The sequence below is a fragment of the Silene latifolia genome, chromosome 10 (assembly GCF_048544455.1).
Source record: "Silene latifolia isolate original U9 population chromosome 10, ASM4854445v1, whole genome shotgun sequence".
Classification (NCBI taxonomy): Eukaryota; Viridiplantae; Streptophyta; class Magnoliopsida; order Caryophyllales; family Caryophyllaceae; genus Silene; species Silene latifolia.
The window spans coordinates 19,361,956-19,434,044 of NC_133535.1; the positions used below are offsets into that span (position 1 = coordinate 19,361,956).

The window sequence follows — 72,089 nt, forward strand, 5'->3', positions numbered from 1 at the left end:
CACCTCCTGTTAATGTTAAGGGGGTGAGGATTTCCTTGGCCACGCCGGCTTTTATCGCCGGTTTATCAAGGACTTCTCAAAAATTGCTAAACCACTTACACAGTTGCTGCTTAAGGATGCCCCTTTTGTGTTTACTGATGAGTGTCTTTCTGCTTTTAACAGGCTAAAGCAGGCTTTAGTCTCTGCGCCGATCATACAGCCTCCCGACTGGGACTTGCCGTTTGAGATAATGTGTGATGCCAGTGACTACGCACTAGGAGCGGTGCTAGGCCAACGAAAAGACAAAGCTTTGAATGATATTGTTAGAACACATTTGGTTGATGATGCCAAGTTTCATTTATTATTTAATTGTTTGCCTCTTAGTTAAATTGTTTAGCAAAATTGAAGCTATTGATAATCAATCAAAGAGTCCACAAGCTAATCAAAGTAACAAGATGATCAAGATGAAGGCAAGACAAGCATGCCCATAGTCTAGAAGAAATGTTGTAAACGAGGTAGTTCAACATAGTTCTTTTACGCATAAGTTATGGCAAAACCATGCAACAGTTCCTGAGACTGTTGCACCATGGTTTCTGGTACTAACGAATGGAGAAATTTCGGGAAAATTTACAAGTATTTGAAATTCTTTAAAAAACGTTTTTCTATATTTAAAACAAACATTATTTCAACTGGAGAACAAAAAGAACAAAAGGAATATGTTTGCACAATAGCCAATCCCTTTTTGTGCAAGTTGTTTTCTTTATGCTAAAAACAAGACTTATGTTTTTTACTTTATGGGAATGACCCTTTTACCTTGAAAGAAATGCAGCCACCTTGAGTCTCTCAAAGTATGTTTGCTCTGCATATTCCTAAGGTGAAAACACACGCTGCAAGCTTATGGGTGTTAGATTAAAGTATTAATAAGACACTTCTCCTACATACTACCTTTATCTATAAATAGCCAACTCATGTTTTCATTTATGGTAAGACTTTGAAAGAGCATTCATTGTAAACACTTTGCAAATCTTTTCAGCATCTTAAAGCTTTGTTCTTTAATATTTGCAAAACCGTTTTCTGTTTTCAAAAGTCTTCACTTGTTTTTTAAAGCGGTAAAATCTCCAAGTATCGTTCGTTTAATCATGTTGCATAAAGAATATGTTCAATGATTCTCGTGTTTAGGTCTTAATTGTAATCTCCATGTTCTTAAGTGAACCACCGAGATTCTCGACTCAGTAAACCGTTGAGATAGAACCTTAAGTCTTGAAGCGGAGTAGCTTTGAGCAAAGAAAAAGTCTTGAAGCGGAGTAGCTTTAAGCATTGCAACCGGAGTAGGTTGGCGAGTTATTTTCATTGTAAGGGGTTTAGTTAAGTTTGAGTAAATTTCTAAACAAGCAATAAAATAACGGTTGGACGTAGGCTCCGGAGTAGGAGCTGAACCAATTTTTAAAACATCGTCTTGTTTGTTTATTTATTTTTACATTCGTTTATCCTTTGCATTTTTATCTACCTATCTCGTTGCCAGTCTTTGTGCAACATTCATCGATCACTGTTGCATAGACTCAGACTTGCACGTTTGTGAACTTACAATCCATTAAGTTTCTCAAACTCGTACCTAATAGATCTTACTTGTGTTAGTCATTAACCAAGTAAACGATAAAATTTTTAAAAGGTGCACCTAATTCACCCCCTCCCCCTCTTAGGTGTTTATCGTTCTTAACTCTTCAATTGGTATCAGAGCCTCGTGCTCTTGATATTGGTTAAAACCAAAGAGTTGATCCTATAGTTATGAACGATTCAAAACATACTAAGTTTCCCATGTTTAAAGGAGAAAATTATGCTTGGTGGAAACACCGCATGGAGCACTATGTCAAAAGTGCGGACTACGAATGTTGGTTGATCATTCAAAAGGGTCCCCTCAAAATTGAGGTGACTAATGCCGATGGCACTAAGTCCCTCAAAAGTGAGGACAAATTTGTTGAAGCCGATTATAGGAAAGTCGAGAAAAACTCTAAAGCCATGTCCATCCTTCAATATGGCATCGGTGAACAAGAGATTAACCGGATATCCGGATGTGACTCGGCAAAGGAAATTTGGGACACCCTTAATCTTGCTTATGAGGGAACGTCACAAGTCAAAAAGTACCGTGTTGATCTTCTCATGCAACAATATGAGATGTTCAACATGGGAAGAGATGAGTCAATTAATAGTTTGTCTTCACGCTTCTCTAGTATTGTTAATGACCTCAAGAGTCTAGGTAGAAACTTTGAATCCGAGGATTTAGTCCGTAAAATCCTTCGTAGCCTATCTGAAAAATGGCAACCGAAGGTTACGGCTATTGAGGAAGCTAAAGACCTTTCCTTACTGTCCCTTGATGAACTTATGGGCTCACTCATGGCTCATGAGTTAACTCTCATAAAGCGATCCGGTGAAAGCTCTAAAGGGAAAGGACTTGCTCTCTATGCTCTCTCAAGTGATGAGGAGGATGAAGATGACGAGTTTGCAATGTTCACTAAAAACATTGTTGGCATGATTAATGGTCGAAACTCACAAAGGTCTAATAACTATACTAGCAAACGACTCTTTCCCAAAAGAAAGTCTACTTCCACTGTTGGTTGCTTCAAATGTGGTGACAAAGGTCACCAAATCAAAGAATGTCCAAAGTGGAACGACATTAAATCTAAAGAAAAGCGTGAGTTTGCTAAAAGAGAATACAAAAGCAAAGTAATGACTGCCATTTGGGGAATGTCTGATTCCGACGAGGACGACGTCCTTGAGGAAGAATTGGATGCCAAACTTAGCATCTCATCTCAGTTAAGCAATGATGTTCCAAAGTCAACAAAGAAAGAAAGTGTCAAATGTCTTATGGCTCACTCCGTGGACTCAGATTCAGATTCTGACATTGAGGTAAATAAGCTCAAGAAAAAGGTTCGATCTTTCTCTAAAGACAAAATTTGTCTTCTCCTAGACCAATTCATTGATAAGTGTCGTGTCCAAAATGATAAATTAGAGGCCATGCAAACTGAAATTGAAGACATAGCCGAAGAAAATGTTGGTTTAAAAGAATGTCTAAATGAGGTAGATCAACCTAGTTCATCATCGAGTCTTGAGAAGGAGATTAAAAAACTCCGAAAACAGAATTTGTTTCTTGCTAAAAAGGTTGATGAAATACATGCAACGGATCACTGTAATGTTGCATCTGTGTCTAAAAAAGGAGAAGAGTCCTTCGACAAAACCATGTTCTCACTAACCAAAGAACGTGACCAACTTTTAATTGATCTATCAACATGTCAAAATGAAAAAGGGGATCTTGTCAAAATTGCTGAAATGTTAAATGACGAGTCAAGTCATGTTAAAAGTGCCTTAGATCGAATGCAACAATCAAACAATGACCTTCTTGTTCAAATTAAAACTCTAAAAAAGGCTGAACAAAATCATGCAACAGATGATGCAACTGTTGCATCTGAGTCTATGAAGGAAATTGAGACTCTCACGAAACATGTGTCTTCACTAACTAAGGAACGTGACTCTTTGCTAGCTGACCTCACCTTGTGTAAAAGAGATAACAAGCAACTTGAGCAAATTGGCTTATTGCTCAGTGACGAAGTAAGACATGCTAAACATGCTTTCGACAAAGTAGGTCAATTAAATCTTAATCATCTTGCTAAAATTGAAACACTAACCAAAGAGTTAGATGAGGCTAAAATGTTCTATTTGAAATGGGAAGGAAGTCGGAATGTCTTGGAGTTTCTTCTAAAACAGTCCCAAGAGTATGAAAAGCTTGCAAAGAATGCTGAACTTGGTTTCAAATGCAACAGTAGCACGCACTGTTGCATCCGAAATCAAGACCTAAGCAAAACTGATTTTAGAAGACGAAAGTACGCTGGACTTCCTGATTTTGTTATTTGCAACTACTGTGGTAATACTGGTCATGAGCTTAACAATTGTGAAAAGAGAAAATGTGACCTAGAAAAGAACACTAAATTAGCTAAAAAGGTATGGATCAAGAAAGACTTGGTAAAACAAGCTAGTGTCAAGAAGGGACCCAAACTTGTTTGGGTTCCCAAACTAACTGTTTGATCTTGTATAGTCATTAGTGGGAGGCAGCAGCAATTGGTATTTAGATAGTGGATGCTCTCGTCACATGACGGGAGAAGAAAATCAATTCCTCTCGCTAAAAGCCTACAAAGGTGGCATGGTGACTTTTGGTGACAACTAACGAGGTGAAATCATTGGTATTGGAAAAGTTGGTAAGTCAAAGTCACTATGTGTCGACAAAGTGTTGCTTGTCAAAGGTTTGAAACACAATCTTCTAAGCATTTCACAATTGTGTGATTGAGGTAACTTTGTTGAATTTCATGCTAGTATATAGAATACTTGATGGTAAAACTAGAGAGTTAATTCTTGAAGGCAAGCGTGTCAAAGATGTGTACATGACTAACCTATGCTCATTGTCGGGTCAAACTTTATCATGTATGAATGTTCACAAAAATAACCCTTTGCATTAGCATAAAAGGTTGGGTCATGTTAATGCTAAAATCCTTAATACTTTCAAGAAACTTGACCTAGTAGATGGCATGCCTAACATGAAATTTGAGTTTAAATCACTTGTGATGATTGTGTTAGAGATAAACAAGTTAAATGCTCCTTTAAATCCAAAAATTGTGTTAGCACTTCTCATGTCCTTGAACTTGTTCACATTGATTTATGTGAACTCATGCGTATTGTTAGCAAGGGTGAAAGTCGCTATATTTATGTGATTGTAGATGACCTTTCAAGATATGTTTGGCTACTTTTCTTAAGTTCCAAAGACCAAGCAATTGATGAATTCTTAATTTGGGTTAAAATGGTTCAAAACAAATTTGGTCTAAAACTTGCATCCTTAAGATCCGACCATGGAACCGAATTTGAAAATTTATCATTTGAGGACTATTGTAATGATCATGGTATTAGCCATAATTTTTCGGCCGCAAGAACCCCTCAACAAAATGGGGTTGTGGAACGAATGAATCGAACTCTTGAAAACATGGCTAGGACTATGATCATTAGCTCTAAAGTACCAAAGAACTTTTGGGCCGAGGCCGTAAACATTTTGTTACATCTACAACCGAGTCATGATTAGGAAAATAATTAACGAAACACCTTATGAATTACTACGAGGAAGAAAGACTAACATCTCACATTTAAAATGCTTTGGTATTAAATGATTTGTTCACAACAAAAGGACTATGAAAATGGAATAAAGCGTTCATGTAATATTTGATGAATCTAGTCTTTTTTATGTCTAATGAACAGGCTGATGATGAAGAGAAGGATGATGATTTCGACATTGGAATGATTTGTCATGACATGGACATGGTGGAAGAGGTTGAGGAAGTTGTGCAACAGTCAGAGCCTCTGTTGCATGAAGAAGCTGGCCAAATTTCAGGGGGAACTAACCCTTCCTCGTCTTTAAATGGAGCTAACTCATCCAGGGGGAATGAGGATGGTAGTGAACCATTCACTACTCAAACAGAAACTGATCCACAATCACCCTCACAAAAGGATGGTAGTGACCCATTCACTACTCAAACAGAAACTGATCCACAATCACCCTCACAAGTTCACCCTCATGCAACAGTCACTGCAACTGTTGCATCAGAACCAAACGAAACAAATGAAGCCTCCAACACCATTGTTCCAAGAAAATGGAAACGCCAAAGCTCCTATCCTCCCACAAATCAGACTAGTGACCATGAATCAGGAGTAAAAACCAGGTCATTCCTCCAAAACTTTTGTGCCTACAATCCATATCTCTCACAAATCGAACCTAGCCACTTCACCGTTACTCTTAATGACTCATATTGGGTGACGACCATGGAAGAGGAGCTAGATCAATTCAAGAGGAATGAGGTATGACATCTTGTCTCTAGACCATCTAATCTTACTGTAATTAGTATTAAATGTGTCTCTTGCAATAAGCTTGATGATAGTGGAAAAATCGTAAGGAATAAAGCTAGACTAGTGGTACAAGGGTTTAATCACCAAAAGGGGATTGACTACGATGAAACCTTTGCACCTGTAGCTAGGCTTGAAGCCATACGAATACTTATAGCTTTTGCATCTCATGTTGGCATAAAACTTTTTCAAATGGATGTTAAAACCGCTTTCTTAAATGGCTATCTTGAAGAAGAAGTTTTTGTCGAACAACCTCCGGGCTTTATAAACAATGAGTTCCCTAATCACGTATTTAAACTTGACAAAGCACTTTATGGTTTAAAATAGGCTCCCCGAGCTTGGAATGATAGACTTTCAAAATTCCTGTTAGAAAATGGTTTTCTACGTGGTTCGGTCGATAAAACATTGTTTATCAAGTCACAGTCAGAGGAACTGTTGCTTGTGCAAGTATATGTCGATGACATTATTTTTGGTGCAACTAACAACACTCTTTATAAGTACTTTTCGGATCTCATGACTTCTGAGTTTGAAATGAGCATGATGGGAGAACTTGGATTCTTCCCTGGTCTCCAAATTAAGCAAAGTGAACAAGGCACCATGATCCATCGACAAAAGTATTTGAAGTAAATGCTAAGTAAGTTTGGGTTGACTAATGCCAAACCCGTTGCTACACCAATGATATTAAACTTGATCAAGACCAAAATGGTAAGAGTGTTAGTGAAACGGTGTATCGAGGTATGATTGGTTCATTGCTTTATTTAAACACTAGTCGACCCGACATTCAATTTAGCGTATGTTTGTGTGCTTGTTTCCAATCAAATCCTAAGGAATAACACTTTAAAACCGTCAAACGGACTTTCAAGTATTTGATTGGAGTACAAGACTTGCATCTTTGGTATCCATCTCATTACGAACTTGATCTTGTAGGATTCTCTGATGCGGATTACGCGGCAGCACGGTGGACATAAAAAGCACATCCGGAATTGCTACATTCACGGGCCCTTGTTTAACCACTTGGGCATCCAAAAAGGCAAAACACGGTATCATTGTCCACGGCTGAAAGTGAATACAACAGTGCAGCACTCTGTTGCATACAAATCATTTGGGTTCATCAACAATTGCACGACTATGGTATGATCTTCGAAACAACTCCGATATTTTACGATAATACTGTGCAATTAACATTTCAAAGAACCCAATACAACATTCATGTACTAAACATATTGAGATTAGGCATCATTTCTTACGTGATCAAGTCGAAAAAGGAACAATTAGTCTTAACTTTTGTAAAACGGAAAATCACATTGCGGACATTTTTACAAAACCGTTGGAAAGAGAACAATTCGTAAAACTTCGGTTGGAAATTGGTTTGTTGGGTGATATGTGACTCTAATGAATTTATTTTTCCTATATGATTGACTAGAAAAAGGGATGTACATGTCTAAAGTTTTAAAATGTCAAAATCTCCAACATGCAAAATGGACCGAGAATTTTAATTAAAATCTTGCACTTGCATGTGAATTATTTCATTGAGACTCTCAACTTCACCTTATTTCAATTCAAGATAATCCCTCCATCTAGCCTACTTTTTGAGCATCAATTCTTCACTCTTACACTCAACTCGCTCATTACCCACACCCTCACTAAGCCAACCGACCTTCCTATTAACTCCTTCAACCCAGAATACATTGCCAAATTAAATGACCACCCAATCCGCTGCATATATCGAAAAATCCGACAAAACCCAACCGTCCCCTACCAAGCCTGCAACAGTCAAGATCACTGTTGCATGAAAGAAAACCATGACATGCAAAGGGCGAGGTCGTGGTGGATTAAAGAGGAGTCCCCCAATTTCAATGATGTTGGACTCTAATGTCGATATTGATTCTGAGAAAGATAAGTTTACACTTAATGAATTGGCAAGTGAAATCAACAAAGAGAAAGTGATCGTTGAAGATGTTTTTGAAGAAGTGTTGTTGTCGAAAAAGGAAAAGAAAAGGAGAATGTTGATGATGTTGGGAAAGAAAAAGAAGCTGAAAGTATTGTTGAAAAGGAAGTTGATGTCGAAAAAAAAAAAAAAAAAAAAAAAAAAAAAAAAAGGAGAAAGATAGAGTAAGTGAAAAAAAAAAAAAAATGTTGAAAACAAAAAGGAAACCGAAGGAGGGAAAAATGATAATGTTGCTGAAAATATGGATACTCCAGTCGAAAAATCAGAAAAGGAGGTTATGCATGAAGATGAGTTCATCCCATATGATGCACAAATTGATGAACCAACCAATTATGACAAGGTACTTGATAACGGTCTTGATCCCTCTTTACCGAAAACCCCCAAATCCAAATCCAAATCCAAATCCAAATCCAAATCCAAATCCAAATCCAAATCCAAAATTACAGAACTTTTTGGTGATGGTGATGACCACTTGTTGAATCTCATCTCAAACCAAATACAAAACCCAAACCCATTACCAAAATAAAATGAGGATCAAATCCCAAAGCGGCCAAGAAGCTTAAGTCTGGTGCAACAGTTGGATCAACTGTTGCAATGGGTCCGGTAAATGCAAAGTTAGATAAGATTTTGACCATTGTGACTAGGCTTGTTGTCAATAATGAGACCTTTAAGAAGTAAGTTGTTGCGCTCAAAATCATCAATGAACATCTCATAGAGCGTGTCCAAATCCTTGGAAGAAATGTTCCCAATGATGATGAACGAACCATCTTTTGCCCAAATTGCCTTCCTAACCCTTTTGGCTTCTTGTCTTAATATCTCATGCAATCTGTGAACTATTTTTAAGCTTTTCTCGAACAATTTGCTGGTGGTTTATCTTGTACTACTTGAACATGTTTTCATCCTTCTTTTGATGATGTCAAGAGGGGGAAGTATGTTAATTATGTGTTTATGTTCATTCAATGACTCTTAGGCTAACGTTCACCGTGAAAATGTCTTAGCTATAATGATTAAATGTTCTACTTAGGATAAGCATGTTGACTCTCATTCACCTTGATCATGTCATGTTTATTTGATGTCTTATTGAATATGGTTCAAAGACCGACTCACCATGGGCTTAGGGGGAACTTAACACATATTTAAAACTTGCCATCATCAAAGGGGGAATTTGTTAGAACACATTTGGTTGATGATGCCAAGTTTCATTTATTATTTAATTGTTTGCCTCTTAGTTAAATTGTTTAGCAAAATTGAAGCTATTGATAATCAATCAAAGAGTCCACAAGCTAATCAAAGTAACAAGATGATCAAGATGAAGGCAAGACAAGCATGCCCATAGTCTAGAAGAAATGTTGTAAACGAGGTAGTTCAACATAGTTCTTTTACGCATAAGTTATGGCAAAACCATGCAACAGTTCCTGAGACTGTTGCACCATGGTTTCTGGTACTAACGAATGGAGAAATTTCGGGAAAATTTACAAGTATTTGAAATTCTTTAAAAAAAGTTTTTCTATATTTAAAACAAACATTATTTCAACTGGAGAACAAAAAGAACAAAAGGAATATGTTTGCACAATAGCCAATCCCTTTTTGTGCAAGTTGTTTTCTTTATGCTAAAAACAAGACTTATGTTTTTTACTTTATGGGGAACACCCCTTTTACCTTGAAAGAAATGCAGCCACCTTGAGTCTCTCAAAGTATGTTTGCTCTGCATATTCCTAAGGTGAAAACACACGCTGCAAGCTTATGGGTGTTAGATTAAAGTATTAATAAGACACTTCTCCTACATACTACCTTTATCTATAAATAGCCAACTCATGTTTTCATTTATGGTAAGACTTTGAAAGAGCATTCATTGTAAACACTTTGCAAATCTTTTCAGCATCTTAAAGCTTTGTTCTTTAATATTTGCAAAACCGTTTTCTGTTTTCAAAAGTCTTCACTTGTTTTTTAAAGCGGTAAAATCTCCAAGTATCAGTTCGCTTAACTGTTGCATAAAGAATATGTTCAATGATTCTCGTGTTTAGGTCTTAATTGTAATCTCCATGTTCTTAAGTGAACCACTGAGATTCTGACTCTGTAAACCGTTGAGATAGAACCTTAAGTCTTGAAGCGGAGTAGCTTTGAGCAAAGAAAAAGTCTTGAAGCGGAGTAGCTTTAAGCATTGCAACCGGAGTAGGTTGGCGAGTTATTTTCATTGTAAGGGGTTTAGTTAAGTTTGAGTAAATTTCTAAACAAGCAATAAAATAACGGTTGGACGTAGGCTCCGGAGTAGGAGCTGAACCAATTTTTAAAACATCGTCTTGTTTGTTTATTTATTTTTACATTCGTTTATCCTTTGCATTTTTATCTACCTATCTCGTTGCATCTTTGTGCAACATTCATCGATCACAGCATAGACTGCACTGTTTGCTGCAGTGAACTTACAATCCATTAAGTTTCTCAAACTCGTACCTAATAGATCTTACTTGTGTTAGTCATTAACCAAGTAAACGATAAAATTTTTAAAAGGTGCACCTAATTCACCCCCTCCCCCTCTTAGGTGTTTATCGTTCTTAACTCTTCAGATATCTACTACGCGAGCCGAACTCTGGATGAGGCTCAAGTAAAGTACACTACCACTGAGAAAGAGCTGCTAGCTGTAGTTTATGCCTTAGAGAAGTTTCGTTCTTATTTAGTTGGGTCAGAAGTTAATATTTTTACTGACCATGCAGCTTTGAGGCATCTCCTTGCTAATAAGGAGGCTAAACCACGGCTATTGAGATGGATACTCCTTCTTTAGGAGTTCGATTTGCAGATTAAGGATAAGAAAGGAGCTGAGAACGTTGTAGTTGATCACCTGTCGCGACTGATGCGACAGGAAGGGGAAGATTCTCTACCTATTGATGACTCTTTCCCTGACGATACTTTAATTGCTGTTATATCGTCTATTGTTAACCAAGAGCCTTGGTATGCAGATATAGCTAACTTCGTTGTCAGTGGCAAGCTGCCACCTGACCTTTCTCATCAACAGAGGAAGCGTTTTTACGTATAACGCTAAGCGATTTTCGGGATGATCCTTATTTGTTTAAGGAATGTGAAGACGGTCTCTACAGACGGTGTATTCCGCAGTGGGAGGCCAAAGTAGTCCTGGAAGGCTGTCACTCCTCTTCATATGGTGGTCACCACGGTCCATCGCGCACCGTGGCTAAGGTACTTCAGTCTGGTTTTTACTGGCCTTCTTTGTTTGCTGATGCTAAGTCTTTTGTTTCAGCTTGTGATGCTTGCCAACGATCAGGGAATATTTCAAAGAGACATGGGATGCCGCAAAATGGTATCTTAGAGGTTGAGGTTTTCGATGTCTGGGGCATTGATTTCCAAGGACCGTTCCCATCCAGTAAAGGTAACAGGTATATCTTAGTGGCTGTAGATTATGTGTCGAAATGGGTTGAGGCAATTGCCTCACCTCATTGTGATGCCAAGACCGTGATAAAAATGTTTAAAAAGGTCATATTTCCCCGATTTGGTGTCCCTAGGGTCGTCATTAGTGATGGGGGAATGCACTTTAAGGAAAAGAAACTCACTTATATTATGTCTAAAGTTGGTGTCCAACACCGGCGTGGTTTGGGGTATCATCCCAAAACTAGTGGTCAGGTTGAGGTCTCTAATCGCGAGTTGAAAGAGATCTTGTCTAAGGTAGTTTCTAAATCACGGAAGGACTGAAGTCTAAAATTAGAAGACACATTATGGGCCTACAGAACTGCCTTGAAGACACCAATTGGTGCATCACCTTATAGGTTAGTTTATGGGAAATCATGTCACTTACCTGTTGAATTGGAATGTAAGGCTTGGTGGGCAATTCGTGAGCTTAACTTTGATCCTAAGTTGTGTCAGAATCGTCTTTTGCAGCTAGATGAGTTGGAAGAGTTTAGGCTTAATGCCTATGATAGCTCGCGCATTTACATAGAAAAGACGAAGAGATGGCATGACAAGAGAATTCTACCTCGGGAGTTTCATGTTGGGCAAAAGGTGTTGCTGTTTAATGCCCGATTGAGATTATTTCCTGGCAAGCTGAAGTCCAGGTGGAGTGGTCCTTATACGGTGACAGCTGTTACCAAATTTGGATCCGTGGAGCTCGAAGATTCCGAAGGTAGTAGGTTCAAGGTGAATGGGCAATATGTGAAGCATTACCACGAGGCAAATGAAGCAGACAATCGTGTTGAAGTCTTGTACTTCGACGAGCTTGACGCGCCAGTTAATTGATGCCAGAAAGGTCGTGCGGGACCTCTTAAACCAGCGCTCTCCGGGAGGCAGCCCGGACTGTTTTATTGTACTTTTGTTGAACATTTTATTTATTCTTTTTCTTTATGTTGAACTTTAGACGCTGTTTTACGAACTTTATTTGCTCTTCTTGTTTTTAACGCGTGTTTTGCAGGTCCAGTTACTCGATCGAGTAGTTTTCTACTCGATCGAGCACTTTCTGGGGTAATATTCACTCGATCGAGTGATATTTATCCTCGATCGACCTGTTGCATTATCACGCTTACTCGATCGAGTGGTTTTTCTACTCGATCGAGTCCTTCCATATACCAGTTTACTCGATCGAGCTGTTCCAAGTTGCTCGATCGAGTAGTTTTGTCCTCCAGCTGCTGTTTTACGTCTATGGAGCTACTGCTTGACTTTCTTTGACCTCCCATGTTCATGGTCGGTTTGGGGAGGTCCCTCTATATGACGTTTTGTAAGTTTTCCGACTCCACTTCACCTTTTCTCTTCAGTTTGCATTTCTTTCCCTATTTTTGGTACAATGAGGGCATTGTACGGTTTGGTTTGGGGAGGTATGCATCCATATCTGTGTCTGCATGTTTTCTTGCATTTTCGTTTGCACGTTTATTTATTTTCGCATGCATTGTTGTTTTAATTAATTCCAAAAATCATATAAAAATCATAAAATTCAAAAAATTCAAAAAATTTCACGTTTAATTTGAGTCGGAACGTTTGAACATTGACGCTACATTGAATCCTTACTTGAGCCTTGCATATTCTTGACATTTAGTTGGCATGATTATGTGTATAATCTACGAGTTTTTGTTTCTTTCTTATCTGAACGAATAGACTTGATTCATTATATCGGCAAGCTACATTACATTCTGAGGTTAGAGCTTTATAAACTGGTGACATTCATGACCGGTTTTATTTAGGATGTGAGTAGTACTCTCTTTAAGGCATGTAACATCAATTTGCATAAGCATGAGTCTAGTCTTCTTAATACCTGTATGCATTCGGTCTGTGGATGGTGACACATGTTAGGAGAGGCAGCCCCTTTTATTTCATTCTACCCATGAGCCCCACATAGCCAAATTGCCTTTTTGTCCTATCAGCTACTATCTATAATACTTCCTACCCTAGCCGAGCTAGTGACGAGTAGTTGTTGGAATGTTTTATTGCAATATGGTTATTTTATCTGATTTCAGAAGATGGTGGAAGAATTGAAGGGAATGAAGGAAATGTTGAAAGAAAAGAAAAAAAATGAAAAAATGAAATGAAAAAGATGGAAAAAGGAAATATGAAAAGAAGTAAAAGAAAGAAAAATCATGTGCGAAGAAAAAAATGAGAATTGTATAATGATTTTCACTCCCATGTTTTACTTATATCTTATGGGGAGTTGACGAGTTTTTGGTGTTCCGTGAGTTTAGTGCATGGTATTTGCACCGTTTATCTTGCTATATTGAGTACGAAGTTGGGATGCAGTTTATATTTGGATCCGTTGTTGCTAGCCTGGCTGTTAACTCCAAATATCCAAATTCATCTTAGCCCCTTCTTACCCATTACCTCACTTACCCAATGTAAGTCCTCGGCATGTGTCTTGGTCATTAGTATGGTTGGAATGCATATGTACGGTTGTAGAGACTTTATTCATTATAACTGCATGCATGTTCTTATAGGTCGAGTTAGGTGAGTGTCTTTACTTCTTTCTATCCTTCATATATATACTCACCTTGTGCCTAATTTTGAGTGATGAGCGACCCGTGAGAGTCCGATATCTTTTGAGTCTTGCAAGGTCGACGGTTCAGTAAGTTTGAAACATTGATTTAACTCGTTTGCACTTCTCATTTGACACTCTGTCAGTTGTTGCATTAAACTGGTTTCAGTGGGTGATTTGTAGCTGATGCGTTGGTCCCGTTCCACTGTTATTTCTTAGTTGCACTCATATTTTGCTTGGGGACAAGCAAAGGTTTGGTTTGGGGAGATTTGATGCGTGTATTTTATATAAGGTTTTTACCTCATTTTTAGACGCATTTCTGTACTATTTATGTAGCATCTAGCTACAAATACCCCCGAATATTCTACTTTGGTTCGTTTTATGTAATTCGCGGAAATTGACCAAAGAGGAGCTAAATCGAGCCTAATACGTCCCAATTGCATGCATTTATGGAGAATAAGGAGCCGGAGCTTGGAATCTAACATTTTGGAGACGCGTGAGCTGGTTTCGGAAGGTGTTTCAATGTCTAGCGGGCCTAAATAGCTCGATCGAGTGGTTTTCTACTCGATCGAATGCTTTATATACTCCAAGTTGCTCGATCGAGCAGTTCAAGTATACACAAGAGGAGACAAAGCAAGAAGTGCTCGATCGAGTGGTTTATTTCCACTCGATCGAGTGGTTTGGTGTTAGTTTGCTCGATCGAGTGGTTTATTTCCACTCGATCGAGTGGTTTGTCCTGTTTTAGTTTATTTTCCGCCTAATTTCGTATGGGCTTTTGTAATTAGTCCATAGATTAGGTTTAGATGGATTTTTCATATAAGACTGAAGGAGTGAACAACGTAACTCCTCTCTTCGATCATTCACTTTTACTCTATTACTTTCTACTGTTCTTGGATTTTGTTCTTCTTCTACCTTTAAATTACTCGAATCAGATTGTATCGGTACTATTATTTCTTCCCTAATTCTTAATCGTATTTGTTGCTTTATTTTCTTCTCTCTTTTATTGTTATCATTATTTCTTTATGCAATCCTTCATTAGTTTTATTATCATGCTTAGTTTTGATTATCTATATGTTGTTATTCTTAATTCAATGATAATGAGTAGCTAATTCCCTTCTGCTAAGACTAAAGGGGATCCATAATTATGAAGGGATAGTAATCGATTTATTGGGTTAATGATGGTATAATCTTTGTTGTTAATTGCTGCATTTATCTGTATCTGTTTAATTGAGTCGACGCAATTAGGCATTTATATCATAGTGAACCTTGACCTGGACCGAAAGGTTGGAAAAGGCGAGACTAGTAGCGAACAATAGGGCATTATAGTTAGGGCGAAAGCTAAGCTATTTGTGCTTTGGGGCGAATTGAGACCGAAAGGAGATATTCACTGCTCCTCAGACCGTATCTGCATTGACCTGAGACCTAGATTACTTGACTGAATGATTATGGTGAACCGTCCGTCTTAGCAGTTTTCTCTACTTGGTTAATCTTATTCTCTTATTCTCTCTTCCCTATCCTTATCATTAGTTTAGAATCAATCAACTAAAGCCCCCCAATTTGGTTACCTTGACGGACTTAGACAAAGCTAACAATTTCCTATCTCCCTGTGGATTCGACCCGACTTCCCTAGCTATATTAGTTAGAGCCAGTTGGTTATTTTTAATAGGTATACGACTGCCCTGTCACTAAGCGTCCATTGAGAACGGGTTTCTCGAAGAGGTATTTGACAGGATCCATTTTGGAGTATATTTTGACGGAGTAACTAAGCATGTAATGGCGTAGTTTCTTCGTTGCCCACACAAGAGCGAGGCATGTCTTCTCGAGTGGCATGTATTTACACTCGTACTCCAAGAACTTCTTACTAAGGTAGTAGATAGCCCTTTCTTCTTTTCCTACGGTTTGAGCTAGCATGGCGCCCATGGCCGTTTCAGTTACCATGAGATATAAACCAAGAGGTTGATCTCGTTGATGTGGCATGCGCACTGGTGGTTTGGCTAGTATTTCCTTGATTCGGTCGAAAGCCTTCTGACAGTCATCATCCCACATGGTGTGATCTGTTTTCTTTAACTTCTTGAAGATAGGTTCGCAGATCATGGTGAGTTTCGATATGAATCGACTTATGTATTGCACCTTGCCTAGGAATCCTCTAACTTCTTTCTCCATGTGAGGTTGCGGCATTTCGATTAGAGCTTTTATTTTGGAAGGGTCTATTTCTATTCCTCGTTGGCTAACAACGTATCCCAGGAGTTTACCAGATGTTACTCCGAGTGCTCATTTTTGAGGATTGAGCCTCATGTTGTACATCCGTAGCCTTGAGAAGAATTTGCGAAGGTTCGCAATGTGCCCCTCTCTATCCTTGGACTTGAAAATCATGTCATCTACGTATACCTCAACTTCTTTATGCATCATGTCATGTAAGAGCGTAGTTGCGGTGCGTTGGTATATAGCTCCGGCGTTGATTAATCCAAACGGCATAACCGTGTAGCAATAGGTTCCCCACTGAGTGACGAAGGCGGTCTTATGCATATCTTCTATGGCCATCTTGATCTGGTTATATCCTGCGTATCCATCCATGAAGGATAGTAACGCATGATCTGTTGTATTATCCACCAATTTGTCGATGTATGGTAGAGGAAAGTCATCCTTGGGACTCGCTTTGTTAAAGTCTCTAAAATCAACACAAACACGGATTCTCCCATCCTTTTTGGGTACGGGTACTATGTTAGCTACCCAGTCTGAGTACTCGTAAACTATGATGAACCCGGCTTTGAATTGTTTATCGACTTCTTCTTTGATCTTGAGAGCCCATTCTGTCCTCATTCGACGAAGCTTCTATTTCACGGGTTTGAAACCTGGTTTGATTGGGATTCTATACTCTACGATGTCCCTGTCGATCCCTGGCATGTCTTTGTAGGACCAAGCAAAGACGTCTTTAAACTCGTGCAGGAGGTCTATGAAACTAGCCCTTTCGGTAGGACTCAAGGTTGTCCCTATCCTAAGTTCTTGGGGTTCTAGTTCGGTTCCTACGTTGATGGGTTCGGTGTTCTCTATTACTGGTCCCCCTTCCCCCTCTTGTAGTATTTCCTTGGCTATGTAGGAAGGTATTTCGATCGAGTCTGGGTCTGGGTCATCCTCATTATCATCGTAAACAGAATTGCATTCAAGATAACACGAAGAGTAAGCAGAACCTGATTTATTCATATTAAAATTTGAGAAAAGTTGAAACAAAGAAGTCATCTGATCTGTAGTCAGTGGTGGCAAAGGCACGGCCGTTGGGACATTTCCCGAACTACTGTTACTACTTGACAATAAGCTAGGAGAAACGAGGGGAGTGGGAGTGACGACAGGAGGAGACTTTCTAGGAACTTCTCTAGACTCCGACTCTGACTCGAATTCATCGTCTTCTGGTTCTCCTTTGAACATCTCTCCTTCTCCAGTGGTGAGCTTGAAGAGTCTTCCTTGATTGTTTGTCCACTTGATCGATTTTCTCCATCCTTTCTGCTGATTGGTGTTGGTTTCTGTGCCCAGTGTGGTAATGATCTCATCTATGATGCTTTCGGCGCTCTTGATTAAGGGAACATCCTGGAGGTAGACATCTTCCTCGCTATCCGTCCATATCCCATTGATTACCTCCTCCTTTGGGGAGATAAGATGTGAGCAATCTAAGGTAGATTCGTCACTTGTAATCATCAGAACTCCAAGAGGATTCTGAGTTTTGTTAGGCTTACCTCCAGGCGGTATTGGTAGGCGACCGTCTTCAATCATGTCTTGAAGTACATTTTTCAGTTTGTAGCATTTCTCTGTATCATGTCCCTTACCTCTATGGTATTCGCAGTATGAATTCTCATCCCAGAACTTGGATTTCTTTTCTGGTTCGGGTGTAGGGCCTATTGGTTGAAGTTTTCCCAGTTTCATCAACCTTTTTAGAGCATTGGCATATGTGTCCCCAAGATTTGTGAATTTCCTTGGTGGAGTACTCTTCTTAGATGGCTCGAGAAGGTTAACTTCATCAGTTTTGCTAGTAGAGCCGTAAGAACGACTTGTTGAGCCTTGATATCCACGACCTACCGTTTTGGACAAGAGCCCTTTACGGATGTCATCTTCGATCCTCGTTCCTAGTACGGTTAAGTCCTTGAAGGTCTTAATGTTTTGGTACCTCAAATGATTTGCATAGATGGGCTTTAGGTTGTCCACGAATTTCTCTACGAGGGTAGCTTCATCTGGACGTTCAACAAGTTGAGTACTAGTCTTCCTCCACCTACTTAGGAAGTCGGTGAAACCTCCTTTGTCATTTTGGGTAAGAACCTCTGAAGTTTGCATGTTGACTTGGATTTCAGCATTATCCGCGTATTGTTTGGCAAACTCAATTGCGGCATCATCCCAGGTAGCGATCTTCTTATGCTCTAGAAAATAGAACCATTGTTTTGGGATGGTGTCAAGAGATGAAGGAAAGATACTTAACAACATCTCGGGTTTAATGCCTTTGATAGACATGTAGTCCTTGAAAGCACGGATATGGTTCAAAGGGTTTTCATGCCCCTTGAATTTAGGAATATCTGTCATGTTGAAGTTGGTTGGCAACTTGGAACTCACGGCTTCATATTTGCGATTGTTTTCCCTATAATGTCATCCCTTTTGAGATACATCAATTGTTCCTCCAAGTATTGGAGTCGTTTCTCAGCTGTAGTCATACATATGGGAGGGTTTTCGTCCCCGAAGTTATTCACAAATTCATCAGACACTTCACTTTCCCGAGGAGGCATCCTCGTTTCCACGGCATATATTCGGCCTTTGATTGTGTCAAGGCGATCGTACACTTGGTCTTGAGTGACTTGGAGACGAGCTAGCGCGGCTAGGATTTGATCATTACCATTCTGGAGTTGGTTGAAGTTCACGTCGCTTGTTTCAGGCATCTTGGAAACTGGATAAGAGATAGACGATGAATCAAAACACGATCGACCATTTTAGCACACTTACTCGAAAAGGAATGTTTTGACTCGAGAAGTGGGAGTGTGCCACTTGTGGCAAGTGAGTTTTGAGGAAATGACAAAGTTTGAAAATGTTGGTCCTAGTCAACTTTAGTGTAGTTGTAGGAGTGGACTCGAAGTGAGGTTTTGAAATGGGTTTTAAGGCCCGAATTTTGACTCGACAGAGTTTCGACTGGTTTTGCGCTAATATTAGGCCTAAGTTTCGAAAATTTACATTTTAAAAAGGATTTTGATTTTCCAAAAATCGTCATGGTTTTGTTTAGAAATGGTGATCACATATGGTACAAACATTATACAAGCATTATAACGGGATGCTGAGTGTATTTAGAAGGGTTTTGGTTTTAAAGGTGGGTTGCCATACCGAACAATCAAACCCGAAGTCTGTGGAGAGGCTCGTACCGAACAAGAGTAAGGCCGATTCCTAGTCCATTTCCTCAAGTAGTGAAAGCCCTTGATACAAACAAGAGTAAGTACCATGGTATGGATGACGTCAATCGTTATCCATCCTTAGGCCCAGATAAGAATTTGGACCGTCTAGACGGGACGATTGGTCGAATTGGTTGGGTTGGGCATGGGAAGGCCGAATAAACGATCTAGGAAGACCGAGTTATGAAAACCGATAATTGTCTTGTACAAACTATTCACTAACCTTGTTCAAGTTTCACCCTTTTGGCTACACGTAAGTGTATTATCCCCAGCGGAGTCGCCAAACTGTGGACACGGGCCTACGGGGGCGCTTGGGAACAAGCGTTTGCATTTGTGGAGTCGCCACCAATTTATTGTGTAAAATGGGAAACCGTTTGAATACTTCGCGTCATGTCAAGACACAAAGTAGTGACATGAACACCAAGAACTCGTTACCCTTAGCATTCTATGTCTAGAATGACTCTCGTGGATGCCAATGAACACGGATGTTCACAGAGATCTGGAGTAAGGGGTGAGGGTACGTATTAGGAAGCTCTTTTGATCGAACACCTAATCCCGCCCGCCTCGATAGCGGCCTCTACTAATGATTAGGGAAATTGTCTATACTCGATATATTGTCGATTATATGCATGCAATGCAACATCCAACGTTTTAATCCTAACATGTGAGAATTAGACTAAGTCGGTTGACACGTAATTTATCATACAAGTGGGTCGAAGTAGAGATTTAAATCGATTACATGTGAAAACATACAAGCAATACAATAAAAGAAATACAATAAAGAAAATTACAATAAAGAAAATATTACAATAATTACATTGGATTAGTTGATTTATGTCGAAAATACTTTTAAAACGGATAATTTGAGAAAGAATAAATAAATAAATTAACGAACAGGAATTAGGGTGATAATACGATTAATAGTAAATTAAATACGTAAGCTAATAAACTAGGTCAAAGCAACAACGGGAGTTCAGAGACAGAACTCAACCAGGAACAGGCGCAGCAAAGCTGCGTCCTTTGGAAGAGGCGCAGCAGACGCTGCGTCTGTTCCTGAGCTCAGTTATGGCTGTGAAGCCGGAATTGCAAATCGTTAATATTCATTGGTGATTTTAATGATCGATTATGAATAATTGACTCGGATGAAAGTGATTAACAGATTATTTACATATGATTGGTGATACCCGTCGTGAGGTGTCAAAAATAAATTTATAATCTCCAACTACAACTATAGCTAGTGGCAGTCGGGTCGAACCACAGAGAGGCAGACGTAATTTCTAGTTGCTTAATTTCGGTCTAAGGTAACAATAAAGTGGGGGTTTTTAGTTGATTTGGTCTACAGCTAAAGGCAAATGAAAACAATAAACTAAATGCGTGAATAAGACAGATAAAAGAAGGGGTGCAAGGATGGTCGGTTCACTATAGTTTCGGCGGCAACATACTAAACAGGTCAAAATCAAAACACATGAGGCGGGAAATAAAGAGGTCCTCTCGATCCACTCTTAACAAATAGCATCTTTCGATCTTGCTATAAGTCCTTAATATCACTGATACGACTCTCGTCCTGAAAAGTGACTAATAATCTAAACTTTACCTATTTTTCGATCTCAGCATAGTTTAGTCATTTTAATTGGTGATCTAACAACTGTCCCTATCTCTCGATCTAATGGGTCAGTCATATCCTAAACATTCAACTAGTCGTGTGCACTCGATTCGTTGAATAAAGAATTAAAACAATTAAAACAAAAATAAAAACCTCACGTGGTCAGTCGATCGACCAATCATGGCGGTCGATCGACCAACTCGCGAATCAGGCCGTGTTCATTATATTGCCGCCTACACTATAATTCCCCTACATCCTAGCACGAATAAATTAGCTACTCATACTGAAATTAAAGGCAACAATAATATTAAGGATTAAAACTACGGAATTCATGCTTAAAACGATAAAATAAACAATTAACAAAAGATGGCAATTCGGCTTGGGAACTGATCTAGCAATTCGACAACTATGAACGAAAGTAAAATAACGGAATAAAACTAGAGAGTACCGTGTGAATTGCAAAGGAAAAGAACAAAGCCGAATGACAAAGCGAATTGTATTCAATACCGAAAGTGATCTCGAACCCTAATTATTTCTAGAGAACTGTGTGTAAAACTTAATGTAAAAACTTGATGATTAATCTGATGTTCTAGGTTACGTTATATAGCAAACTAACGTAACACTTATTATCAAAACCTAAACACAATGGGCTTGCGTTTCCTCGATCTTTTAATTCTCGTCTGGGATAGCGGCTTGGTCGATCGACGGAGGGTGGTGGTCGATCAACTGAGCAAAAGTGTACAGTAGCTTCTGGTACCCGCAAGTTGGTCGATCGACTAAGGGTACTGGTCGATCGACTGCTTTAGCTGCTACTTGACTTCTATAATCTCGTGGATTTATCTTTTGGGCCTTGGGATGCGCACCAAGCTCGTTCCTTAAGTGAATTCTTCACGTCAAATGCAATGCAGGATACTCGGGGACGGATTTAGCTCAATTTCCGCTAGATTCTTCACATTTCTGCAATAATGTACAAAAATACGAAAGTGGACGGAAATAGGGGAAATTGTAGCTTAAACTACACAAATGAGCTCTGAAATGCGTGGAAAAAAGGATGTAAAACATCATATAAATGACACGCATCAAACTTCCCCAAACCAAACCCTTGCTTGTCCCCAAGCAAGAACAAGACTCGATCTAAAGGAACGAGTTCAATCTCAGAGCGAATTGCAAACTGAATAGCCTAAACCAATTTAATGCACAACCAACAATCAATTAGTAATGTGAATCATGCAAACGAATTATAAAGTCGTTAAAAAACTGCCGAACCGTCAACTATAGAGACTTATCAAATCGGACTCTCACGGGTCGCTCATATCACACATAAGCACAGGTGAATATATAAGAGGATAGAAAGAATTTATTTTGTAGAGACTCTCACCTAACTACGACCTATAAGAACATGCCTGCAATAAAATATGAAAATGATCTCTACAACCGTACATATGCATTCCAACCAAACAAATGACCATGACACATGCCGAGGTAAATATGGGATATGTGAGGTATGGGTAAGAAGAGGCAAAACAGTTTATGGACAAGTGGAGGTACAGGTGATCAAGCTAGTACCAAAACGGAACCATATGGAAACATCCAACTTCTTGCTCATATTCAATCGAAACGGTGCTATAGCAAGCACAAAACTCACAATCTCCAAAATAATAAATCAATAAACTCCCCATAGGATATAAGTGCAGCATGGGAGCAAAAATCGCCATAAGATAAAGGCTTGAATTATGCGAATTGATTTCTCTCTTTTCTTTTCGGACACCCAGTCGATCGACCTAAATGGGCAGTCGATCGACCGCAATGAACAGTACGAAACTCTTTTTTTTTTTCTTTTTCGAATCATTTTTTTCTTTCTTATTTTTTCAACTTCTTTTCTATTCTTTTTCTTTTCTTTCATTTTCTTTTCATTCTCCCAACAACATCTCAAAAGAGCATATGCTACCAAAAACGTAGTGACAATCCCAACAACTAAACTACTAGCTTGACAAGGGCAGGCTATCTGTAGGATGTAGTAATGGGACAAAAAGGCTATTTTTGGCAGTGTGGAGCTTATGGGTAAAACGAGAAAAGGAAACCTCTACCACATGTGTCAAACGACCACAAACCGAATGCATACAGGTATTAAGCAGATCAGGTTCATAGTTATGCAAATTAAGGAAACATGTCTCATAAGGAGTACTACTCACATTCCTAGATAAACTGGTCATGAATGTCACCAATTATAGGGCTCTAAATCTCAGAAATATGATGTAGCTTGCCAATATTCTAAGTCAAATCTCAAGTCCAGCAAATAATTTAACGAAAACTCGTAAATATGCATATATGATTCTACTAATAACATGTCAATCAGCAAGGCTTAGGCAAAACAGATGCAAATGCAATGTCATCATGGAAATACTACCGTTCCGACTCGACCTACATGCTAAAATAAACGTGCATTTTGTTTGAATTTTTGAAATTTTTCAATTTTTTTTGGATTTTTGTATATATAAAGAAATAAACAATGCAAAACAAAAATGTAAACGTGAATGCAAGCAAATGAAATGCGACGCTAAACCATTCCCCAAACCAAATCGCACAATGTCCCCATTGTGCAAAATCATGTAATTAAAGCAAAAGGAAATGGGATTTTGCGGGAAATAAATAAATATGACATGAAGTGGAAATCGGGAACTCATGAGACTTTAAGCGCAGCAAAGGAAACCTCCCCAAACCAGTGTGAGCTAGGAGGTTTCAGTAGCCAGCAGTGCTACCAATAAGGACCTGAAAAGACAATCACAAACCACGCATAAAATCGAGAAAACAATTTTGAGGAAGTATTTTGTGCATAAATGAGAAAAAATAGAAGAAATAAATAATGACGGAAGATAAAGTGGAGTAGAAAACTCCCTCAATTCCGCAAATCGACCAAACACAGCAGGGGAAAGGTCGTGAACAAGTACAGCAGCGGCAGTTGTCGATCGACCATATAGCCCAGTCGATCGACCAGGTGAACATGAACAGTAGCTCCTGGGAACTGCAGATCAGTCGATCGACCGATGGCGCCAGTCGATCGACTGAAATTACTGCTGTAACTTCTTATTTCTTCGTATTAGCTTAATAACTTGAGCTAATGAGGTCTAAAAACCTGCAAATGCACAATAATACGCGCCCAAAATTGCGCAAAACCCAAAGTAAAGTCTAAAGTGCTTAAAAATCCTAAGCAAGCAAAATAAATTGCGAAGTCTCGCGCACACAAAAAACGGTAAATAGTCTTAAAAGCAATAAAGTAGATGTTTGATAGAGCATTTGATCAACTAGTAGTTGATCAAGAAAGGCCACGGTATGGCCCACTTCGTCGGCTTCTGGCTACTAGAGGTAGCCTAAACGGTGCTCATCGTATCAGCTGCACCCTTCTTAGCTTCCACATCCGTATGGCTTAACGGATCAACAGCTTCTATATCTCCCCAGTCAATGATCTCTTCGGAATCGTCAGAATCCAAATCGGACTCTCTTACTCAGACCGGCTCATCCTCAAGCTCCTCATCGGTACCATAGCTTAGGCATCCAAGACCACCCCTTGAAACGATTTGCTCCTTCGCAGCTGGAGCAACAAGTGGCTCTCCCTTCCCCAAACCAGCTCCTGCAATGTCTAAAACAACAGAATCTTCCTCCTTTTTGCTCCCAATCTGGGGCGGAGGTGTTACAACATGAGTAGTAATAGAGACAGGTATATCAGGAAGCACGAAGTACGATTTCTTTTCAGAAACCGTATTACAAGTCACGGGCCACATGGGGTACTTTTTCTTAGGCGGCTGGGCAAAAACGATGGAATGCTTCCCAACTTTGAAGGTCAGGGTTCCTAACCCAACATCTATGACTGCACCAGCAGTGTGCAGGAATGGCCTACCCAGAATGATAGGTATGTGGGCATCCTCAGGCATGTCTAGTACAACGAAGTCAATAGGGAAGAAGAACTTCCCTATTTGGACAGGAATGTCCTCTAAGACTCCTATTGGCTGGACCGCAGATCGATCAGCCATCTGTACTGTCATTTTGGTGATTGCAAACCTAGTCAATTTAAGCTTCCTAGCTAGACTCAAGGGCATTACGCTAATACTGGCTCCTAGGTCACATAACGCTTTCTCAATAGGAAAGGTGCCAATATTACACGGAACAGAAAAGCTTCTCGGATCTTCTAGCTTAAGGGGTGCAGTGTGAGACAAATAGGAGCATGACTCCTCAGTTAATGCGATAGTATGCACAGTTTCAAGTGACTTTTTCTTAGACAAAAGTTGTTTCATGAATTTAGTATAAGCAGGCACTTGATTGACTAACTCAAGGAAAGGAACTTGTACATTTAGACTACGAATAACTTTTTCAAATTTACTGAAAGATACCTGTTCCTTCGTCGGCACTAATCTTTCCGGATATGGGGCTGTAAGAAGTAACTTGGCCCTCTCCTCTAAATCGCGCATGCCGGCATCCGTGGACTTAGGCTGAAAGTCCATCACCTTCTCCTTGTTGAAGCTTGAACCCTCTTCAGACCGTCTCAAATGTGAGCCATTGATCGACATCAGGTCATATTTCGGAACCAGGACTGACCCATCAGCACTCGGGTCTTGCCCCAATATTTTCGGGACTGTCGTACCTCGAAACAAGTGATCCCTCAGGTTTTCAGGCATTGGAGGACGAAATTCCTCAATATCAGCAGCGATCCCAGTCGATCGACCACCTTGCTCAGTCGATCGACTGAGATCTACAGTTCCAGAAGCTCCTGTAACCCGCACTTCAGTCGATCGACCGGGTATATCAGCCGATCGACTGATATACCTGGTAGACGCCTTTTTCTTGTTATTATTCGTTAAATCTTTCTTTTGACTCGATTCCGCTTTGTCTTTTGCAGGGGCATCCTCAACCATAGCAGGCCCCTCCAGGGTGGTCCCACTCCTCAAAGTGATGGCATTTAAGGTCTCCTTTTCGTCAGTTTGAGTCGGTAAGTGTCCCAGGGCTCGAGTGGTACTCTTGCTAGCCAATTGAGCAATTTGGCTCTCTAGTAGCTTCATCCCGGCCTCTCTAGCTTGGGACTCCTTCAGCAACAAGTTCTTAAATTTAGCGAAGTCGGAATTTTGGGATTGTTGTTGCTGCGGTACATAGGGAGGTTTCTGATATTGTTGTTGCTTATGATGAGGGGGCACATAAGCTTGCTGCTGCTGCTGTGGTGGAGGTTGAGTCGGATTCAAGACATTCTGGCTACTCCACCTCAAGTTGGGGTGGACATTCGGCTCATAGTACGTGTTTGTCTGCCTATAATGTTGAAAGGCAACACAAGACTCGAAGGGACTAGGACAATTCTCTGAAACATGTCCCTCAGCTCCACATCTTCTACAGACGAAAGGACCGTCTGAAACAGCATTAACATGGTACATCCCTCCTTTTGAAGCTCCTCCCAATTCATATTTGTCAAACCTTGCAGTGAGAGCTTCTAATGCAGCTACTGAAGAAGATTCAGCAGCTCTCCTTTGATTCCCTCTGGAATTCCCATATTCAGCCTTTTGAGTGGCCAAATCATCAATGATCTTCCACCCCTTTGTCTCTCCCATGTTCTCAGCAAATCGGCCATTGGCTGCAGCATCCAAAATAGTTCTCTGATCATCATACAGCCCGTTATAGAACTGATTACACAAGCTCCATTTTTCGAACCCATGGTGCGGAATGGTTCGCACCAGCTTCTTGAAACGGACCCATGCTTCATGGAAGTTCTCATCCGGCCCCTGTTTAAAGCTCGTGATCTGAGCTCTAATGGCATTCGTCTTTGATGCAGAAAAGTATTTCTTGTAGAATGCCAAGGCCAAAGAATTCCAGTCGGTGATCCCATGAGCAGCACGATCCAGATCTCTGTACCACTCCCTTGCAGCATCGCGAAGTGAGAATATAAACATAGTTTCTTTTATCTGGTCCTGGGTCACACCGGCCGGCGGGGGTATAGAGCAGCAATAATCGATAAAAATCTCCATATGCTTGGCTGCATCTTCAGTTGCAGCTCCCCCGAATTGGTTTCTTTCAACCAAGTTGATATAGGAAGGCTTTGGCTCGAACTTTCTTGCCTCCCCTGGTAGTTCGAATCCTTTGTAGAGATTCGCAGCTGTCGGCTCTGAATGACTTGCTATAGTTGCTTCTTCAGCCATGACTGGAATTTCTGGAGAAGTGACTGTCTCAGCTGAAGAAATAGAAACAGGAGATGTAGGTGGATCTTCCTCGAATAGCTCGTTCTCGTAAAAGCTTGACAGAGTACTCAGCTCTTCCTCTGTCGGTAATACCCTTTGTGATCGTCTCAACTCACGCAAGGATTTCTCAATCTCAGGATCAAACGGTAATAGTTCACCACCCTGTGACCTGCGCATAAGAAGAAACTACAAAAAGAATATAAGAAAAGTTTAAGGAACGGATGTCCCTTAAACTAAGAAAGACTAAAATAAAACAACTAAAAATTAGAACTATTGCCTCCCCGGCAACGGCGCCAAAATTTGATACCCGTCGTGAGGTGTCAAAAATAAATTTATAATCTCCAACTACAACTATAGCTAGTGGCAGTCGGGTCGAACCACAGAGAGGCAGACGTAATTTCTAGTTGCTTAATTTCGGTCTAAGGTAACAATAAAGTGGGGGTTTTGAGTTGATTTGGTCTACAGCTAAAGGCAAATGAAAACAATAAACTAAATGCGTGAATAAGACAGATAAAAGAAGGGGTGCAAGGATGGTCGGTTCACTATAGTTTCGGCGGCAGCATAACAAACAGGTCAAAATCAAAACACATGAGGCGGGAAATAAAGAGGTCCTCTCGATCCACTCTTAACAAATAGCATCTTTCGATCTTGCTATAAGTCCCTAATATCAGTGATACGACTCTCGTCCTGAAAAGTGACTAATAATCTAAACTTTACCTATTTTTCGATCTCAGCATAGTTTAGTCATTTTAATTGGTGATCTAACAACTGTCCCTCTCTCTCGATCTAATGGGTCAGTCATATCCTAAACATTCAACTAGTCGTGTGCACTCGATTCGTTGAATAAAGAATTAAAACAATTAAAACAAAAATAAAAACCTCACGTGGTCAGTCGATCGACCAATCATGGCGGTCGATCGACCAACTCGCGAATCAGGCCGTGTTCATTATATTGCCGCCTACACTATAATTCCCCTACATCCTAGCACGAATAAATTAGCTACTCATACTAAAATTAAAGGCAACAATAATATTAAGGATTAAAACTACGGAATTCATGCTTAAAACGATAAAATAAACAATTAACAAAAGATGGCAATTCGGCTTGGGAACTGATCTAGCAATTCGACAACTATGAACGAAAGTAAAATGACGGAATAAAACTAGAGAGTACCGTGTGAATTGCAAAGGAAAAGAACAAAGCCGAATGACAAAGCGAATTGTATTCAATACCGAAAGTGATCTCGAACCCTAATTATTTCTAGAGAACTGTGTGTAAAACTTAATGTAAAAACTTGATGATTAATCTGATGTTCTAGGTTACGTTATATAGCAAACTAACGTAACACTTATTATCAAAACCTAAACACAATGGGCTTGCGTTTCCTCGATCTTTTAATTCTCGCCTGGGATAGCGGCTTGGTCGATCGACGGAGGGTGGTGGTCGATCGACTGAGCAAAAGTGTACAGTAGCTTCTGGTACCCGCAAGTTGGTCGATCGACTAAGGGTACTGGTCGATCGACTGCTTTAGCTGCTACTTGACTTCTATAATCTCGTGGATTTGTCTTTTGGGCCTTGGGATGCGCACCAAGCTCGTTCCTTAAGTGAATTCTTCACGTCAAATGCAATGCAGGATACTCAGGGACGGATTTAGCTCAATTTCCGCTGGATTCTTCACATTTCTGCAATAATGTACAAAAATACGAAAGTGGATGGAAATAGGGGAAATGGTAGCTTAAACTACACAAATGAGCTCTGAAATGCGTGGAAAAAAGGATGTAAAACATCATATAAATGACACGCATCAATTGGGGTGACAAAGCATGAACATGGATGGAATTAAACAATACGAATTAATTACAAGATTAAAAGGTTAATTAATGAATTAATTAGGTTAAACAAGTTGTTAATGATGAATTAATGATGGATATGATAAATAAAAGATGGGAATATATCAAAGATCGGATTCCAGAGATTCAATATTAATGAATCGAATCTCTAAAACGCGGATTGACTTTAATGACGAAAACCCGCAAATATGAATTATAAGGGATTTAAGTCGGGATTTAAAAGATGAATTAATTAATGATGACTAATGAATTACAGGTTATAATTATCATGCTTAAATTGTTATGTCAAAGAAATATGAACAATTCAAAGACGAAACAAAAACAATCGAATTATCAAAAGACGAAGGAAGAAAAAAGGAACCAGGAACTGCGGCAGCCTCACGAAGAGGCGCAGCAGGTGCTGCGTCCCTTCGAAGAGGCGCAACATTTGCTGCGTCCTTTCTCGACGGTTGTCTTCTGATGATCCGTAAAAAGGTTTTAAGACATGGTTTTACAAATCGATTTTAAGAATACTTTCGACATAAACCTTACAATATGATTACAATAAATAAAGAACAATAATAAAAGATGGGATTTACACCCTCAGACTTACATGTTTGACGAAACGAGATGAACTAAGTTAACGTTTAGTGATGCTCGACTCGAATGTAGACGAAAGTGCCCTTTAGGAGGAAAACGAATAAGATTGATTAATGTTGATTGATGTGGAGTTGGTCAAATTGGTCGGTCATGCAAAACGAGGTTGGTACTCAGAAAGATCCGAGCTTACGTGGTCGAAAGTTCAAGCACGTAGACGCCAAAAAGTAAGAACGTGGTCTAGAATGCAAAGGGAGAAGAGAAGGGCGGACACTCGCGTGAGAAATATTTGAGACCGAAGGTCTCTATTTATACTAATCACACGGAGGAAATAGGGTTTTCGGAGAAACTTTGGAAGTGAATCTCGAAAAGATATGAAAAGATACGAAAAATACGCAGAAAATGACTTGGGAAGAGGCGCAGCAGGCACTGCGTCTCTTGGAAGAGGCACAGCACTTGCTGCGTCCTTTCCCAAGTGGTTTCCTCCTGCGGAAGAAAGATTTTCGTGTTTTGATTATGGAATAACGGATTAATCTCGTTTTCCTAAATATTTTGTGTGAATATTACGGGAAATTCTTTACCAAAGATTAAAAGATTGCAAAGTATGGAATAGCAATATCCGGAACATTCCAGAACATTCTGACTCGGTTTTAGAAAATGAAGACGATTTTTTGACCCGAACTCCAAATGTACTCTAATTACTGCCAAAACGACCATATCGGCACGTAAATGACAATTAAGAGGTAGACACAAGTATTTGAGCGACCACTTGACGATAAACTTACGAACTATCACAAATCGTTCCGTATACCAAACATGCGGCCCAATCATCACCGGGTGGCTTGCGGGAGGTGCAGAAATGAGGTATCTACAGTTTACTGCTATTTCTTGTCAGTGTCGGTCGGGGCATATAGACCGTTGTGTTGTTTCCCGATGTTTCTTACCAGTGTCAGCTTAGGAGTGAAAATAGAGTATGGTATGAGAGAGAGTTGGGTATGGTGTTATTGATGTCATGGCATAGTAATATTCTGTTAATGGGACACCGTTGTGAGAGGTTGTTGGAGTGCTTTTGATCTTGTGTTAGATGAGGCATTGGTGTACATAGTTGTGAAAAGAAATTGTGGAACATGTGTGGTATTGAACTTGAAACTACAAGTGGTTTAGCACCTTTCCTTGGGACAGGGAGTACGGAGTTTTAGGACTTAGTATCGTGTCAAGTTAAGGGAGTAGTGGTAATAAAGAAGATGAACTTGAGAAGCTAATGTAAGTATGTGTAACACTTGAGGATTGTGAGATAAGATTGTGGAGATGAGTGTATATGTATATAGAAGTATGTCGTGTTGTGGTAATGTAGAAGAGATGGAGTAGTGGTTATACTGAGGATTTTATGATATATGTTATGGGAGTGCAGAATAATTGGAGGCACGAGAACTGTTAAAGAAAGAGAGTCCTGGTTATAGGAATGGTTGTAGGTGTTGAGGTTATAGTGGGTTATCGTTGTCATACAGTAGTAATGAGGATTATGGGAGGTATAGCAAAGGACCTAGTATTAGTGAGTTACGAGGACGTAACATCTATCTTAATAAGTAGGATGCGACAAGAGAGTTTGATGGCCATACAGGTTGCAATTGGAAGTTTGAGTGTTGGTGCAGAATAAGGATGGATTTGTGTGATTGCCGATTTTATTACAGGTAATGGCAGTGCTCGTAGTAGTATGATGTTTATGAGTGAGAGTAACGGATTGTGTGAGGATGTTTATATGTCTGAGTAAACTTCGAGGACGAAGTACGATTTAAGGATGGTAGAATGTAACATTCCGTTTTGATGGTTGATCTTATTTTGTGGATTGTCTTGGTATTGAGTTGCTAGTGAGTGTTACGGAAGTGAGACAAGGTTGACAACATTGTATTGTGGTTATTCGATAATATTATGGAGTCAATATAGAGAGGATATGTTATCTAGTAAGCGTGGTTGGTGGAGTTAGTGTTAGGTGTCCATGTTTTATAGGTTGGGTTGGAACTTCGGGGACGAAGTTCTTTTTAAGGGGGGAAGACTGTAATACTACGGATTTTATAGGCTGGTACTCGACCGAGTATGGCCTACTCGGTCGAGTAAAGTGTGTCGTGGTCCCTGTTTGGCTACTGCCTAGGAATACTCGGCCGAGTAGAGGGTACTCGGCCGAGTATACTCTATACTCGACCGAGTATCCGGTCTGTCGAGTGTTTTTCCGCGGTTTGATTTGGAAATGATTAGGGCATTTCTAATTACGCTTTACAAACCTAAAAACATTCTACGACGCCCTAATCATCTCCGAATCTCTCCTTGTGTGTGGGTGATCATAGCAATTGCATTCATTCCTTTTGATTCATCGTTGGTAAGTCCCCATCTTCATATTCACTGATTTATATTTTAGGGTTTGTTCTTGATTATGAATTGGGGGAAATGGGGGTTTTGCAGTTAGTGATTGTATTATGTGATTGTTGGTGTAGGTGACGATGTGGTATTTGTTATACGTTTGTATGGTTGATTGCAGCGTAAGCGGATTGCGAAAAGGTAGGGTTTCCCTACTCAGTTACTGTTAATTGATTTAAGACTGTGCTTGTGTTGTAATTGTTGTTATCTACTGATCATCGGAGTATGGGTGTTGTGATGGCGGTGGTGATGTGGTTGTGTTGTGACGGTTGTGGTGTTGTGACAGCTGTGATGCTGTGGTGTTGTGTGATTGTGGTGGAGTCACTTGCGGGAGTGGCTTCACACCCTAGTTCGCCCTCTGTGGAACCCGTCACAGGAGGGGATGTGCACATTAAGCGATAGGGATTGTTAGTCGCTCGTTGATGAGCTGGACTTGGTGGGGATGGGCTGCGGTCACCCACTGGCGGAGTGGATTATCTGTTGCGATGGGTAATCTGGCAGGGCTACACACTTCGGTGTGTAGTCGGTTACTGTGGAGGATGATCATCCGGTTACATTATTTGTTTGTCTTATCTTGATTGAACAGTACTGACCCCGTGTTGTTGTTTTGTAAAACCTGCGGTGATCCTGTAATACCCCGTATTTTATATAATATAATTAATTAAACGGATATTATTTTATATCAATTATTATACATTTTATATTACAATTATGTCGGAAAATAATTGAGTCGGTAATTACATTAAACAATCGCAAGTAAGTGAGACGGTTTTATATGGAATACGAATTTGAGCTGACACATGTGAGTTGGCCCAATAACACAACTCGGCCCAATTAACCCTAAGCCCAACTAAACCTAATTAAACCCTAACCCTAAACCTAATTAACCTAATCACTACCCTTAATCCCTCCCTCATTTCCGCCTCCCTCTTCCCTCAACCGTCCCCCTCTCTTCATCAGCTTCTATCTCAACCCTCACGGATTTATAGAGAGAGAGTGGTGGCTAAGGTTGTTGACGGCACTTCAGGGATGAGCCTGGGACCATTGTCGACGGTCGGGGGTGGTCATGGTGGCTGTGTGATGGCGGAATAAGGTAAGCGTTCAACTCTTTTCCTCTGTTTTAGTTTTAATGTCGAGTTTTGGTTGATTGTTCGTGTCTTATAAGGGCGTTTATAGTGGTTGTTGGTAGAGTATGATGTTAGTGTGGTGAGAGACGAGTGTCATGGTGGTTGTTGAGGTTGTTATGAGTGGTGGTAACGGCCGTGGAAGGCGGCAGGATCAAGGGTAGCAGAAACGGGTTTACATGCGGGTTTTTAGTGGGTCAGGTTTGGGGGGTGTCAATATCGAATAGGGGGAGGTCGACATGGTGGTGTTGGGGTGCCGGTGTTCATGGGATGACGGCGAGCTTATTGGTGGTGATTGAATAGTTGCTGGTTGTTGGTTGTGGCGGTGGTCAGGGGAGAAAGGGAGGTGTTTAGAGATGCGCGGCTGTGAACCAGGCCAAAAGACGGCCGTGGTTCACCTCGCCGGCGGCCGTCGACCCCAGTGGGGGTGGTTGTCGGTGGTCAGGTTGAAGTGGGTGTGGTGACTGGTGGTTGTCGCGGTGGTTTAGGCGGCAGGTGAATAGTGTGAGCTAGAGCGAAGTGTGGGTCGTGTTTAATCGGGTTATTCGAGTTGTCTTGTTACTTTGAAGCGGGTTTTTCTTATTTAAATCGTTACAATGCGTAATGAGTCGTAATCTTAATTAATTAAATTATTTCCCGAGTCTTCTAAATAATTAATTAATGTAATTCCCGAGTTGATTAAATAATTGAAGACGGGTTTAAGTCGGGTTGTTGAAGTTGTTGTTCGATTCGGGTTTCCTTAAATCAATTAATTCATTAAATTAGTTATTTAATTTAATTCCCGAGTATTTAAATAATTAAAGACATATTTTGAGTCGGGAATGTTTGAGTTGTTCGATGTTGGATTCGGGTTTTCTTAAAATCGTATAATTCGTTTAAATGATCGGGTTGGTTTGAGTTCCGAGTTATTCAAAATAAAATAATAATTAATAATGATTAATTAATTTTAAAGACGGGTTTTTGAGTCGGGTTTGTTAAAAGAGGAAAGTTACTATATCGGGAAAGTTTCCAATTTAAGAGATTATACTATTTTGGGGAAATTAGGTCAAATACTAATCGGGTTATTTTAATTATCAGTCGGGCATAAGTTGGTGTCGGGATTATATTTCGGGAAGACTTCTAATTGAGAGATCTCCATATTTAGTAGTTAGTAATTATAAATATTATAATTGTGCTAGGTGACGGATTTGTGAAGGATCGATAATCAATGCATTGCTTTACTTTCTGGACTGCTTAACTGCTTAATTGGAATTGCTGGCACTTGAGGTAGGGGAAATACACTTGTCCTATTATCGTTATTGTTGAATTGTGTTGGCTGAATTCGTGGTGGTTGATTTATATTATCATTTATATTGGGAAAGGTGATTGACTGATTTGATCGTATTGAGTAAGATATCACAACATCGGGTAATCGGCATGACTTTATGATTTATCGATTCGTGACTTATTTACATATTGCATTGCATTAAATCTCTTGGGCGTTCATATGCATTGGAGACGGGGAATAAGGAGATTTGGTTTATATTTCACTTAAGTAAACGGCATGTGATATTATTTATAATGTTGATTAATTTTGTTATGTTATGCATATCCTATCATGTGGTGATATGAGACGGTGTGGAGGTTATTCAGGGTCTGTGATATGGAACAGAGATTATTCAGGGTCTGTGATATTCAGGGTCTGTGTTATTCAGGGTCTGTGATATTCAGGGTCTGTGACATGGTGTGGAAGCTATTGATATGGTGTGGAAGTTATTGATATGGTGTGGAAGTTATTGATATGGTGTGGGAGGTATTCAGGGTCTGTGATACGGAGAGGTGGAGTATGTGACGAATTGAAAATGGAGTTATGTATTTTGTTGTCGTACTTATTTTGTTTTCCCTACTCAACCTCGTGGTTGACCCTGTGTATTCGTGAACACCTGTGATGATCCGTTTTATGGGGAGCAGACTTGACAGGTTTAAGAGATAGGACGGGAGCTTGATGGGCGTGAGACATTGGATCAGACGACTTAGTGGCTAGATCATCATCTAGAAGACTTCCACTTTTAATTATGTCAGTTCTTGTAATTCGAGTTGAAAAGAGTATTTGTAATAATTAAGTTAAAATATTACATAAATTGCCTTGGAGTTTAATTTGTTATTCACTACCTCGGGAAACCGAGATGGTAACAGTCCGTTTTATTAGAGAATGTCTTGACGAGGACTTCTTTTATAAACCGGGGTGTTACAAAGTGGTATCGAGCGAACGATCCTCGTGGCCTAAACCAATGAACCCAATGAACCTAGGATGTGTCTAATTAAAATGAACACCGGGATAGAACTGTTAGGAGCACACTGAGGTAAGGTTTGAGTTAGGGGCCCCCTCACACCGAACCAGTGGCCCTCTCAGTTTGACTCGGAAAACCCTGAGGGTGTATGAGAGAAAGGGTAGAAAAGTTGCATAAGGTTGAACCTGAGATTCCTACATCGTTGCCTAAGTGTTGATTGATGCATAGATGTTTGCATAATCGAGTTGATATAAACTTTGAAACCCGTATATTCTAACCATTCCGCAGGACAAGCTACGGTAAGTATTTTGTATGAATGATGACGTGAACATATAATGTTGGGAAATGAAGAATAAATTTCAAGTTCAGGTTAATAATCAATGAAGTGTTGTGCTAGTCGTGAGCATGAAAATATTTGCAAGTCAATGATAATTACCTAGGTGGATGTTGAATGATGTGCTGATAGTACCATTATGTCTAGTAATATGCGGTTATGTGATCCCAAGCCATGCTAGTATAATAATGTGATAGTAATAAGAAACGCTATTGAATTGCCTGTTTTTAGTCATAGCAATCGTAATGTAGATGTAATGAGTAGATCGAGATGCGAAGGGGTTCTATGGGGTATATGTTTACGTAAGTGCAGCGTGAGATCTAAGTTGGTATGGGTTAGTAACAATAGCGTGGTTGTAAGAGTTGGAACATAGTAAATGAAAAACTTAGTGATGAAACTTGTTTTGGTTGGTGTTATTCTTTAATTGACCTTACTACCATTTCTTTTCTGTTTATTGCCTATCAATGGAAATTTTATGAAGGGTAGCCTCGTCAGTTAGCGTTCATTTACCGTTGGTTTCATGCTTATAAGATATACATACTAGGAGTAATAATTATTTTAGGGAGCTGTGGTTAGGAAGTTCCGTGCAGTGATATTTTGACCAACGATTTTGTGAAAATCCTCATCTAAATGGTATTAATAATTTTCGCATAATTCCAACTCTATCGATCGTAAAATTCACATACGTGTTCAAATTGATAAGCCACGAAAAATCTTGATGTCTCAATATTAAATAATAAGTTTTGCAAACTGACCCAAGTTTTGGACCAATAGCTGTCACATGTTTGGTTAAACCAACTGAGTTGTAAAATTCTTTAAAATGGTATTCTAGTGCTTTGAACCTAATTCTCTTCCCTGTGATTTTAACCCTCCGTGTTTTGTAAAAGTAATATGAGTCAAGTTTTAATCGAACGGTTATTTATTCGTGATCTTTGAAAGTTACAACGTGAATCATGACCTGGAAAATGTGTGTTCTAAGTTGAGTCTACATACAGTGGTTGATTAATTCACGAGCTTTAATAATATGAATTTATAATGTCCTTATATGATGATAGTAGCAGGCATGTTCAGTAGTTACGTATCTCAACCAGTGATAAAAATTGAAGTTTAGTTGATAACATTGTTGGCGTGATGGTATGAGTAAAATTGAATAAATTAATTTGATTTGTAATCGAGGGTGAAATATTTTAAACGAGTCCAGTTGATACATGTTTTATATATGTTTGGCATGTTAGTAATATTTTATATATCATATTTGCATAGTGGTCGGACATATATGAATAATAAAACTATATTGTCACATCTTAGTAAAGTTGATAGTATTGAAAGTAATTTGATTATTCTAATACACTCGCATGAAAACTATAATAATTATGTTTAAAAGTTCACACATGGATGATAGTAGTGATTGTGTCTAAATGTTCACACATGTAGGATCTCATTTGAGTTCTAAGGTCTTTCATATGAGTTGTGTGCCCATAGTTATAATTATTATCTCCATCGCAATAAATGATTTCAATTGAGCCTAAACCTGTGACACGATAATAAACAGTGTGTTATTTCTTATTGGAAATGATCGTCATTAGATCGTCATAAAATGCTAAAGAGATTCTTGCAATTGTAGGAGTATGATATAAAGGAAATTGTTTGATATAATACGACGATTGGTATATCTAGATTCTCGAGTCATCACTATCAAGTATATTTTTTTTTTTAAAAAAAAAGATTGTTTATGAAAACTATGTGGGCAATATTATAATAGGATAACCCTTTAATGATTCATATGATACACGTTGGTTAAAATGATAATTGTTATAATTACGTTTAATTGAGTCATGAATATAACTGAGTAAAGAAGTGCAACTAAAATCCTGATGATTGAGGTAATAGTCGTCCATTAGTAAAGATAGGACTGAAATGAATAAGCTGAATCTGTAAGATTATAATATATGAGTCGACACCCAAGCTTGTTTTGTTTAAAGGAATTGAACTAAGTTCATCTGATTTTGGGTTTCGTAGTAAGCCGTGAGTGGATTCTATGACGGCTCTGTTATAAGACTTATAATTAGGAAAGTTATTCATCGCCCGGTATGAAAGTAAAAGTTTGAAAATGAAGCTAAATTTTGGTCGTGTGAGTATAAATCCGGAAGGAGATTTCCAGCTAGTGTCTGGTTGAATGGTTACATGATAGTTGCTAAGTCTGAAGTAATGAAATTAGAACGGAGTCACGAGTGGTGGGTCAAGTTAGTCATGTTGTTCGTTCATGTAGCGAATTGGTGGATTGTGGTTGGTTACGAATGTCGAAACGGGAAATGTGATGTGGTGATTTAAGCAAGTTGTGTGTCAACATGGTACGTAAATATTAGCATGACAGGTAACTAATATTTGTAAAAATTGGTGTAGTTAAATACGTTAATCTCGTATGTCGTTGTGTTGGGTGCGGTTAAACATATTCAATACCAATAACAAAATTTTATGCATGATAGTCTTGTATGTTAACTTCCCAATATCAAGGTTTACTCGCTTGTTGACTCGACCAATATGTTTGTAGAAGTTGTCAATCAAGGCGCATTCGTCATTCGTGAATAATTCCTAAACCCTTTTGTTATAAGAAATGAAAATATTTCTGGGATGATAAGTACTGCGAAACTGGGTGTCTTCATTTGTTATCGGTGATTCTGTGTCTTGACCTGAATTTGTACTATTGTGTAAAGGAAAGTTAGATTGGACCTATCAGGTTATAAATTTTAATAAGATCGATTTACCAAAGTGTGACCCTAATTCTTTCCTTATGATGATTGACCCCCCTATATTCTAAAGTATGAAAATTACAATGATTGGTGAGGTGAATAATTACTAATGATTTTTACTGGTAACAGTAGCATCCTTGAAAGAGTTGTATATCGATTGTCCTTGGTAAGAACCAGTTACCTGGAACGTGAGCTGAGAACCTTTTATCCTTTTTAAGTTATTAGCAGTAGTTGAGACCATTGTTATAATAATGAAGGTTACGAGGACGTAACCATGTTTCTAGTTGGGGAGGATTGTAAAATCTTGATGCTTAATTTGCACTTGTTTGTAGATTATAGTTGACCAAGTTGATGTTTAGTTGTGGGGTACCTATGCAAATGAGTTCTATATGCTTTGTTCCTACTTCGGTTAGTTGGTTGATGTGAAAAAGGAGAGTGTGATTAAACTACTGGTAATGAGTTATGAATTGGCCTATGAGCCGAGTGATGATGACGGGAGTTATGTTTGCGGTCCAGTGCGACCATGGTTAATGAGTTTATGTTGAGTTTGAGATCGGAATTGAGATGGAAAGATGATGGTGTTCTCAGATGAGTATTTAATTGGTATACATATGTGTTCTCAAGTAGTTACTAATTATAATTAGTTGGTTAAGTAAAGAAGAGCTAAAACTTCGGGACGAAGTTTATTTTTAGGAGGGCAGAATGTAACATTTCGTTTTTGTTATGTTTAATTGATGTGTCAAAGGTGTGTGTTAACAATGTTAGAAATGCGTGACGTTTGTAAGTACGATATACAATTCCATTTTGAGGTTTGGGTATGGGAGCGAACTTCGGGACGAAGTTCATTTTAAGGGGGGAAGACTGTAATACCCCGTATTTTATATAATATAATTAATTAAACGGATATTATTTTATATCAATTATTATACATTTTATATTACAATTATGTCGGAAAATAATTGAGTCGGTAATTACATTAAACAATCGCAAGTAAGTGAGACGGTTTTATATGGAATACGAATTTGAGCTGACACATGTGAGTTGGCCCAATAACACAACTCGGCCCAATTAACCCTAAGCCCAACTAAACCTAATTAAACCCTAACCCTAAACCTAATTAACCTAATCACTACCCTTAATCCCTCCCTCATTTCCGCCTCCCTCTTCCCTCAACCGTCCCCCTCTCTTCATCAGCTTCTATCTCAACCCTCACGGATTTATAGAGAGAGAGTGGTGGCTAAGGTTGTTGACGGCACTTCAGGGATGAGCCTGGGACCATTGTCGACGGTCGGGGGTGGTCATGGTGGCTGTGTGATGGCGGAATAAGGTAAGCGTTCAACTCTTTTCCTCTGTTTTAGTTTTAATGTCGAGTTTTGGTTGATTGTTCGTGTCTTATAAGGGCGTTTATAGTGGTTGTTGGTAGAGTATGATGTTAGTGTGGTGAGAGACGAGTGTCATGGTGGTTGTTGAGGTTGTTATGAGTGGTGGTAACGGCCGTGGAAGGCGGCAGGATCAAGGGTAGCAGAAACGGGTTTACATGCGGGTTTTTAGTGGGTCAGGTTTGGGGGGTGTCAATATCGAATAGGGGGAGGTCGACATGGTGGTGTTGGGGTGCCGGTGTTCATGGGATGACGGCGAGCTTATTGGTGGTGATTGAATAGTTGCTGGTTGTTGGTTGTGGCGGTGGTCAGGGGAGAAATGGAGGTGTTTAGGGATGCGCGGCTGTGAACCAGGCCAAAAGACGGCCGTGGTTCACCTCGCCGGCGGCCGTCGACCCCAGTGGGGGTGGTTGTCGGTGGTCAGGTTGAAGTGGGTGTGGTGACTGGTGGTTGTCGCGGTGGTTTAGGCGGCAGGTGAATAGTGTGAGCTAGAGCGAAGTGTGGGTCGTGTTTAATCGGGTTATTCGAGTTGTCTTGTTACTTTGAAGCGGGTTTTTCTTATTTAAATCGTTACAATGCGTAATGAGTCGTAATCTTAATTAATTAAATTATTTCCCGAGTCTTCTAAATAATTAATTAATGTAATTCCCGAGTTGATTAAATAATTGAAGACGGGTTTAAGTCGGGTTGTTGAAGTTGTTGTTCGATTCGGGTTTCCTTAAATCAATTAATTCATTAAATTAGTTATTTAATTTAATTCCCGAGTATTTAAATAATTAAAGACATATTTTGAGTCGGGAATGTTTGAGTTGTTCGATGTTGGATTCGGGTTTTCTTAAAATCGTATAATTCGTTTAAATGATCGGGTTGGTTTGAGTTCCGAGTTATTCAAAATAAAATAATAATTAATAATGATTAATTAATTTTAAAGACGGGTTTTTGAGTCGGGTTTGTTAAAAGAGGAAAGTTACTATATCGGGAAAGTTTCCAATTTAAGAGATTATACTATTTTGGGGAAATTAGGTCAAATACTAATCGGGTTATTTTAATTATCAGTCGGGCATAAGTTGGTGTCGGGATTATATTTCGGGAAGACTTCTAATTGAGAGATCTCCATATTTAGTAGTTAGTAATTATAAATATTATAATTGTGCTAGGTGACGGATTTGTGAAGGATCGATAATCAATGCATTGCTTTACTTTCTGGACTGCTTAACTGCTTAATTGGAATTGCTGGCACTTGAGGTAGGGGAAATACACTTGTCCTATTATCGTTATTGTTGAATTGTGTTGGCTGAATTCGTGGTGGTTGATTTATATTATCATTTATATTGGGAAAGGTGATTGACTGATTTGATCGTATTGAGTAAGATATCACAACATCGGGTAACTGGCATGACTTTATGATTTATCAGTTCAGTGACTTATTTACATATTGCATTGCATTAAATCTCTTGGGCGTTCATATGCATTGGAGACGGGGAATAAGGAGATTTGGTTTATATTTCACTTCGTAAACGGCATGTGATATTATTTATAATGTTGATTAATTTTGTTATGTTATGCATATCCTATCATGTGGTGATATGAGACGGTGTGGAGGTTATTCAGGGTCTGTGATATGGAACAGAGATTATTCAGGGTCTGTGATATTCAGGGTCTGTGTTATTCAGGGTCTGTGATATTCAGGGTCTGTGACATGGTGTGGAAGCTATTGATATGGTGTGGAAGTTATTGATATGGTGTGGAAGTTATTGATATGGTGTGGGAGGTATTCAGGGTCTGTGATACGGAGAGGTGGAGTATGTGACGAATTGAAAATGGAGTTATGTATTTTGTTGTCGTACTTATTTTGTTTTCCCTACTCAACCTCGTGGTTGACCCTGTGTATTCGTGAACACCGTGATGATCCGTTTATGGGAGCAGACTTGACAGGTTTAAGAGATAGGACGGGAGCTTGATGGGCGTGAGACATTGGATCAGACGACTTAGTGGCTAGATCATCATCTAGAAGACTTCCACTTTTAATTATGTCAGTTCTTGTAATTCGAGTTGAAAAGAGTATTTGTAATAATTAAGTTAAAATATTACATAAATTGCCTTGGAGTTTAATTTGTTATTCACTACCTCGGGAAACCGAGATGGTAACAGTCCGTTTTATTAGAGAATGTCTTGACGAGGACTTCTTTTATAAACCGGGGTGTTACAGATCCATTCGGGGATGGTGAGCAGATTATGACAGTTAATGCATATGTTTAGCTATGGGACAGTCATGGGGAGTCATCACTCGAGTCTAGCTTCCGCCGTCAAGAGACTTAGCTTGCATTCTTTGTAGTTGTTAGGACTTTCACAGTTATACTTTGGTTTGGTTTTGGAAACATGTAATCACTAACTTTTTATACTTTAATAAAGGTTGTTTGGAATTGGTAACTTTGATATGCTAACCTCGGGAAACCGAGATGGTAACAGTCTTTCATGCTGGGGTAGTCCTTGGTAAGGTACCTTGGTATGAGGGGGTGTTACACGTAGTCTTTCATTGATACGGTCAACTTTGCGAACCAATTTCGAGACGGTTGTTTTAGCCCATAAATAGATTTCATTAGCTTGCATACCTTATTTTCTCCTTTTCTTTCGAACCCTTGTGGTATCTTCATGTAAACATCCTCCTCGAGGTCTCCGTGTAGAAATGCGTTATTCACATCCAACTGTTCAATTATCCATTCCTTCTTGACTGCCACGGCAAGCATACATCTTACACTCGTCATCTTAGCCACTGGTGCGTATGTCTCATGGAAGTCAACACCTTCAACTTGTGTAAACCCTTGTGCCACAAGTCTTGCCTTGTATCGCTCAAATGATCCATTTGCGTGATATTTTATCCTGTACACCCACTTGCATCCGATTGGCTTCTTTCCTTCCGGTAAGGAAACTATCTTCCAAGTCCTGTTTTTCTCCAAGGCATCAATCTCCTTTCGCATAGCAGCCCGCCATTGCTCACTTTTGGCTGCTTCGTGATAATAATTTGGTTCCTTAAGCTCGTCAATCTTTGCTAAGAACCCTTTATGAGACTCGGAAAAACCGTTAGTAATAACATAATTAGACAAGGGATAACTAGTATCTGAAGGCGAGGATGTCTTTTGTGCGCGATGAGCATTCAACTTGGGTGTAATTACTTTCATGGATTTACAATAGTAGTCCTTCTTCCATGATGGTTCTCGTTTTTCTCCAGCTCCGCGTCCCATTCTTTCTTCAATTCTTTCCTCTGTACTCCGTTGATTAGTTAGGCTATCATCTGTTGGACCGACATCCTTCAATTCCCCAACCAATGGTTCCTCATCACTGCTTATTACTACTTCTTCCTCTTCCCCTGTCTCGACATTTTTCTGTTCTGATTCGTCTCTCCCCCTCGCAACATGGGTCTCATCAATGGTCTGGTCATAATTAGTATGGTCAAAAAATTGTTGAACGTTCGACATTCGACCCATTCCCAGTCCCGTGTTGCGAGTGTAAATTCTCTTCCATGATCAAATATGGAAAGACGTTTTCATAGAAAATAATGTCGCGTGACACAAAAACCCGCTTTTCCTTTAAATCGTATACCTTCCAACCCTTTTTGCTATGTGGATATCCAATAAATATGCATCGTTTCCCCCGTTCCCCAAATTTGTCTCGGGTTCTATCTTTATTGTGCGCATAGCACAAACAACCAAACACCTTAAGATTATCGAAATTGGGTTTTTTGTGATACAAAATTTCGAAAGGGGTCTTTCCATTTAGGAAGGGTGTAGGTGTCCTATTAATCAAATAAGTTGCCGTCAATATACACTCACCCCAAAAATGCAACGGCAACTCCCCTTGAAAACGCAAAGCCCGTGCTTTTTCTAATATGTGACGGTGTTTTCTCTCTACTCGGCCATTTTGTTGAGGTGTGTCAACGTTACTAGTTTGAAATAGAATCCCATTTTCTTCATAATATCGTTGCATTGGTCCGGATAAAAGTTCTGTCCCATTGTCACTTTGAATCCTTTTAACACAAGTCTCAAATTGGGTCTTTACCATTTGACAAAAAAATTTCATAAATTCACCGGCCTCGCTTTTATCTTTCATGAGGTATACCCAAACTCCCCGACTATGGTCATCAACGATAGTTAAAAAATAATGAGCTCGTGTCAAACTAGCAACTTTATATTGCCCCCAAATATCACAGTGAATAAGACCAAATAAAACATCACACCGCTTATTATTTAATTTAAAAGGTGCACGAGATTGTTTCGCCCTAGAGCAAGGATCACACACAGTATCCGAAGTCCAATTTAAATTGCAACCAACCAAATCAGAAAAACGAGAAAATATACTCTTAGACGGGTGTCCAAGCCTTTTATGCCACAAACGTCCTTCTTTCGTGACAGCCGTTTGTGCTACTGTCTCTTCTTTCTCCGGCTTGTAGTAATACACCCCATGTCGATGCTCACCCCGTCCAATCGTCATCCTCGTACTCAGGTCCTGCATTACACAATGATCCGAATAAAATGTTATTACTAAATTATTTTCACTAATTAATTGCTGGACGGAAATTAGATCACAGGTAAGCGTAGGTACGAATAAAACATCTTTCAAAATAAAATCGTCACTTAATTGAACTTCCCCATGAATTTCTGCCTCCACACGCCTACCGTCTGGTAAACTGACCATCGAAGGGTCCTCGACCCAAGTATTTCTCAATAATTTCCGTCTTCCTGTCATATGATGTGAGGCTCCGCTGTCTATCATCCATTCAATATTAATAGTTAATTTCATACCTTTCAACTTGTCATTCCCATCCGGACTTCCGCTTAGCAAAATCCGTATCTTGTCAATTTCTTCACTAGTAAACGGCAGGTTTTGTTGCGCCTTGTCCGAGCCCTTCGTTCCTGAGGAACTACCTACTGCATTAGCTTGGTAATTGCTCTGACCGCGCCCTCTTCCTCTTTCACGCCCACCTGCTCCACGGCCATGGCTGGCTCCTCTTCTTCCACGTCCTCTTTTACGCACTTTAACTTCTTCGTACCCATTTTTATCGTAACAATTTTCCTCAGTGTGGTAATATTTTCCACAATGAGTACACTGTGGTGGTGGTGGCAGGTCTCCTTCTTCGACATCAGGTTTAGTGTAGCCACCTCTTCCCTTTCCTCCATAGCCTTTCACTGCCATGGCTGCTTCGATCTTGTCCTCTTTTAACTTCAGTTATCGAGGCATGTCTTTCTTCTCTCAAAATTAGACCATAGGCTCGATTTAGAGATGCAATTGGTTCCTCCATTAATAGATTAGTCCTTATATTTCGATACAGCTTCGAGTCTAATCCCATAAGAAACTGATGAACCTTTTCTTCTTCTCGCTCTTTGGCAATTGAAGCAGCCGCGCCACAAGTACATCCTTTTATTGTGCTATAATTGGCGAGTTCATCCCATATCGTTATGAGTCGCGTATAATACTCGACCACGGAATCCTTCCCCTGTTTGCACTCATTGAGGTCTTGTTTCAATTGATGTACTCGGGGTGCGTTGCCTGGTGAGTACCTCGTACGCAATTCCTCCCAAATCTCGTTTACTGGACCCGAAAAAGTAATGCTCGGGTGCAATTTTTCATCAATAACATTACGTAGCCAAGCCCTTAGCATCGCTTGACATTGTCTCCAAGCAACCAATTCAATATTTTCCTCATCATCATCATCATCCTCGGGTTTTTTAACCTTCCCTTGAATGAAGGTTAATTTATTTTTCGCATCGAGTCCGTTTTTAACGGCCTCTGACCACAAATCGTAGTTATTGCCATTGAAAACGATCTGCGTAAGCGTAAGATTCGGATTGTCCGAGGGATGAAGATAAAGAGGAGATGTCATAGGAATGGTCTTTGGACCACTCGTTCCACCCTTAAGTTTATCATCACCAGTCATGATGATCTTGTCAAATTTTAGGATTTTCGTTTAACGTTTTTTTTTTATTGAAAATTTAACTGGCTCACGATACCATGAGAAATTAAGAAACAGAGAAAACGTATGAAGAAGAAGATTATTATTATTCTCAATGCCTCAAACGTGATACAACCTCAACATATATAGTTACAAGATAAGACTCAATCTTTGACCTACCTTAATGTTAGCCTATATACAAGGTAACTAAATAATCACAATAACTAAAATATACAATGAAATAATATGACTAAATATCACAATATTCTGTTGCCATATTTTATCAAAAATGATTAAATTTATTATCAAATTCTTTTACAAAAATAAAATCAAACATTTATAACTAAAAAATATATATTTTTATTAAATTTAAATAACGTGTCCCGTATCCTAAATTTCATGGATGCCGTGTCAAGTGTCCGTGTCCGTTTTGGTGCTAGTTAGGTAGGAACCATGCCCATGGGCTGCAACGCGGGTGATTCAACCCAATGGGCCTCGTCAGAGCTAGTCCAGCATATCACATTGAGCACCTTAAAAATTCGATTTCATCAGGGCTATTCACAAATCACAATAACAATTTTTTTTTTCAATAATGTTGAAAGAAAAGTAATTGCGGTTTGGGTTGAAAATATTTATCAGTTCGGGGCTCACGTAGGATAAATGTTTGACGAGGCGAAGTAGTTAAAGTCGCTATCAAGTATCAACCGTGGTGACTTTGTAATGGTGGCAAATACAGAGTATATTCAAATTAAAGTTTTTATAGAACATCACAATGTGCTTGGCATACTTTGGATGTCAACCAATTACATAAATCTTGCTGATACTTGTCATGCCAACATCAATCGCTACGACGTGAATGATAGGATAAAGTGATAGCTTAACAATTAATCTAGTTTTACATCCTCTCCCAAATAGTGACCTTGGCCGCACATAAACGGACACGGATACGAAGCGAATACGTGACACAATATGTCATGAAATTTAGAATACAAGACACATTATTTAAATTTAATAATAGTATATTTTAGTTATAAATGTACGATTTTATTTTTTTTGTAAAATTATTTGATATTCCCTCTATCCAATTCATTCAAAACAATGTAACATCTATTTTTTGGAGGTCAATATTTGAAAATTTTGACCGTAAATATAATGAAAAGTATTAGACTTTGAATATTGAAACTAACATATTTATATTTGTTATGAAAAATTCTTTCGGAAAATAATTTTTTTTTCGTCAAATTACGTGAAGAAAAATATGGTGAAAGCGCCTGAGAATAGAGTTGGCAAAAGCTGACCGGATACAACCCGAAAAATGGGTGAACCGAAATCGAACTAAACCGACCCGATAACCGATAGCAGTCTTATTTTTTCCAACCTGAACCCGATCTGACTCGACCCGTGACCCGATATTTTTTCAACCCGACAGATACTCGATAATGAACTAGCTTAATATTGGTTTAAATAACACCAAATTGACATTCATCTTAATTATTTTCACTTAAAACTACAATTGATACACCTCTCGATTATTTAAACATAATGTTATCATCTAAAACTAAATATATATATAAGATAAAATATATGCTGATAACCTGACCCGACACTATTTGCCACCCGTTAATGACCTGCCCGAAGATGACCCGACATGAACCGAACCGACCCGAACCCGTCACTAGCCTGACATAACCCGAATTCGATATGACCCGACCCGCTTTGACCTGACCTATAACCAATCCAAGAGACCCGATTACCACCTCAACCTGGAAGACCACCCAAAAATAAAAGTTGACCATAACAATAACTCAGTCGTATTTCCACTTAAAATCCATTTACGAATCAACCTTTTATAGTAGACCTTGAAACACATTCCATGAAATTTCCTTCTGTTTGATTAATCTTCTTGACAATTACAATGAAAAAAGAATCAATTACTATAATTTTATTTAAAATCAAGATAGAGTACTTCGTTATGTGGACTAATAAGAATATTAACACCCAATTATATTTGACTTATTCCAGAACTCCCTTCTATATAAACCCCTGCTCATTTTCACATTTCCTACAACAAACACTTCAAATCATCATTATTAATCCCTAACCAAAACAATGGCAAGCCTACTAATCGTTGCACTTTTCGTTGTTGCACGTTTCATTGTAACTAAACGACCAACTGCCGCTGCAACTCCACCACCCGCCGAGGTACCTCCCGTTGCTGGCGATTCTCCCACAGGTTCTCCTACGGTTACTCCAACAACCCCTGCCGCTGATGTGCCTGCTGCTGCCGGGCCTTCAAACGGTGCAGTTTCGTTGAACAGAGTTGCGGTCGCTTTCGCTGTCGCCGTTGTCGCCGTTGTCGCCGTTGCTTTCGCTAACCAAAACAATGGCAAGACAATGGCAAAACTAATCGTTGCACTTTTCGCTATCCTGGCCGTTGTCGCCGTAGCTCAATCCCCCGCTTCCGCTCCAGCCAAATCCCGTAACTAAACCACCAACCGCTGCTGCAACTCCACCAACTGCCGAGGTACCTCCCGTTGCTGGCAATTCTCCCGCAGGTTCTCCTATGGTTACTCCAACAACCCCTGCCGCTGATGTACCTGCTGGTGCTGCCGGGCCTTCAAACGGTGCCGTTTCGTTGAACAGAGTTGCTGTTGCTGGTGCATCTTTTGTCGCCGTTGCTTTCACTTCTGCTCTTATGTTCTAATTCCGCACTGCATGAGTTCTCCCTTTTTCGATTTATTTAATTACAGCCTACATTCACTGCTACAGTACCATTCTATAATTCTATTTGTTGATTATTGATGTTTGTCAATATTTTGTAATACATATTATACGTTAAATAAAGAGTATATAAATAAATTAAGCACTTTTATGAATATGAGATTATACGAGTATCTTTCTATTCCCTCCACTAGGTTTAATCCCGTGAAATTCACGGGTCTACTTTTAGAATTTAAATTAATATAGTTAATAATAGAAAAGATATACTTACGGGGTAATTAATTTCGAATTTTTAACCATAAATGAGCTATCATATATTGTGTTCATTAGTGAGTGATCAAGAATATAATAAAAATATCCTTCAAAAAAAAAGAATATAATAAAATTAGTGCATATTTAATTACCCATAGCACCGAATAGTGTATAGTGAGGTCAAGTTATGCCGCGATGAGTAGACAGTGGTTGATTTGGGAATTTGGAATATCAAGAGGTGAGCCTAGTGTGTAATTCTTTGGGCAATTAACGGTATGAGATGATTTTTTTTGGTTTCCTAGAGATACGACAGGGAGATACGGCTTATTGAAGAATAACCGTTAGTGTGTAGACTTGATGGTAACAAGTGCGAGTGAATGGTATGATGGGAGGAGATAAGTGATAAGAAATAAAGAGAAGATATCGATATGAATTACTGGAATTTGAGTTGTGGAGTAACAAGAAGGTAATCGGATTACTAAAGAGTTAGGTAGAAAGAGAAAGGAGATGAATTATTAATTGGTATTATTGAGTAAAAAAGGGGAAAGAGGGATGGAGGTAAGTTGAGAGAACGTTGACCGGAGTTAAGGAGCATGAAGGTAGGAAATTATGGAAATGTACGATAGCCTCACTAGAGGGTGTGAGTTAATGGTTATATAGGAGAGCGGGACGACGTGTTAGCCGTGAGTTTCGAGGTATTAAGGGAATAAGAAGCTTGTGGAGTGTTTGCACGATCTGAGATTTTGGTGGAGAGTTAGGTAACGATATGATAAAGGATAGAATTGGGAAAAATGTTGAGGTAGATTTTGTTGATGGATTGGATGTTCGTTATTTGGGATGATAACCAAAGAGAGGAAACAGATTGTTATATTAAGAAGTGATAGTAAGAGAGTAATCACATGAAGGATGTCGGCGTCATAGTATTGTCACTAGTGGTTGAGGATGATGTTACTTTAGGGAAGTTAGCTGTCCTAATGAGGTTTATTTTGTGGAGGTGATTAGTATGTTTGGTTGTGAAGGAGTATAAGATGTGGATATATGAGGTGTTCGCTGGAAGTTGAGTACTGATGTTATGGCTACATTTGCCGGAGGGGTGATAATTGTGTGTATGAGAGGAGATGTTATGAAGGGCACCTGAGTTAAGTCCGGATGAGAGGTATTCATTATCAAGTGGTAACTTACGTGATTAGGATTGGCTAGTTAGATTCGATTATGGGTCCATGAGGTGTGTAAAACTTTTGTGAGGTCCTGGCCTCACGAGTAATGGTGTGGCGTGATAGTTACGAGTCGTTATATGTGTGTTCCGCGTCATAAGTTATACTTATATGTGTATGTATGATATCTGTAAGTAATGGTGTGAGGTTCCGACCTCAAGAGTCATGGTATGGATAATATTCATAAGGTTGGTATTTGTGATCCCGTCTAATGTGCTGCATCGTGATCTGGTAGAGCAGTTTTAAGAAAGTCTTGTGGTCAAGGAAGTGGTGCTGAGTCAGTGTTATGAGATTGTAAGAGTTGCAATGACTATCGATGTGGTGTTGTGCATTGGGCACGGTAATTCGTGTTGTGATACGAGTATTTTCGTGTTGTCATCGATCGTTGTTTGCTTATGTGGACGCGGGCCCACGGGGGCGCTTGGGAACAAGCTGTTGCATTTGTGGAGTCGCCACCAATTTATTGTGGAAAATTGGAAACCGTTCGAATACCTCGTGCCATGTCAAGACACAAAGTAGTGACATGAACACAAAGAACTCGTTACCCTTAGAATTCTATGTCTAGAATGACTCTCGTGGATGCCAATGAACACGGATGTTCACAGAGATCTGGAGTAAGGGGTGAGGGTACGTATTAGGAAGCTCTTTTGATCGAACACCTAATCCCGCCCGCCTCGATAGCGGCCTCTACTAATGATTAGGGAAATTGTCTATACTCGATATATTGTCGATTATATGCATGCAATGCAACATCCAACGTTTTAATCCTAACATGTGAGAATTAGACTAAGTTGGTTGACACGTAATTTATCATACAAGTGGGTCGAAGTAAAGATTTAAATCGATTACATGTGTAAACATACAAGCAATACAATAAAAGAAATACAATAAAGAAAATTACAATAAAGAAAATATTACAATAATTACATTGGATTAGTTGATTTATGTCGAAAATACTTTTAAAACGGATAATTTGAGAAAGAATAAATAAATAAATTAACGAACAAGAATTAGGGTGATAATACGATTAATAGTAAATTAAATACGTAAGCTAATAAACTAGGTCAAAGCAACAACGGGAGTTCAGAGACAGAACTCAACCAGAACAAAGTAGCGCAAAGAAAGTCAAAGCGTCCTTTGAAGAGGCGCAGCGGACACGCGTCGTCTGTTCTCGAGCTCGATTCTCCGGGCCGTGAAGCCGGAATTGCAAATCGTTAATATTCATTGGTGATTTTAATGATCGATTATGAATAATTGACTCGGATGAAAGTGATTAACAGATTATTTACATATGATTGGGATGACAAAGCATGAACATGGATGGAATTAAACAATACGAATTAATTACAAGATTAAAAGGTTAATTAATGAATTAATTAGGTTAAACAAGTTGTTAATGATGAATTAATGATGGATATGATAAATAAAAGATGAGAATATATCAAAGATCGAATTCCAGAGATTCAATATTAATGAATCGAATCTCTAAAACCCGGATTGACTTTAATGACGAAAACCCGCAAATATGAATTATAAGGGATTTAAGTCGGGATTTAAAAGATGAATTAATTAATGATGACTAATGAATTACAGGTTAAAATTATCATGCTTAAATTGTTATGTCAAAGAAATATGAACAATTAAAAGACGAAACAAAAACAATCGAATTATCAAAAGACGAAGGAAGAAGAAAGGAACCAGGAACTGCGGCAGCCTCACGAAGAGGCGCAGCAGGTGCTGCGTCCCTTCGAAGAGGCGCAGCAGTTGCTGCGTCCTTTCTCGACGATTGTCTTCTGATGATCCGTAAAAAGGTTTTAAGACATGGTTTTACAAATCGGTTTTAAGAATACTTTCGACATAAACCTTACAATATGATTACAATAAATAAAGAACAATAATAAAAGATGGGATTTACACCCTCAGACTTACATGTTTGACGAAACGAGATGAACTAAGTTAACGTTTAGTGATGCTCGACTCGAATGTAGACGAAAGTGCCCTCTAGGAGGAAAACGAATAAGATTGATTAATGTTGATTGATGTGGAGTTGGTCAAATTGGTCGGTCATGCAAAACGAGGTTGGTACTCAGAAAGATCCGAGCTTACGTGGTGGAAAGTTCAAGCACGTAGACGTCAAAAAGTAAGAACGTGGTCTAGAATGCAAAGGGAGAAGAGAAGGGCGGACACTCGCGTGAGAAATATGTAAGACCGAAGGTCTCTATTTATACTAATCACACGGAGGAAATAGGGTTTTCGGAGAAACTTTGGAAGTGAATCTCGAAAAGATATTAAAAGATACGAAAAATACGCTGAAAAGGACTTGGGAAGAGGCGCAGCAGGCACTGCGTCTCTTGGAAGAGGCGCAGCACTTGCTGCGTCCTTTCCCAAGTGGTTTCCTCCTGCGGAAGAAAGATTTCCGTGTTTTGATTATGGAATAACGGATTAATCTCGTTTTCCTAAATATTTTGTGTGAATATTACGAGAAATTCTTTACCAAATATTAAAAGATTGCAAAGTATGGAATAGAAATATTTGGAACATTCCAGAACATTCTGACTCGGTTTTAGAAAATGAAGACGATTTTTTTACCCGGACTCCAAATGTACTATAATTACTGCCAAAACGGCCGTATCGGCACGTAGATGACAATTAAGAGGTAGACACAAGTATTTGAGCGACCACTTGACGATAAACTTCCGAACTGTCACAAATCGTTCCGTATACCAAACATGCGGCCCAATCATCACCTGGTGGCTTTCGGGAGGTGTAGAAATGAGGTATCTACAGAGCCCCCACTTCGACTGAGGCTTGGACAAGGCAAAAGTCAAAGTATAGCCATCAGGTCAATCGAAGATTACCACCTGACGACTATGGCGACGCGAGGCGGCTCAAGGGGTCTGAGCCAAGGACCTGTCGTCGGGAACATTTTAGAGTATGTCGACTATCGGGGAGGGCGTTTAAAGTCCATTAGACTACGTAAGGAAACTTGCCAGCCATAAGAAGAAACCATACCTGAAATTCCTTGAAACTCCAAGGGAACAAAACGCGATGTGGGAGGAGGCAACAGGACGTAGTCAGGAACTGCTAGGAGAAATCTGCTTGTGGTCGGCTTCAAACAAACTTCGGAAGAGCTTGGGGTCGATGTTGATCTCCATGTCTCGAGAGGGACGATTGTCTGTTGGTAAACTCTCGCTGGGGGAACGTAATCGGGAACTGATCTCCATGTCTCGAGAGGGAATGTCTATCCGTGTACTCTCGCTGAGGGAACGTAATAAAGGCGTGTCGAAACACCTGTCAAAGAAGAACCGCTCGTTGTGACATGCTAGGTCTTAGCAAAAATAGGGCAACAGTTTGATGCTGGCTTGGAAATACAGGTCCGGGCGAAGAATAAGTGTCAAACGGATCAAATATGCGATATGACATCGAGGAAGAGGCGCACCAAAGATGGGCCCACAAAATAACGAACTTATAACGAATCTTCAAAAATTTATATGGAGGGAAACTGAGGAAGAGGAGCAGCAAGAGTTGCGTCCCTTGAAAGAGGCGCAGCACCTGCTGCGTCCTTTCCTGAGTGCGGCATTTCTGGATAAAAACCCCGATGAAACAGAGGGGTTTATTTCATTATTTCGAAATACAATTCCTAATTTCTCTCTCAAATTCAAACCATTTCCGTCAAAATTTGATCAAAAACTCACATTTGTCATTACTAATCGAGATATGTGTATTAATCTCGCATCTATCTTCTGCAATTGATCGAATTGGACCGACAAAATCAGGGTTTTCAACCCTAATTAGTCGAAAATTTGGGGCTTTTCCCCCGAATGATTTTGCCTTGCAAAATTTACTTTATAAATGGCTAATTGGTAGTATAAGGATCATAACCATGTATTTGTTTCGAATTTTCGTTGAGTTTTGAGCATTTGAGTGAAATTGTGACGGTCTCACAGCTAAACCGTAAATCGCTTCGAAAATAGCCTTAGGATTGCCCATTTGTGACGAAACTTGATATTTGGAATCCTTGTATGATGGGTAAACTTCCTATCATCTCGGAATTTTGATTTGTGACGGCTTTTTCAGGACACTTTCTAGGGCATAATCGTCGTTATAACGAAATGCTGTCGAAATTCCAACTCGAACCCATGACTAGTCTTCAACTTAGGCTTGACTTGACACAAATTACCACATGAGCGGTCGGGTTTGTGGAAAAAATTGCCAAGGATGGCAAGAAAAGAGAGATTTCGGAGCTCCGGATACTCGAAAATCCCCTAATTAAGGCTTGTCGTCACTTGACGCGGCCTAAATTCACTTTAATTTTGCAGGTGACGAGGCTTCTACATCTGGGAGGGATCCCATGGATGTGGACACCGCTCTTAACCCTTCTCAGATGCTTGAGGAGGTGTTGGAGGAGGCTTTCACCGCCGCGGTGACGGCTGCTGAGGTTGCTGAGGACGAGGTCCTTGAGGAGGAGGTTGTTGAGGAGGAGGAGACCCCGAGATGGGCCAACGTTGGACGGGGTGGTCGCCAGCTGAGGAGAGCACCTGCGTGGGCTGAGACCTGGGACAGTAGGCACTTGCTTTGGGCTGCTGAGGGTCACCTTTCCTACAGGACGGTGAAGAGCTTGGTAAATCGAATTCATCACTCTTCATTCATCTTCTTTCATTTCCATTTGTAATTCCTTTTCATTCAAACTAAATATAGCTTTTGTTTCAAACCAACATAGGAGGCCGGGAACATCAGATCGTTCTCGGGCTACACGACAGCGATGGGGTGCTACGAGAGGCTGTCGGCGGAGGAGCGAGCCATGATCGAGCGGGGAGCATTCGGCGCCCTGGTGCAGGCTTGGAGGGATATCGCGAAGAAGAAGCTTCGGGCCAACCTTAGCCTGGTCCGAGCTTTCTTGGATTGGTTCTGGGATACGACGTCCACCTTTCACATGCCTTTTGGTGAGGTGGGGTCACGTTGGAGGATTACGGCATGATTTCTGGTATGTCGTGTGGGACTGAGGTGGTGGAGTGGCCGGAGACAGCCATGAGGGTAGACTCGGCTGAGGCTAGGAGGTTGATCGGCTGGAACTTGGCGCCGAAGACTGCTGCGGTACCCGGTTTGGTGCCTAGTTCTTACGTTCGGGACTACTTTGCGGGGAAGATCCCGACGTCGGTGGTGATCGAGGGGAGGGAGACGGCTCCTCCTCCCTTTATTGCAGAGCAGAGAGTCCGTTTGTGGCTCAGGTGGTTCTTGTCTTCGATCTACCTCGGAGACAAGGGAGAGAGGCTATCGACGAAGCTTCTTACCTTTCTTTCTGTCCGGAGCGACCTAGGCCGTTGGGACTGGGTCACTGCTGGTTTTTCGGTCCTCATTCGCTTTATGAGGGCCATGGTTCATCCGGAGTTGATGGAGAATGGGACTTCTTCCGCTGCTGTTGGCCCTAGACTGTTGTTGGAGGTATGAACCTTCATTTCACTTTATGAAAGATCATTTCCTTTTCTACGAAAGATAGTTTTTGATTATCTTGCTTTACAGGCGTGAGTGTACTCCTACTTTCCGGGCCTCGCGCCCAAGAGGACGGAGCCGGTGGAGAAGGCCTATTCCGTTGTGAGAGATTGGGTGATATGCCGCACGATTAGCCGGTGTTCTTTCCACGACGTCTGTCGGCGGGGGGTGAACGCTCTTCAGTTGGACGGCGTGAGTACTTCATCTTTCGTTGTTTGTCCTTCTTCTTTTACTTTTTAGAACTGATCATAAGAATCACCCTTCGTTTGCTTTTTTAGTGGGTGCCCATGCCTTGGGAGGACTACGCTGGCGCTCTTCCCTTTGTGGCTGAGGTCCTTCGACCTAGGAGCTCGAGCCGGTTGCTGTTGGGGACGTCGATGGGTCCTGTGTGGTACTTGGGTGAGCGTTTGGCTTGTCAGTGCTCTCGAGTTGTCTTGACGGTTCCCATCGATCCTCATAGGACGATGTTCAGGGAGCCTTCCGAGGCTGAGAGGGAGGCTGACTTGGCAGGCGTTGGTGGTGACGCCCTCCTTCTTCCAGGCGAGGACTACTCGGCGTTCCTCTACGGGAGACTGGCGTACTGGCCGGTCGTGGTAAGTGTTTTACTCTTATTTTTGATCATTTTGAAAACACGATGAATGATCATCGGCTTCAATAGAAATCCTTTGACTTTACAGGAGGTCGAGGCGGCGGGCATCGAGCCCCCAGAGTACCCCTAGACCCTTGAGTACACCGACGCGACGGGGATGACGACGATCTCCGAGATGCGTGACTTTGACGTGGCGGTGAGAGATGTTGGTTTGGACGAGTGGCAGCATCTGATTCGGAGTGTGAGCCTCCTAACTTGTATAATTTTGTGTAAGAACACATTTGCTTGAGTTTGTCCAATCGTTAAGAATCTTTTCTTTTGAAATGCAGGTCGCGCCATCCCGGTTCGTGGCTTTATGGAGAGTAGCCAACCGGCTCAGGGCTACTGTCGTCGAGGCACTTGCTGGCGGCCGAGGACGTCAGGTATGAACCTTCCGTTTACTTCATTTTCGAATTTATTAACTTTCCTTATGTTTGAAATGATTGAAATGAGCCAATTCTTGTCGTTTGCAGAGGGAGCGTGAGCTAGCCCAGTCCCAAGAGGAGACAGCTTTCCTGCTGAGGGAGCTCGAGGTTCGTGATGCCGAGGTTGCTGCTCTCGAGGCGAGAGTTGCTGAGCTAGGCGGTGACCAGCAGTAGCTTTATTGTTGTTTTTTCGGCTGTATTTTGTATATTTTGTACATTTTTAGGACCTACATTTTGGACATTCGGACTTTGTTTTGGGGCTCGAGCCCCCAGTTTGGTGTACATATCCCCTCTTGGTTGTATATATGATGGCCTGAGTGCCTTTGCTGCTGGGTTGCTTTGTTTGTACCTGCAAGTTAGCTTTGAACAGGTTTGGTAGATGACGGTTTGCGCCGTCATGCTGCCGAAATTTACACAGAAATCACATAGAACATACATTTGTACACATGGCCTAAATTAGCGCAAAACAAGGACTCAGAAATGCAAAAATTTTGCCGGAAATGTACGCACGGTAGGGAGGGTTACCCCCTAAAAAGGAAAAAATAGAAACAAATAAGTTTGAAGGTTAATGTGGGATGGGAGTGAAATGATTCCCCAAAAAGAAAAAAAGAAAAAAAAAAGAAATGTATAAGTTTGGAAAAAAATGAATAAATTAAATTAAATTGGTGAGATGATTTCCCAAAAAAGAAAAATAAAAAGAAATGTATAAGTGTGCTAAAATGACGAAAATGTCGATATCGCCTCGAAATGCGTGCCCGTGAAATTAGGAAACACGAAATATGGCAACTTGACGTATTTACCAAAATAATAACCCGTATGAATAGGAAATTATTCGTTGAGGAATTTAGGAAAGATCCAACGCGGAAAATCACAGAAAGAAGGCTGAGGAAGAGGCGCAGCAAGAGCTGCGCCTATTCCCCAGTGCATCCGTCCTGACGGATTTTAGGAAACAACTTTTAGTATAAATAGAGACGTCGAGGGAGGTTTTATTCACATAATTATCCCTTCTTCTCTTCGTCGTATTACATAAGGCTCTCAAAATAAGCATACATCTTGAATACTCTCGAAATTCGTCTAAAAGAGTGGACAAATGAGTTCTCTAATGTGGAGAAACATGACATGGGTGCTTATAATTTTGGATCGTTATTGAGTTTGAAGTTGATCAAGGTGGTGAAACCATTCCTAGATGCTTGTCTGGATTATTGGGACCCGAATTATCACGTATTTGCCTTCCCTGGAGGCGACATTTGCCCATTTCCCGAAGAAATTGCTGCGATTGGTGGTTGGGACCCGGAACATTTGCCTGCTATTTCTTCTACTTCCCAGGGGTATAAGAACAAATTTAGGGACTTGCTTCGGTTGGCAAGAGCTGATGTGGACCGTCTTGTGACTTCTAAAGGAGTGCGAATGTTGGATTTCATCGACCGATTCATCAATAGGGCAGATCCCACTATCTCTTATGTTGCGAGGCGAAGGGCATTCGGGTTTTGCCTATTACATGTATATGTCCTTCAAGGGCATGTTGATGAGAATTTGAGAGGCGACCCTCGTTATTTGAGCTCGATTGAGCAAATGGAGCTGCGCAGGAGCCCAGCTTGCCTGTGTTTAGGAGAGATCCTATTGGGTTTAGATAACAGGAAAGCCAATCGTGACCTTCCTTATCCTGGGAGTCCCATTATTTTGCAGGTAAAAGAATTTTTCTTTTTTTCTTTTGTTTTTTTTTTTTTTTTTTTAATACCCGCTTTTGTTAGGTCCGGCTTAGGAGCGTCTTCGATTGATCGAGCCCCGCTTAATGTTCCTTCTTACCATGCTCGCTCAATTGCAATGAGGACCAGACTCTACATGGTAGACTTCACTCGAGTCTGCAACTACTGGGAAAACAAATTGAAGAGTGATGACGGCCCTTTAATTAGATGGATCGTACCATGGTGGCATCTCAAATTTGTCACTGGAGTATCTTCCTTGGATCCTACCCGATCTGTTCGCATTCCCGGCTTGGAGTTTATGATATGCATCTTCATGGAGAGGTTGATGAGACGGGTCGGATTGAAGCAGATGATTCCGAAGCTTGAAACGATCCCGCAGATTGCCGTGGCGCTTACTACTGAGAGTCGAAGAGAATGGGCCATCAAATGGGCTCAAAGAAATATGTGGTTCTTGAATTCTTCTGTTAGTGCTCTATGGGTGTCGGATTTCTATCTGCGGTGGAGGAAAGCTACTACTCCGGAGGAGCGCAAGAGATTGAGGAAGCGCGAGCCTATTGACTACAAGGTTCGCGAGGTGGAAAAGGAGAAAGAGAAGCATATGACTGAGGGAGAGGAAGAAGCCGGATTCCGAGTTGTTCATCATTCGAAGAAACCGAAGACTTCTCCTGCCGTCGAGATGGTGGTTGACAAGAATGGCAAAGCAAGACCACGAGAGAGACCGTTGGTGATTAGGTCTGAAGTGGCGCAAGAGCGTCCGGCTCGAGGTCGGGACAAGAAATTTGACAAAAATGACAAAGGCAAAGGGAAAATGGAAGAGTAGCCTAAGTCTTTATTATTACTTATTATTATTATTATTGTAATAAGAAGGTGGGGTTTTTAGAATCCTAGCCTATTTTTTTAGCATTATTTTTATTATGTAACGTACTATTATTATTATTATTATTATTATTATTAGGAATGAAATAAAAAAGGTTAATTGGTTATGAAACCGTCGTGATTTTCTTTTTATTATTCTTGTCGAATTTCAAATGCAATTGCAAATGTCCTTCTATTTACATTTAAAATAATTAAATGGGTTGTATCCCGTGAAGGATTGCCTACGTATTCATTTAAAAAATGAAATCAAACCCTTGCGCGTAGTTCAATTAAATGTAAAAGAATAATTGTTCTAAGCAAGAGCTTGTAATGAATTTAGAAAATAAGCATGAGCTTTTACTTACTCCTAAAATGCGTTCCAGTTTATTTGATGTTATGAGGATGACAAATTGTCAAAATGCAAGAGCAAGATGACATTGGCTTAATTCAGCTTGGCCATGGGCCGTTTATTTCGTGCCGCAAGAGCGACACGTGAGGTTACGCGTGCGCGTTTTGCTCCTATTCTAGGCATAGTAACGTTTCAGTTGGTCGAGGTTTGTCGGGTTGGCAAATTCATTCCCATCTAGGTCTTTAATTCTAACCGCACCCCCTGGAAGTATGGACTTGACTAGAAATGGCCCGGCCCAATTGGGTTTGAATTTTCCTCGTGGATCGACAGGTAAAAGAGCTCTAATTGATTTGAGGACCAAGTCTCCTTCTTTTATATTCCTTGGCTTAACCCTTTTGTTGAAGGCTCGTTTGATACGTGCTTGGTATGTTTGCACATTATGTAATACACGTAACCTTCATTCATCCAGGAGGATGAGCTCTTCATATCTATCCCTCTTCCACTCAGCTTCTGGGATTTGGCTTTCGAGTAAAATACGCAAGGATGGTATTTCTAGCTCGACTGGTTGTACGGCTTCCATGCCGTAGGTCAAATAGAAAGGGGTGGCCCCAGTGGGCATCCTAACAGCTGTACGGTATGCCCATAAAGCAAAGGGTATCTTGCTTGGACAATCTCTATAGTTGTCGATCATTTTCTTGAGAATCGTGACAACGTTCTTGTTTGCCGCCTCTACCGTGCCATTGGTTTGTGGTCTATATGGCGAGGAGTGGTGATGCTTGATTTTGTACTTTGCTAGCAATTGTTCGGTCTCAGCTTGGAAATGTGATCCATCTATATGGCGAGGAGTGGTGATGCTTGATACGTGCCTAATGTATAGTCATTTTAGCCTATTTCAGCACGTATTTCTATGCATTTCTATACTGTTTTTATGGTATTTTGCCCCGAATTGGCTACTTTGGTGTATTTTGTCCTTTTTGTAGGAATGATCGCGAAAGTAGTGGAACCATACTCCTTTTTGTCCTTTTTGCTTGCATTTAGAGGAGACGGGATTGTCCCAGAGTGAGATACTGCATTTGGAAGCGTCGTGGCACGTACTACGAGGCACTTGGGTGAAGACGTGAGCTGAAATGAAGACATAGTCACTCGATCGAGGAGTTTACCAGTCGATCGAGTGGTTTCTACACCCCCTGTTGGTCGATCGAGAGGTTTCCCACTCGATCGAGTAAGCTGCACCAAGACAAGTCCTCGATCGAGTACCCTGATGGTCGATCGAGTAACGTTTGCTGAGAAGTTGGTCGATCGAGTGGTGTAATCCACTCGATCGAGTGGTTTTCGTCCTAATGGGCTTTAATTCAGTCCGTGTGTTTAATTATTTCGCTAAACATTGTTTCCTTTGCTATTTAAGCATGTTTACTAGGTTAATTAGGGATCTCCTTTTACTATCTTTCATACTATCAACTTTTCACTGTAACCCTTACTACGTTACTTTGCTTTCTCCACTGTTACTTTTATTTCGGATTATTATTGCTCGGATTCAGTCGTTCTTTACGCCGGATTCGCACTGATTGTAATCTTTTCTTTCCCTTACTTAATAATAATTACTTGTTGCTTAATTTCTCGTTTATGTTATCATTTTCCTTTGCCCTAATTTTCATTATTGCGTTTTATTGTTTATTCATTATGTTTTCTGCTGGAAATTTGTCTGCTGTTAGTTTAATCACCAATATGAGTAGCTAAACCCCTTCATGTTGGGATTAGGGGATCTGCGGTAGACATGTGACGATGTAGTGAATGAATTAGACGAATTAATTTCGAGACTCTGTCACTATAGCAATTTAACTGTAATTACCGACCTAGTTGAGTGCACGCTTCTATGTCACCTTTAATCTGGCTAAAATTAATCCTGGATCGAAAGATTTGACTAAATAGGCCTGCTATAAACAGTAGACTACCCTAATGAGGACGAAAGTTAAGTTAGTGGTATTTTAGGATAGAAAGTGGACCGAAAGGACCTTTTAACATCCGTCTCACACCTATTTCGTCTGAATCATTTACAGCTGAGTCACAGGACTGCCGTAGTGAACCGAATTCCCGACATGTCCCTCTCTCCTTGATAGTTTAAATCATTTTTCCTGCCCTTTACTGCTCTTTACTTTTATTCTCTTTCCTTTAAATCTCGTAGTTTAGAAACCAAAATTCAATCAAACCCCAATTGTTACCGTAGGATTAGAAATAGACAGTTATAATTACATTACCTCCCTGTGGATTCGATACTCGACTGCCTCTGCTACATTTTAGTTGAGACCATTAGGTTTTATTTTTGACAGTACGCGACGACGACGTGTCAAATTTTGGCGCCGTTCTTGGGAGGCAATTGTTCAATTTATTAGCTGTTTTATTTTTAGTCCTTCTCAGTTTAAGGAACATCGTTCCTTAGACTATTCTTATATTTGTCTGTAGTTTCTTCTTATGCGCAGGTCGCAGGGTGGTCCACTACTATCATTCGATCCCGAGATTGAAAGATCCTTGCACGTAAAGAGGAGACTATTTCAAGAGCAACAGTTAGAGGAAGAGTCTAGTTCTCATTCTAGCTTTCACGAGAACGAGCTTTTCGAGGAAAACCCACCGTCCTCTCCAGTTTCCAATTCATCAGTTGAAACCGTTACTTTCCCAGATTTTCCTGAAATGGCTGAGGAAGCAACCATTGCTAGTCACTCTGAGCCTACGGCTGAGAATCTCTATAAGGGATTTGCCTTGCCAGGGGAGGCAAGAAAATTCGAACCGAAACCTCGCTTATATCGGCATGATCGAGAGAAATCGGTTCGGGAGCTGCAATCAAGATGCAGGCTCAAAGATATGGAGACCTTTATTGATTACTGCTGCTCCATACGTCCTCCCACTGGCGTGACACCAGATCAGATAAAAGAGACTATGTTCATCTTCTCAATCCGCGATGCTGCAAGGGAGTGGTATAGGGATTTGGACCGAGCTGCTCACGGCATAACTGACTGGAATTCACTGGCTTTAGCATTCTATAAGAAGTAATTTTCTGCATCGAGGACTATTGCCATTAGAGCTCAAATAACGAGTTTCAAACAAGGGCCTGACGAGAACTTTCACGAGGCATGGCTTCGATTTAAGAAGCTAGTGCGGACCATACCGCACCACGGTTTCGAAAAGTGGAGCTTGTGCAACCATTTTTACAATGGTTTATATGATGATCAGAGGGCTATTTTAGATGCTGCAGCCAATGGCCGATTTGCTGACAACTTGGGAGCAACCAAGGGGTGGAAGATCATAGACGATTTGGCCACTCATAAGGCCGAATATGGGAATTCAAGAGGAAACCAAAGGAGAGCTGCTGAATCCTCTTCAGTAGCTGCATTAGAAGCCCTTACCGCGAGGTTTGACAAGTATGAACTAGGGGGAGCTCTCAAAGGAGGGATGTACCAGGTTAATGCTATGACAGAGACGGTCCTTTCGTGCATGTACAAGGTGTGGGGAGAGGGACATGTTTCGATTATTGTCCTAGTCCTTATGAGCAATGTGCTTTGCCTTTCAACATTACAGGCGAAACAACACTCATTACGAGCCAAATATCCATCCCAATTTGAGATGGACAAGCCAAAACGTGCTCAATCCTACTCCTCCTCCGAATCAGCAGCAGCAACCGTATATCCCACCACATAAGAATCAACAAGGCTATCAGAAGCCTCCGTCTTTCAATCCTCCTAACCATGGTGCGTCATATTCAAGTGGGGTGGGTGAAATGGGCGAGCTTAAGTCCATGATGCAAGCCATTACAAAGCAGCTTCATGCGAGTGATCAACAAAGAAGCTCAAGTGATCAACAGAGAGATGCGTCCATAAAGGCACTTGAAACTCAAGTTGCCCAATTGGTGCGAATCACCCCACAAGAAAGCGAGTCATTTACCGACTCAAAACGAGAAGAACCCACACGAGACGGTAAACTTGATAGAATTGAGAAGCGGTCTTTCTTATGAGGGACCAGAAGTGAAGAAATCAGACCCTAGGGAAGCCATTACTGATGGTGAACAGTGTTCTGTTAAGAGAAAAGGGCTCACGACAAATGAATTACTCGATCGACTGAAAATTGGTGGTCGATCGAGTGGAATTGGTGAAGAAAGCCCTCGATCGAGTGGTTTTGCTGCTCGATCGAGTGAACAGGAAGCTGAGGTTGGTCGATCGAGTGAAAATGTTACTCGATCGACTGATTTTGATGAGGAAACTGCTCGATCGAGTGGGAATGTTACTCGATCGAGTGATATTGATGACGGGAAGCTTATTCGAGAGCCTGCTAGTGCTCGTTTAAGCGAAGAATTACCAGAAAGACCTCGTTCGAGAGGTAAGAAGCGTCCAAAGGATGTTGAACTTGCACCGGAAGACACTTTGGAAGCGAGAAACAAGGGACTCGAGATACCAATCACGGTTCCCTTCCCGAGGCGGCTCCAGAATACCAAAGTTAATCAACATTTGGCAAATTTGTCGAACTTTTGAAGAGCTTGAAGTCTCCGTGCCGTTCACCAATTGTTGACTAAGGTACCCTCTTATTTAAAGTTTATGAAAGAAATTTTAGCACGTAAGAGGACTATTAATGATAATGAGACCGTAGCTTTGACTGAGGTGGGGTCAGCCCTATTTCAAAATAAGTTACCCCCTAAGCAATCAGACCCGGGTAGTTTTTCAATTCCGTGTCACATCGGTATGCAATTGATTGATAATGCGCTATGCGATTTAGGCGCTAGCGTAAGTGTCTTACCTTTGTCTCTGGCTAAGAGACTCGGATTGACAAAACTGAGTTGCACCAATATGACTGTCCAGATGGCCGACCGTAGTCTATCACGGCCATTAGGTATAGTAGAAGACGTACCTGTTCAGATCGGGAAGTTCTTTATTCCCGTTGACTTTGTCGTCTTAGACATCCCCGAAGATGCACACACCCCTATTATTTTAGGGAGACCATTTTTGTCTACTGCCCGTGCAGTAATAGACGTCGGGGGTAAGACTTTGACCTTTCAGGTAGGGGATGAGGAGCTGATTTTTCATCAGTCCAAGTTCCGGAGAGCTCCCATGCAAGCCCAGCCTTGCAATGCTCTCTCTTCTATTAGTCCTATTATTGACACTCCAGATGAAAATTTGGAGAGTATTGCTGTTATTGCTAACCCTCCGCCTCATACTGAGAGCAAAAAGGAGGAAAGTTCGTCTGTTTTCCTTGCTGCAGGTACTGATGAAAGCAAGAAAGGAGCTGTCAATGGACGTTGTGCAACTGTTGTCAATCAAACTGGAGCCAAGGATGCCAAAGATGATGACAGAGGAGCGAGAACGAAGAAAGTTCGAACCTACGTGGATTGGAACTACATTCCTCCTACTGTTGCAAATAGTAATTCAAGCTCATGGAAATCAAAGAGGTCGGTCAGTACTGCTGAAGTGACGTCCTCCAGTCAGAAGCCCACCAAGGGGCTGCTGAAATTTGATGGGAATTAAACGGGGAAATGCCCCGTGTAACAATTTGTAATAGATAATTTTTCTGAATTTCTTTTGAATTTGTTTTATTACGTTTTAATTAGGACAATTAGTTTAGACAATTTTTAGCATAGGCTAAAACTATAGACTGTGTTTTTGTGTATTTGGTATTTTGGGATATTTTTGGATGTGTTTTATGCAGGTTTGGGGAAGTTTCACGCATTCCGAGGAAGAAAAGGAGAAATTAAAAGGCTTATGCGAGAAAAAGTCCTCGATCGAGTACTTTTTGTACTCGATCGAGTGGAAAGTTGGTCTATCGAGCATTGTATCCAGTCGATCGAGTGAAGCCAAAGGAGGAACTGGTCGATCGAGTGCGTTGTATTCGATCGAACAACAGGGACATCAAAAGTCATCGATCGAGTGATTTAAAACCACTCGATCGAGAGGTATGAACAGGACACGGGAGTTTTCTAAACTTAAACTCTTAATTTCCTTCTCTATTTCATTTCATCCCTAATTTCGACTAACACCCCTTTTCTTGTGCGATTGATTTCTTCCCCAAATCCCCATTTTCTTGCCCAAATCACTAAATCCGCCGCCTACAATCCTTTCCTTGCATATTAATCTTCAAAAGCCCCTTGATTTCCCCCTTATTTGTGCTCGTTTTCTCGCTGTTCAAAGGGATTTAGGGTTTGCGGTTTTAAGCTGTTAAATCGCCATTGTTGCTTGTTTTTTTTTTAAGTTTAATTGCAATTGTAGAATCATTCTCACCAAGTAAGCATTCCTTTTACCTTTTTTGCATTTTAATTTCAATTACTTTGATTATTATGAGGTAAAAATCGAATTAGAGTTTGAATATCCATGTTCAGTCGAATTTTCTCGACTTAATTGTGTTTGTGTGCCCTTATTTCGCTTGCTTGATGATTACATCTCAATTCCTCACTGTTTTCACATGTTTAGTTCGAAATTTGCGCGAGTTCCCGCGATTAGGGCTTCTAAGTCGAATTTTTCGACTATCAGACGGTCTATATGCTTTCTTGCTTGTTTAACTTCGGCCCTTGCATACCTGTTGCTGTAATTAACTGCTTTTTCCATCTCCTATCGCCTTTACATGCTGTAAATCATTGGGAATCATGCACTGTGAGTCGAAATTTTTCGACTGCTAGGAGACTTACGTGCTATCATGCAGTTTTCATGCTGTTTTTAGTCTCCGTTAGCAGTCATTACATTGTCATTTTATCATCACTCACGTACTGTACTTCGAACTTATTGAGGATTGTTGGATTTTATTTGCTGAAAGTCGATTATCTTTCGACTGATAGGGCCTTTATGTGCTGTCACATGTTGGTTAACGTGTTGTTTTAACCACGGTTAGCAGCCGTCTTTCTTATCATGCCCTTTATCATGTTGCAGGATGGATACTAGTTCTCTGCCTTCTACTAGTACCACCTCCAGTCCGTCCTTGAGCGAGCCCGTGGCCCCTGCTGTTGCCACTAGCTCTGCCTTAGTCACCACCGCGGCTTCAGCTGCTACTTCTACCCCTGCCAGGCCCCTCACTATGCTGGAAAGAGGATTCATCCCCGTTTCCCGGCGCCTGGTATGGTGCCACCTAGGCCGCATCAGCAGGCTAGTCAGCTGGCTACTACTCCCAGCCCTTCTGGGGCTGTTGTTACGGGAGAGGGCGCTCTTACCCCTTTACCAGGGATGCCCACTGTACGTTTTGCTTCCGCGGATCACCGCACTCGGTTGGCCGCTTTACTTCGTTGCCCTCTCTCCTCCACCCGTTTCCTTGCGCGGACTGACCTAGAGACCTTAGGAATTTATGAGGAGGTCTGTAGTTTGTTGAACGGGACGGGCATGTCGGGTCTGATTACCTTGCAGGAAGCTGCTATTCGTATCCCTACTTACGAGTTTTTCAGCTCCTACTCTTTTGACACCGACTCTTACTCTGCCGACCACTCTAATCCTTGCATTCACTTCCGACTCCGCAATGAGTCGCACCACTGGACTTTGGCCAGGTTTGGGGAGGTTCTTGGCCTCGTTAGTGACGGCCCCATCGACCCTCCTCGGGATCTCCTTCAGCCACTTTGGGCTGCACTTTCTCACACTCCTTTCCCCGCACGGAAGGGAGCTCACGTTCACTTACCTGCTCCCCGTTACTTCTTGAGACTGATAGGAGAGACCATCTTTGGGCGACCCGAGCCCAATAACGTGACCAACACTGAGCTAGCGATTCTCGCGGGGTACCTCAACATTGACTACGGTACCCCATTCGTTCTAAACATTGCTTATTTGGTAGCTCAGCATTGGAACGGAATTGGGACGCGGGTCAAGACTTCTGTTGTCTGCGGCGGGCTAGTGACTAGGATTGCCCGCCATCTTTACCCCACTGAGCCTGGACTTACTGCGCCCGAGAGGCAGGCTTACCTTGACTTGGCTGCCATGGCTGACTTCGCCTGGTTCCCAAAGACGAAGGGCGCGGGGATGTGGAAGATTTGTGGTTCCACGTCTGTTACGTTGCCGTGCCCTACCCTTCCTCCACTCTTACCGCTCCCGACTGCTGCTGCGGGAGCGAGGCCACCTCCACCCATCTACCACCTTACCTTCACCCCTACTTCTTCTTCTAGGAAGAGGAAGCGGGAGGCCGGAGCGACTTCCAGCTCTCAGGCTCAGACTCAGGCCCAGGCTGGACCCACACAGAATCCCACGCCTGCACCTCCACTTACCCCTCCTCCTTCTGGTTCGGCCCTGCCGGCCAATTTTGTTTGCCCTCCTATTTTAGGGGCGCCCGAGGTCATAGACCAAGGGCGTCGTGATGCCTTGCTTTTGGATATGTGCAGGTACCTTACTGAGATGAGACGGGATCAGGCTATTGCCTTATTCCCGATCTACGAGTTCCATATCCGAGCCCGGCGACCGATTCCAGAGGGGTGGCCGCATCCCTCCTTCTACCGATACCCAGCGGACGAGTACCCTCCACTTCCTTCTGACTCAGAGGAGGAGGTGGAGGAGACACCGGTAGCACGAGAGTTGCGGCTACGGGCTGAGCAGGCGGCACAACGAGCTGCCAGAGAGGAGGCGAGGGACCCCCCGTTCACACCTGCTGCGGAGGAGGTGGCTGGAGATGACGATTAGAGTTCCCCGTAGTTTGTTGCTGGTTTGGGGAAACCGTTTTGTTCAGTCGGAGTGCCAGGGAGATGGCGACGACGACGAGTAGCTACTGGTCTACTCACTTCCCCAGTTTTCTGGCTGGTTTGGGGAAGTTCGTGTTTTGTATGTTCTCTTACTCTTTTTATTTCGTCTCCTTTATTTTTATTTTGTTGGTTGTATATTCCCGTTCCCCATTTTTTCTGCTGGTGTATGCTGGAGGACAACGAGGGCGTTGTCCGTTTTGGTTTGGGGAGGGTATTGCATCCTTTTGAGTCTGCATCTGCATTTGTTTTGCATTCACGTTTACTTTTCAGCTTGCATTGTTCTTTATTTTCCATCAAAAATCCAAAAAAAAAATTAGAAAATTTCAAAAAAAATTCAAAAAAAAAAATTCACGTTTATTTTTGCATATAGGTCGAGTCGGAACGGTAGATTTCCGTGATGACAATGCACTATAACTTGTCAATTTACTTGAGCCTTGCACTTATTTGATAGTTTTTAGCTTTGTCATACGCATAATCTACGAATTTCTGTTCAAATATAAGCTGACTGTTTAGACTTGACCTATAAATTGGCAAACTACTTAAAAATTCTGAGTTTTTAGAGCCATAACTGGTGCCATTCATGACCAGTTCATTAGGAATTTTGAGAGTAGTACTCCTTGCATAGCATGTTCATCTCATTTGCACATTTATGACATTCAATTTCTCGTCAAATGCACATATTCGGGTTTGTGGTTGGTGTCACATGCAGGGAGGGTCTTGCAAATTCCCCTTTCTTTATATCTTACACCCATTTAGCTCCACATTAGCCAAAACTTGCCTCTTTGACCCATTAGCTACATTCCAAACTAAGCCTGCCTAGTCAAGCTAGTTAGTTTGTCCTTTTGTGGTATGTTTTCCATTGCAGTTTGGCCTGTCATTCTTGTTGGGAGTTGGTGTCTGTATTAAGGAAGGAGGCACAAAAAAGAAAAAAAAAAAGTATTGAAAAAGAAAGAAAGAAAACGTGAAAGGAAAGAAAAAAAAGAAAAAAAAAATATGAAAAAAAAAAAAAAAAAAAAAAAAAAGAGCTGGAACGAAAAAAAAAGAGAGAAAAAAATTGTGAAAATAGTTGTGCCCTCTTGTCAGAGTTGAGAAGATGTTCGAAGATGTACAATCGAAAAGGGTTGTTTGTTTCAGTTAGTTATTTCAGACGGTGTTTAAAAAAGGGAATTTTGTGACCGTCTGACTCCTCCGTCTCTATCCCATATTTTTTGAGGAATTGTGTTTTGAGTCTAGTGAGTTTTGTGCCAATTGAAGGGCACTTGTACTTGGTCTTTCAGTCAGTTGAGATCCGGATGGTTTTATTATGGTCCTGTTAGGAACTAGCTTGACGCTTTTACCTCCACATTTCCATAACATGTTTTGCCTTTTCTCACCTGAACCTCACTATTCCCATATTATTTGCAAATCCTCGGCTGTGACGGACATTATCGGTTGGAATTTGTACATTAGTACTTGAATTGTCTTTCATTTTTGTTGCATGCATGCTATGTAGGTCGCAGTTAGGTGAGTGACTGTCCTTTCTTCTCTCTTTTACATATAACATTTGCCCTTTGCTTCATGAGAGAAGAGTGACCACGTGAGAGTCCAGTTTTGTTGGTCTTGCAAGGTCGATAGGTCAGCTTTATTTCTGAACAGCTTATAATTCGTTTGCGTACTGACTGCTTAGCTTTAACTGTTGATTTTTGTTGCATTAAATTGGTTCAAGTAGACAAATTAAGCTAGCTCTGAGTTATCATTTCCGTTCCATTAGTTTAGTTTTGAGTTTACTCGAGGGCGAGTAAAGGTTTGGTTTGGGGAGATTTGATACGTGCCTAATGTATAGTCTTTTTAGCCTATTTCAGCACGTATTTCTATGCATTTCTATACTGTTTTTATGGTATTTTGCCCCGAATTGGCTACTTTGGTGTATTTTGTCCTTTTTGTAGGAATGATCGCGAAAGTAGTGGAACCATACTCCTTTTTGTCCTTTTTGCATGCATTTAGAGGAGACGGGATTGTCCCAGAGTGAGATACTGCATTTGGAAGCGTCGTGGCACGCACTACGAGGCACTTGGGTGAAGACGTGAGATGAAATGAAGACATAGTCACTCGATCGAGGAGTTTACCAGTCGATCGAGTGGTTTCTACACCCCTTGTTGGTCGATCGATAGGTTTCCCACTCGATCGAGTAAGCTGCACCAAGACAAGTCCTCGATCGAGTACCCTGATGGTCGATCGAGTAACGTTTGCTGAGAAGTTGGTCGATCGAGTGGTGTAATCCACTCGATCGAGTGGTTTTCGTCCTAATGGGCTTTAATTCAGTCCGTGTGTTTAATTATTTCGCTAAACATTGTTTCCTTTCTATTTAAGCATGTTTACTAGGTTAATTAGGGATCTCCTTTTACTATCTTTCATACTATCAACTTTTCACTGTAACCCTTACTACGTTACTTTGCTTTCTCCACTGTTACTTTTATTTCGGATTATTATTGCTCGGATTCAGTCGTTCTTTACGCCGGATTCGCACTGATTGCAATCTTTTCTCTCCCTTACTTAATAATAATTACTTGTTGCTTAATTTCTCGTTTATGTTATCATTTTCCTTTGCCCTAATTTTCATTATTGCGTTTTATTGTTTATTCATTATGTTTTCTCTGAAATTTGTCTGCTGTTAGTTTAATCACCAATATGAGTAGCTAAACCCCTTCATGTTGGGATTAGGGGATCTGCGGTAGAAATGTGACGATGTAGTGAATGAATTAGACGAATTAATTTCGAGACTCTGTCACTATAGCAATTTAACTGTAATTACCGACCTAGTTGAGTGCACGCTTCTATGTCACCTTTAATCTGGCTAAAATTAATCCTGGATCGAAATATTGGACTAAATAGGCCTGCTATAAACAGTAGACTACCCTAATGAGGACGAAAGTTAAGTTAGTGGTATTTTAGGATAGAAAGTGGACCGAAAGGATCTTTTAACATCCGTCTCACACCTATTTCGTCTGAATCATTTACAGCTGAGTCACAGGACTGCCGTAGTGAACCGAATTCCCGACATGTCCCTCTCTCCTTGATAGTTTAAATCATTTTTCCTGCCCTTTACTGCCCTTTACTGCTCTTTACTTTTATTCTCTTTCCTTTAAATCTCGTAGTTTAGAAACCAAAATTCAATCAAACCCCAATTGTTACCGTAGGATTAGAAATAGACAGTTATAATTACATTACCTCCCTGTGGATTCGATACTCGACTGCCTCTGCTACATTTTAGTTGAGACCGTTAGGTTTTATTTTTGACAGGTACGCGACAGACGTGTCAATGCTTGATTTTGTACTTGGTTTGTATGAACTTTGCCACGTTCTTGGCTGTAAGACTGGTGTAAGAAGCCACTTCCACCCATTTGGTGAAGTAATCGATTGCTACTAGGATGAAGCAGTGACCTCCTGTTCCGGCTGGAGTGATCTTGCCGATGATATCAATTCCCCAAGCGGAAAATGGCCAAGGAGACGTCATAGTGTAAAGCAATGAAGGAGGGACATGTTGCACATTCCCGAAGATTTGGCAATTGTGGCAATGTCTTACATACTTGATGCAATCATATTCCATTGTGGTCCAATAATACCCTAAACGTGTGATTTGCTTTGCCATCATGGGTCCACTCATGTGAGGGCCACATTCTCCATCATGGACTTCTTCCATCACTTTCCGTGCCTGTGAATGATCAAGACATCGTAGGATTACACCAAGATCGGTGTTCTTTTGTATAATTCTCCTTGCATGAGAACGTATTGGGAAGCTAGTAAGCGGATAGCGCGTTGTCCCCTTTTGTCCATATCTGGTGGATAGGTGCCGTTGAGTTTGAAGTTTAGGATCGCTTGGAACCAAGGTTCCTCTGTGATTTCCTCTTCATTGGTGATTTGGTGCACATAAGCTGGCTCTGACCGTCGTTCGATGTATAAAGGCATTTCTAACATGTTGTCCGGCATGTTAATCAAAGATGCGAGTTTTGCAAGAGCATCTGCAAATTTATTTTCCTCTCGAGGTAGATGTAGGTAGGTTACTTGATCGAAGAATTGGGCTACTTGGTTTATTCTGGCTTGATA

At 40.6% G+C, this 72,089-nt stretch overlaps 1 protein-coding gene, 2 long non-coding RNA genes and 1 other non-coding gene across 4 annotated transcripts; 3 read left to right on the forward strand and 1 right to left on the reverse strand.

The window, feature by feature from the left end:
• Positions 1–26,519: 26,519 nt before the first annotated feature.
• Positions 26,520–26,626, forward strand: LOC141609698 (small nucleolar RNA R71). The gene has a single exon (XR_012527617.1). It is a non-coding gene; the product is annotated as a small nucleolar RNA R71 (small nucleolar RNA).
• Positions 26,627–33,564: 6,938 nt separating this feature from the next.
• On the forward strand, positions 33,565–35,181 carry LOC141608232 (uncharacterized). The gene is made up of 2 exons (XR_012526971.1): positions 33,565–34,275; positions 34,960–35,181. It is a non-coding gene; the product is annotated as an uncharacterized LOC141608232 (long non-coding RNA).
• A 5,095-nt stretch (positions 35,182–40,276) lies between these two features.
• Positions 40,277–41,890, forward strand: LOC141608234 (uncharacterized). Its single transcript, XR_012526972.1, has 2 exons — positions 40,277–40,987; positions 41,669–41,890. It is a non-coding gene; the product is annotated as an uncharacterized LOC141608234 (long non-coding RNA).
• A 371-nt stretch (positions 41,891–42,261) lies between these two features.
• Positions 42,262–45,674, reverse strand: LOC141607234 (uncharacterized). Its single transcript, XM_074426595.1, has 4 exons — positions 45,102–45,674; positions 44,432–44,959; positions 44,072–44,245; positions 42,262–43,173 (listed from the first exon to the last, which is right to left on the reverse strand). Exons 1-4 carry the CDS (start codon positions 45,672–45,674, stop codon positions 42,262–42,264), a joined length of 2,187 nt encoding a protein of 728 aa, XP_074282696.1.
• Between the last annotated feature and the right edge of the window lie 26,415 nt (positions 45,675–72,089).

Coding starts and splice junctions, on each gene's coding strand:
- LOC141607234 (XM_074426595.1), bottom strand. CDS start 45,674: ATGACTGGTGATGATAAACTTAAGGGTGGAACGAGTGGTCCAAAGACC. Junction 44,960..45,101: donor AAGAGCGAGAAGAAGAAAAG/GTTCATCAGTTT, acceptor CGATAACTGAAG/TTAAAAGAGGACAAGATCGA. Junction 44,246..44,431: donor GGGTCGAGGACCCTTCGATG/GTCAGTTTACCA, acceptor TGTGTAATGCAG/GACCTGAGTACGAGGATGAC.